The 70,394-nt window shown below is 51.9% G+C and overlaps 1 protein-coding gene across 1 annotated transcript; it reads left to right on the top strand.

The window, feature by feature from the left end:
- Positions 1–20,899: 20,899 nt before the first annotated feature.
- Positions 20,900–29,764, top strand: LOC309603372 (uncharacterized protein; the record flags this gene model as incomplete). Its single annotated transcript, XM_082338236.1, is given in 17 exon segments — positions 20,900–20,932; positions 20,934–21,132; positions 21,923–22,123; positions 23,311–23,421; positions 23,584–23,686; positions 23,854–23,921; positions 24,084–24,154; positions 24,677–24,759; positions 25,161–25,272; positions 25,675–25,815; positions 26,004–26,104; positions 26,566–26,704; positions 26,822–26,850; positions 27,283–27,397; positions 27,786–27,874; positions 28,284–29,724; positions 29,726–29,764. Coding segments are annotated over 17 exon segments (3,075 nt in total), but the record flags the coding sequence as incomplete, so codon positions are not given.
- Positions 29,765–70,394: the final 40,630 nt, after the last annotated feature.

Below are 70,394 nucleotides of genomic sequence, written 5' to 3'. Positions count from 1 at the left end.
GGTGCTAGGGCAGGAGTATGCAGCGGGCTTGTGCAGGTGCTTGTGAGGTCACTGTTGGCTGAGTAGCTCTTAGGGCAGGAGCAGGTGCCAGGCTGGTGCTGGTGCTTGTGTTGTCATAGGTGTATGAATGGGCGATAGCTTAGAAGGAGGCACTTGGCTTCTTCACGTGCGTAGAGGTCACATGTGCCTTTATATGAGATCAGGCTGGAGCAGGCCCGCGGCTTGTGCCGGTGCCTGTGATGTCACTTGTAGCTGAGTAGCTTTTAAGGCAGCAGCTGGCCCCTGGCTTGTGCAGCTGCTTCTGATGTCACTGGTGGCTAAGTAACCGATTGGGTGTGAATGGACACCTGGCTTTTACGGGTGCTTGTGAGGTCACTGTTGGCTGCGTAGCTCTTAGGGCAGGAGCAGGCACCTGGCTTCTGCAGCTTTTGGTGATGTCCTAGGTGGCTGAGTAGGTGATAGGGCAGAAGCAGCCCCCTGGCCTGTGCTGGTGCTTATGATGTCGCTTGTAGCCGAGCAGCTCTTGGCCCCTAGCTTGTGAAGCTGCCTGTGATGACATGTTGCCAAGGAGTTGACAGGGCAGGAGAAAGTGCCTGGTTTGTGCAGCTGCTTCTGGTGTCACTGATGGCTGAGTAGCTGATAGGGCAGGACTATGCGCCTGCTTGTGATGTCACTGGTTGCTGAGTAGCTCTGAGGGCAGGAGTATGCAACTAGATTTTGCAGCTGCTTGTGTGGTCGTAGGAGCCTAAGGAGGTGATAGGGCGGGAGCAGGACCTTGCTGGTACAGCTTCTTGTGATGTCACTGGTGGTTAAGTAGTTGTTTGGGTGTTAATGAACACCTGGCTTTTACAGCTGTTTGTGATGTCAGTGGTGGCTCTGCAGCTAGTAAGGCAGGAGCATGCAGCTGGCTTGTGCAGCTTTTTGTGATGTCATAGGTGACTGAGTAGGTGATAGGGCAGAAGCAGGCCCCCGGCTTGTGCAGCTGCTTGTGATGTCATGTTCCCAAGTAGTTGATCGGGCAGGAGAAATTCGTTGGCTTGTGCAGCTGCTTGTGATGTCACTGATGGCTGAGTAGCTGATAGGCCAGGCCTATGCGCCTGCTTCTGATGTCACTGGCGACTCTGTAGAAGTTCCGGCAGGTGCATGCAGTTGGCTTGTCCGGATGCTTATGATGTCACATATGCCTGATTAGGTGACAGGGAAGGACCAGGCATCCAGCTTCTGCCAGCTGCTTTGGCATAACCGATGGCTTATGTGGGGATAGGACAGAAGAACGCCCCTGAGTTACTCAGGTTCTTGGAAGATGACTGTTGGCTGAGTAGGCAATAGGTGCGGGACAGGACCCTGGGATGTGCAGGTGTTTGTGATGTCACTGGTGTCCAAGTAGTTGTTTGGGTATCAATGAATAGGTGGCTTTTGCGGATGCTTATGATGTCAGCGGTGGTTCTGCAGCTAGGAAGGTAGGAGCATGCAGCTGGCCTGTGCAGCTTCTTGTGATGTGTGGCCGTGTGCTCCCCTCCCCCCCCCCAGCCTTTTCCTCTAACCCTGCTCAGGCCATAATCATGAGTGGGGGTGGAGATGGCTGCACCCAGCTTATGCGGGACTTCGTGGACGGGTGGCTATACAGTAGCCAAGGGCTGTCTGGAGCAGGGACCCAGCCCTCTTGCTGGTATGCAAATATGGCTATGAGTCAATCATCTTACCCCTTAAATTGCGAGCCGCCCAGAAGCCCTTTGAGCTCTCCTGCATGGTAGCAGGCTGCACGCCAGGATCTCCCCTTGAGCAGGGACGCATCTCAAGGTTACTCCTCGAGGCTGCGAGGTTCCTTGCCACAACAGAGCCTTGGTAAGTGACAAATAGCATGCTAAACTTTGAAATCTTAGCTAAGTGATATAAAGGATCGCTTGCGAATATGTAATCCTTGAGACAGAAAGCGTTGACCAAGTCTGGGACTAGAATTGGATCCGGCCACACCTAGACGCCTCTCTGAGAAGGAGTTTAGAAAGCAAGGGGCTCCTCTCTGAACCTCAGCACTCAACGGGAGGGTCGCCCTGACAGTTTTGCCTGGCCCCGTCCTCTACGCAGTAAAGAATCATGTGTACCTTGCTATCAAAACTTGTTAAACCGTTGTCGCATTTACCATGGAACTTTGTTAACTCACTGGTTTATACCAATATTTTTTGCTTCTCTCCTACGAGTGAAGTGCACTCTCGCTCCTTCCGCGACATGATGTCCTAGGTGGCTGAGTAGGTGACAGGGCAGAAGCAGCCCCCTGGCTTGTGCTGGTGCTTACGATGTCGCTTGTAGCCGAGTAGCTTTTGAGGCAGGAGCTGGCCCCTGGCTTGTGCAGCCGCTTGTGATGTCATGTTCCACGTAGGTGAGAGGGCAGGTGAAAGCCTTTGGCTTGTGCACCTGCTTCTGGTGTCACTGATGGCTGAGTAGCGGATAGGCCAGGGGTATGTAGCTGGCATGTGCGGGTGCTTGTGATGTCACGGGTCGCTGAACAGATCTTAGGACGGGAGAATGCAACTGGCTTTTGTAGCTGCTTGGGATGTAAGAGATGGCTGATGAGGTGATAGGAGAGAAGCATGGCCCTGATTTATTCAGGTTCCTGGAAGGCCGCTTTTGGCTGAGTAGGCAATGGGTGCAGGGCAGGACCCTGGGATGTGCAGGTGCTTGTGATGTCACAGGTGGCTGAGTAGGTGCTAGGGCAGGAGTAGGCAGCTGGCTTGTGCAGGTGCTTGTGATGTCACAGGTGGCTGAGTAGGTGCTAGGGCAGGAGTACGCCCCTGTGTTGTGCAGCTGTTGTGTGGCCCTAGGCGCCGGAGTAGGTGCTAGGCTGGGAGCGGGACCTTGCTTGTACAGCTGCTTGTGATGTCACTGGTGGCTAACTCGTTGTTTGGGTATGAATGAGCACCCGGTTTTGCTGGTGCTTGTGATGGCAGGGGTGGCTCTGGAGCTAGTAAGGCAAGAGCATGCAGCCGGCTTGTGCAGCTTCTTGTGGTGTCACCGGTGGCTGAGTAGGTGCTAGGGCAGGAGTATGCAGCGGGCTTGTGCAGGTGCTTGTGAGGTCACTGTTGGCTGAGTAGCTCTTAGGGCAGGAGCAGGTGCCAGGCTGGTGCTGGTGCTTGTGTTGTCATAGGTGTATGAATGGGCGATAGCTTAGAAGGAGGCACTTGGCTTCTTCACGTGCGTAGAGGTCACATGTGCCTTTATATGAGCTCAGGCTGGAGCAGGCCCGCGGCTTCTGCTGGTGCTTACGATGTCGCTTGTAGCTGAGTAGCTTTTAAGGCAGCAGCTGGCCCCTGGCTTGTGCAGCTGCTTGTGATGTCACTGGTGGCTAAGTAACCGATTGGGTATGAATGGACACCTGGCTTTTACGGGTGCTTGTGAGGTCACTGTTGGCTGCGTAGCTCTTAGGGCAGGAGCAGGCACCTGGCTTCTGCAGCTTTTGGTGATGTCCTAGGTGGCTGAGTAGGTGATAGGGCAGAAGCAGCCCCCTGGCCTGTGCTGGTGCTTATGATGTCGCTTGTAGCCGAGCAGCTCTTGGCCCCTAGCTTGTGAAGCTGCCTGTGATGACATGTTGCCAAGGAGTTGACAGGGCAGGAGAAAGTGCCTGGTTTGTGCAGCTGCTTCTGGTGTCACTGATGGCTGAGTAGCTGATAGGGCAGGACTATGCGCCTGCTTGTGATGTCACTGGTTGCTGAGTAGCTCTGAGGGCAGGAGTATGCAACTAGATTTTGCAGCTGCTTGTGTGGTCATAGGAGCCTAAGGAGGTGATAGGGCGGGAGCAGGACCTTGCTGGTACAGCTTCTTGTGATGTCACTGGTGGTTAAGTAGTTGTTTGGGTATTAATGAACACCTAGCTTTTACAGCTGTTTGTGATGTCAGTGGTGGCTCTGCAGCTAGTAAGGCAGGAGCATGCAGCTGGCTTGTGCAGCTTTTTGTGATGTCATAGGTGACTGAGTAGGTGATAGGGCAGAAGCAGGCCCCCGGCTTGTGCAGCTGCTTGTGATGTCATGTTCCCAAGTAGTTGATCGGGCAGGAGAAATTCGTTGGCTTGTGCAGCTGCTTCTGATGTCACTGATGGCTGAGTAGCTGATAGGCCAGGCCTATGCGCCTGCTTCTGATGTCACTGGCGACTCTGTAGAAGTTCCGGCAGGTGCATGCAGTTGGCTTGTCCGGATGCTTATGATGTCACATATGCCTGATTAGGTGACAGGGAAGGACCAGGCATCCAGCTTCTGCCAGCTGCTTTGGCATAACCGATGGCTTATGTGGGGATAGGACAGAAGAACGCCCCTGAGTTACTCAGCTTCTTGGAAGATGACTGTTGGCTGAGTAGGCAATAGGTGCGGGACAGGACCCTGGGATGTGCAGGTGTTTGTGATGTCACTGGTGTCCAAGTAGTTGTTTGGGTATCAATGAATAGGTGGCTTTTGCGGATGCTTATGATGCCAGCGGTGGTTCTGCAGCTAGGAAGGTAGGAGCATGCAGCTGGCCTGTGCAGCTTCTTGTGATGTGTGGCCGTGTGCTCCCCCCCCCCAGCCTTTTCCTCTAACCCTGCTCAGGCCATAATCATGAGTGGGGGTGGAGATGGCTGCACCCAGCTTATGCGGGACTTTGTGGACGGGTGGCTATACAGTAGCCAAGGGCTGTCTGGAGCAGGGACCCAGCCCTCTTGCTGGTATGCAAATATGGCTATGAGTCAATCATCTTACCCCTTAAATTGCGAGCCGCCCAGAAGCCCTTTGAGCTCTCCTGCATGGTAGCAGGCTGCACGCCAGGATCTCCCCTTGAGCAGGGACGCATCTCAAGGTTACTCCTCGAGGCTGCGAGGTTCCTTGCCACAACAGAGCCTTGGTAAGTGACAAATAGCATGCTAAACTTTGAAATCTTAGCTAAGTGATATAAAGGATCGCTTGCGAATATGTAATCCTTGAGACAGAAAGCGTTGACCAAGTCTGGGACTAGAATTGGATCCGGCCACACCTAGACGCCTCTCTGAGAAGGAGTTTAGAAAGCAAGGGGCTCCTCTCTGAACCTCAGCACTCAACGGGAGGGTCGCCCTGACAGTTTTGCCTGGCCCCGTCCTCTACGCAGTAAAGAATCATGTGTACCTTGCTATCAAAACTTGTTAAACCGTTGTCGCATTTACCATGGAACTTTGTTAACTCACTGGTTTATACCAATATTTTTTGCTTCTCTCCTACGAGTGAAGTGCACTCTCGCTCCTTCCGCGACATGATGTCCTAGGTGGCTGAGTAGGTGACAGGGCAGAAGCAGCCCCCTGGCTTCTGCTGGTGCTTACGATGTCGCTTGTAGCCGAGTAGCTTTTAAGGCAGCAGCTGGCCCCTGGCTTGTGCAGCTGCTTGTGATGTCACTGGTGGCTAAGTAACCGATTGGGTATGAATGGACACCTGGCTTTTACGGGTGCTTGTGAGGTCACTGTTGGCTGCGTAGCTCTTAGGGCAGGAGCAGGCACCTGGCTTCTGCAGCTTTTGGTGATGTCCTAGGTGGCTGAGTAGGTGATAGGGCAGAAGCAGCCCCCTGGCCTGTGCTGGTGCTTATGATGTCGCTTGTAGCCGAGCAGCTCTTGGCCCCTAGCTTGTGAAGCTGCCTGTGATGACATGTTGCCAAGGAGTTGACAGGGCAGGAGAAAGTGCCTGGTTTGTGCAGCTGCTTCTGGTGTCACTGATGGCTGAGTAGCTGATAGGGCAGGACTATGCGCCTGCTTGTGATGTCACTGGTTGCTGAGTAGCTCTGAGGGCAGGAGTATGCAACTAGATTTTGCAGCTGCTTGTGTGGTCGTAGGAGCCTAAGGAGGTGATAGGGCGGGAGCAGGACCTTGCTGGTACAGCTTCTTGTGATGTCACTGGTGGTTAAGTAGTTGTTTGGGTGTTAATGAACACCTAGCTTTTACAGCTGTTTGTGATGTCAGTGGTGGCTCTGCAGCTAGTAAGGCAGGAGCATGCAGCTGGCTTGTGCAGCTTTTTGTGATGTCATAGGTGACTGAGTAGGTGATAGGGCAGAAGCAGGCCCCCGGCTTGTACAGCTGCTTGTGATGTCATGTTCCCAAGTAGTTGATCGGGCAGGAGAAATTCGTTGGCTTGTGCAGCTGCTTCTGATGTCACTGATGGCTGAGTAGCTGATAGGCCAGGCCTATGCGCCTGCTTCTGATGTCACTGGCGACTCTGTAGAAGTTCCGGCAGGTGCATGCAGTTGGCTTGTCCGGATGCTTATGATGTCACATATGCCTGATTAGGTGACAGGGAAGGACCAGGCATCCAGCTTCTGCCAGCTGCTTTGGCATAACCGATGGCTTATGTGGGGATAGGACAGAAGAACGCCCCTGAGTTACTCAGGTTCTTGGAAGATGACTGTTGGCTGAGTAGGCAATAGGTGCGGGACAGGACCCTGGGATGTGCAGGTGTTTGTGATGTCACTGGTGTCCAAGTAGTTGTTTGGGTATCAATGAATAGGTGGCTTTTGCGGATGCTTATGATGTCAGCGGTGGTTCTGCAGCTAGGAAGGTAGGAGCATGCAGCTGGCCTGTGCAGCTTCTTGTGATGTGTGGCCGTGTGCTCCCCCCCCCCCCCCCCCCAGCCTTTTCCTCTAACCCTGCTCAGGCCATAATCATGAGTGGGGGTGGAGATGGCTGCACCCAGCTTATGCGGGACTTTGTGGACGGGTGGCTATACAGTAGCCAAGGGCTGTCTGGAGCAGGGACCCAGCCCTCTTGCTGGTATGCAAATATGGCTATGAGTCAATCATCTTACCCCTTAAATTGCGAGCCGCCCAGAAGCCCTTTGAGCTCTCCTGCATGGTAGCAGGCTGCACGCCAGGATCTCCCCTTGAGCAGGGACGCATCTCAAGGTTACTCCTCGAGGCTGCGAGGTTCCTTGCCACAACAGAGCCTTGGTAAGTGACAAATAGCATGCTAAACTTTGAAATCTTAGCTAAGTGATATAAAGGATCGCTTGCGAATATGTAATCCTTGAGACAGAAAGCGTTGACCAAGTCTGGGACTAGAATTGGATCCGGCCACACCTAGACGCCTCTCTGAGAAGGAGTTTAGAAAGCAAGGGGCTCCTCTCTGAACCTCAGCACTCAACGGGAGGGTCGCCCTGACAGTTTTGCCTGGCCCCGTCCTCTACGCAGTAAAGAATCATGTGTACCTTGCTATCAAAACTTGTTAAACCGTTGTCGCATTTACCACGGAACTTTGTTAACTCACTGGTTTATACCAATATTTTTTGCTTCTCTCCTACGAGTGAAGTGCACTCTCGCTCCTTCCGCGACATGATGTCCTAGGTGGCTGAGTAGGTGACAGGGCAGAAGCAGCCCCCTGGCTTGTGCTGGTGCTTACGATGTCGCTTGTAGCCGAGTAGCTTTTGAGGCAGGAGCTGGCCCCTGGCTTGTGCAGCTGCTTGTGATGTCATGTTCCAAGTAGGTGAGAGGGCAGGTGAAAGCCTTTGGCTTGTGCACCTGCTTCTGGTGTCACTGATGGCTGAGTAGCGGATAGGCCAGGGGTATGTAGCTGGCATGTGCGGGTGCTTGTGATGTCACGGGTCACTGAACAGATCTTAGGACGGGAGAATGCAACTGGCTTTTGTAGCTGCTTGGGATGTAAGAGATGGCTGATGAGGTGATAGGAGAGAAGCATGGCCCTGATTTATTCAGGTTCCTGGAAGGCCGCTTTTGGCTGAGTAGGCAATGGGTGCAGGGCAGGACCCTGGGATGTGCAGGTGCTTGTGATGTCACAGGTGGCTGAGTAGGTGCTAGGGCAGGAGTACGCCCCTGTGTTGTGCAGCTGTTGTGTGGCCCTAGGCGCCTGAGTAGGTGCTAGGCTGGGAGCGGGACCTTGCTTGTACAGCTGCTTGTGATGTCACTGGTGGCTAACTCGTTGTTTGGGTATGAATGAGCACCCGGTTTTGCTGGTGCTTGTGATGGCAGGGGTGGCTCTGGAGCTAGTAAGGCAAGAGCATGCAGCCGGCTTGTGCAGCTTCTTGTGGTGTCACCGGTGGCTGAGTAGGTGCTAGGGCAGGAGTATGCAGCGGGCTTGTGCAGGTGCTTGTGAGGTCACTGTTGGCTGAGTAGCTCTTAGGGCAGGAGCAGGTGCCAGGCTGGTGCTGGTGCTTGTGTTGTCATAGGTGTATGAATGGGCGATAGCTTAGAAGGAGGCACTTGGCTTCTTCACGTGCGTAGAGGTCACATGTGCCTTTATATGAGATCAGGCTGGAGCAGGCCCGCGGCTTGTGCCGGTGCCTGTGATGTCACTTGTAGCTGAGTAGCTTTTAAGGCAGCAGCTGGCCCCTGGCTTGTGCAGCTGCTTGTGATGTCACTGGTGGCTAAGTAACCGATTGGGTGTGAATGGACACCTGGCTTTTACGGGTGCTTGTGAGGTCACTGTTGGCTGCGTAGCTCTTAGGGCAGGAGCAGGCACCTGGCTTCTGCAGCTTTTGGTGATGTCCTAGGTGGCTGAGTAGGTGATAGGGCAGAAGCAGCCCCCTGGCCTGTGCTGGTGCTTATGATGTCGCTTGTAGCCGAGCAGCTCTTGGCCCCTAGCTTGTGAAGCTGCCTGTGATGACATGTTGCCAAGGAGTTGACAGGGCAGGAGAAAGTGCCTGGTTTGTGCAGCTGCTTCTGGTGTCACTGATGGCTGAGTAGCTGATAGGGCAGGACTATGCGCCTGCTTGTGATGTCACTCGTGGGTCTGTAGCAGTTACGGCAGGCGCATGCATCTGGCTCGTGCAGGTGCTTTTGATGTCACATCAAAAGGCCCGATTAGGTGATAGGGAAGGAGCAGGCACCTGGCTTCTGCAGCCACTTTTGACATACCTGATGGCTGATGGCTGATAGGACAGAAGAACGCCCCGGACTTACTGAGGATCCTGGAAGGCCAGTGTTGGCTGAGTAGCCCATAGGTGTGCAGCAGGACCCCAGGATGCGCAGGTGCTTGTGATGTCACTGGTTGCTGAGTAGCTCTGAGGGCAGGAGTATGCAACTAGATTTTGCAGCTGCTTGTGTGGTCGTAGGAGCCTAAGGAGGTGATAGGGCGGGAGCAGGACCTTGCTGGTACAGCTTCTTGTGATGTCACTGCTGGTTAAGTAGTTGTTTGGGTATTAATGAACACCTGGCTTTTACAGCTGTTTGTGATGTCAGTGGTGGCTCTGCAGCTAGTAAGGCAGGAGCATGCAGCTGGCTTGTGCAGCTTTTTGTGATGTCATAGGTGACTGAGTAGGTGATAGGGCAGAAGCAGGCCCCCGGCTTGTGCAGCTGCTTGTGATGTCATGTTCCCAAGTAGTTGATCGGGCAGGAGAAATTCGTTGGCTTGTGCAGCTGCTTCTGATGTCACTGATGGCTGAGTAGCTGATAGGCCAGGCCTATGCGCCTGCTTCTGATGTCACTGGCGACTCTGTAGAAGTTCCGGCAGGTGCATGCAGTTGGCTTGTCCGGATGCTTATGATGTCACATATGCCTGATTAGGTGACAGGGAAGGACCAGGCATCCAGCTTCTGCCAGCTGCTTTGGCATAACCGATGGCTTATGTGGGGATAGGACAGAAGAACGCCCCTGAGTTACTCAGCTTCTTGGAAGATGACTGTTGGCTGAGTAGGCAATAGGTGCGGGACAGGACCCTGGGATGTGCAGGTGTTTGTGATGTCACTGGTGTCCAAGTAGTTGTTTGGGTATCAATGAATAGGTGGCTTTTGCGGATGCTTATGATGTCAGCGGTGGTTCTGCAGCTAGGAAGGTAGGAGCATGCAGCTGGCCTGTGCAGCTTCTTGTGATGTGTGGCCGTGTGCTCCCCCCCCCCCCCCCCCCCCCCCAGCCTTTTCCTCTAACCCTGCTCAGGCCATAATCATGAGTGGGGGTGGAGATGGCTGCACCCAGCTTATGCGGGACTTTGTGGACGGGTGGCTATACAGTAGCCAAGGGCTGTCTGGAGCAGGGACCCAGCCCTCTTGCTGGTATGCAAATATGGCTATGAGTCAATCATCTTACCCCTTAAATTGCGAGCCGCCCAGAAGCCCTTTGAGCTCTCCTGCATGGTAGCAGGCTGCACGCCAGGATCTCCCCTTGAGCAGGGACGCATCTCAAGGTTACTCCTCGAGGCTGCGAGGTTCCTTGCCACAACAGAGCCTTGGTAAGTGACAAATAGCATGCTAAACTTTGAAATCTTAGCTAAGTGATATAAAGGATCGCTTGCGAATATGTAATCCTTGAGACAGAAAGCGTTGACCAAGTCTGGGACTAGAATTGGATCCGGCCACACCTAGACGCCTCTCTGAGAAGGAGTTTAGAAAGCAAGGGGCTCCTCTCTGAACCTCAGCACTCAACGGGAGGGTCGCCCTGACAGTTTTGCCTGGCCCCGTCCTCTACGCAGTAAAGAATCATGTGTACCTTGCTATCAAAACTTGTTAAACCGTTGTCGCATTTACCATGGAACTTTGTTAACTCACTGGTTTATACCAATATTTTTTGCTTCTCTCCTACGAGTGAAGTGCACTCTCGCTCCTTCCGCGACATGATGTCCTAGGTGGCTGAGTAGGTGACAGGGCAGAAGCAGCCCCCTGGCTTGTGCTGGTGCTTACGATGTCGCTTGTAGCCGAGTAGCTTTTGAGGCAGGAGCTGGCCCCTGGCTTGTGCAGCCGCTTGTGATGTCATGTTCCAAGTAGGTGAGAGGGCAGGTGAAAGCCTTTGGCTTGTGCACCTGCTTCTGGTGTCACTGAGGGCTGAGTAGCGGATAGGCCAGGGGTATGTAGCTGGCATGTGCGGGTGCTTGTGATGTCACGGGTCACTGAACAGATCTTAGGACGGGAGAATGCAACTGGCTTTTGTAGCTGCTTGGGATGTAAGAGATGGCTGATGAGGTGATAGGAGAGAAGCATGGCCCTGATTTATTCAGGTTCCTGGAAGGCCGCTTTTGGCTGAGTAGGCAATGGGTGCAGGGCAGGACCCTGGGATGTGCAGGTGCTTGTGATGTCACAGGTGGCTGAGTAGGTGCTAGGGCAGGAGTAGGCAGCTGGCTTGTGCAGGTGCTTGTGATGTCACAGGTGGCTGAGTAGGTGCTAGGGCAGGAGTACGCCCCTGTGTTGTGCAGCTGTTGTGTGGCCCTAGGCGCCGGAGTAGGTGCTAGGCTGGGAGCGGGACCTTGCTTGTACAGCTGCTTGTGATGTCACTGGTGGCTAACTCGTTGTTTGGGTATGAATGAACACCCGGTTTTGCTGGTGCTTGTGATGGCAGGGGTGGCTCTGGAGCTAGTAAGGCAAGAGCAGGCAGCCGGCTTGTGCACCTTCTTGTGGTGTCACCGGTGGCTGAGTAGGTGCTAGGGCAGGAGTATGCAGCGGGCTTGTGCAGGTGCTTGTGAGGTCACTGTTGGCTGCGTAGCTCTTAGGGCAGGAGCAGGCACCTGGCTTCTGCAGCTTTTGGTGATGTCCTAGGTGGCTGAGTAGGTGATAGGGCAGAAGCAGCCCCCTGGCCTGTGCTGGTGCTTATGATGTCGCTTGTAGCCGAGCAGCTCTTGGCCCCTAGCTTGTGAAGCTGCCTGTGATGACATGTTGCCAAGGAGTTGACAGGGCAGGAGAAAGTGCCTGGTTTGTGCAGCTGCTTCTGGTGTCACTGATGGCTGAGTAGCTGATAGGGCAGGACTATGCGCCTGCTTGTGATGTCACTGGTTGCTGAGTAGCTCTGAGGGCAGGAGTATGCAACTAGATTTTGCAGCTGCTTGTGTGGTCATAGGAGCCTAAGGAGGTGATAGGGCGGGAGCAGGACCTTGCTGGTACAGCTTCTTGTGATGTCACTGCTGGTTAAGTAGTTGTTTGGGTATTAATGAACACCTGGCTTTTACAGCTGTTTGTGATGTCAGTGGTGGCTCTGCAGCTAGTAAGGCAGGAGCATGCAGCTGGCTTGTGCAGCTTTTTGTGATGTCATAGGTGACTGAGTAGGTGATAGGGCAGAAGCAGGCCCCCGGCTTGTGCAGCTGCTTGTGATGTCATGTTCCCAAGTAGTTGATCGGGCAGGAGAAATTCGTTGGCTTGTGCAGCTGCTTCTGATGTCACTGATGGCTGAGTAGCTGATAGGCCAGGCCTATGCGCCTGCTTCTGATGTCACTGGCGACTCTGTAGAAGTTCCGGCAGGTGCATGCAGTTGGCTTGTCCGGATGCTTATGATGTCACATATGCCTGATTAGGTGACAGGGAAGGACCAGGCATCCAGCTTCTGCCAGCTGCTTTGGCATAACCGATGGCTTATGTGGGGATAGGACAGAAGAACGCCCCTGAGTTACTCAGGTTCTTGGAAGATGACTGTTGGCTGAGTAGGCAATAGGTGCGGGACAGGACCCTGGGATGTGCAGGTGTTTGTGATGTCACTGGTGTCCAAGTAGTTGTTTGGGTATCAATGAATAGGTGGCTTTTGCGGATGCTTATGATGTCAGCGGTGGTTCTGCAGCTAGGAAGGTAGGAGCATGCAGCTGGCCTGTGCAGCTTCTTGTGATGTGTGGCCGTGTGCTCCCCTCCCCCCCCCCAGCCTTTTCCTCTAACCCTGCTCAGGCCATAATCATGAGTGGGGGTGGAGATGGCTGCACCCAGCTTATGCGGGACTTTGTGGACGGGTGGCTATACAGTAGCCAAGGGCTGTCTGGAGCAGGGACCCAGCCCTCTTGCTGGTATGCAAATATGGCTATGAGTCAATCATCTTACCCCTTAAATTGCGAGCCGCCCAGAAGCCCTTTGAGCTCTCCTGCATGGTAGCAGGCTGCACGCCAGGATCTCCCCTTGAGCAGGGACGCATCTCAAGGTTACTCCTCGAGGCTGCGAGGTTCCTTGCCACAACAGAGCCTTGGTAAGTGACAAATAGCATGCTAAACTTTGAAATCTTAGCTAAGTGATATAAAGGATCGCTTGCGAATATGTAATCCTTGAGACAGAAAGCGTTGACCAAGTCTGGGACTAGAATTGGATCCGGCCACACCTAGACGCCTCTCTGAGAAGGAGTTTAGAAAGCAAGGGGCTCCTCTCTGAACCTCAGCACTCAACGGGAGGGTCGCCCTGACAGTTTTGCCTGGCCCCGTCCTCTACGCAGTAAAGAATCATGTGTACCTTGCTATCAAAACTTGTTAAACCGTTGTCGCATTTACCATGGAACTTTGTTAACTCACTGGTTTATACCAATATTTTTTGCTTCTCTCCTACGAGTGAAGTGCACTCTCGCTCCTTCCGCGACATGATGTCCTAGGTGGCTGAGTAGGTGACAGGGCAGAAGCAGCCCCCTGGCTTGTGCTGGTGCTTACGATGTCGCTTGTAGCCAAGTAGCTTTTGAGGCAGGAGCTGGCCCCTGGCTTGTGCAGCTGCTTGTGATGTCATGTTCCAAGTAGGTGAGAGGGCAGGTGAAAGCCTTTGGCTTGTGCACCTGCTTCTGGTGTCACTGATGGCTGAGTAGCGGATAGGCCAGGGGTATGTAGCTGGCATGTGCGGGTGCTTGTGATGTCACGGGTCACTGAACAGATCTTAGGACGGGAGAATGCAACTGGCTTTTGTAGCTGCTTATGATGTAAGAGATGGCTGATGAGGTGATAGGAGAGAAGCATGGCCCTGATTTATTCAGGTTCCTGGAAGGCCGCTTTTGGCTGAGTAGGCAATGGGTGCAGGGCAGGACCCTGGGATGTGCAGGTGCTTGTGATGTCACAGGTGGCTGAGTAGGTGCTAGGGCAGGAGTAGGCAGCTGGCTTGTGCAGGTGCTTGTGATGTCACAGGTGGCTGAGTAGGTGCTAGGGCAGGAGTAGGCAGCTGGCTTGTGCAGGTGCTTGTGATGTCACAGGTGGCTGAGTAGGTGCTAGGGCAGGAGTACGCCCCTGTGTTGTGCAGCTGTTGTGTGGCCCTAGGCGCCTGAGTAGGTGCTAGGCTGGGAGCGGGACCTTGCTTGTACAGCTGCTTGTGATGTCACTGGTGGCTAACTCGTTGTTTGGGTATGAATGAGCACCCGGTTTTGCTGGTGCTTGTGATGGCAGGGGTGGCTCTGGAGCTAGTAAGGCAAGAGCATGCAGCCGGCTTGTGCAGCTTCTTGTGGTGTCACCGGTGGCTGAGTAGGTGCTAGGGCAGGAGTATGCAGCGGGCTTGTGCAGGTGCTTGTGAGGTCACTGTTGGCTGAGTAGCTCTTAGGGCAGGAGCAGGTGCCAGGCTGGTGCTGGTGCTTGTGTTGTCATAGGTGTATGAATGGGCGATAGCTTAGAAGGAGGCACTTGGCTTCTTCACGTGCGTAGAGGTCACATGTGCCTTTATATGAGCTCAGGCTGGAGCAGGCCCGCGGCTTGTGCCGGTGCCTGTGATGTCACTTGTAGCTGAGTAGCTTTTAAGGCAGCAGCTGGCCCCTGGCTTGTGCAGCTGCTTCTGATGTCACTGGTGGCTAAGTAACCGATTGGGTGTGAATGGACACCTGGCTTTTACGGGTGCTTGTGAGGTCACTGTTGGCTGCGTAGCTCTTAGGGCAGGAGCAGGCACCTGGCTTCTGCAGCTTTTGGTGATGTCCTAGGTGGCTGAGTAGGTGATAGGGCAGAAGCAGCCCCCTGGCCTGTGCTGGTGCTTATGATGTCGCTTGTAGCCGAGCAGCTCTTGGCCCCTAGCTTGTGAAGCTGCCTGTGATGACATGTTGCCAAGGAGTTGACAGGGCAGGAGAAAGTGCCTGGTTTGTGCAGATGCTTCTGATGTCACCGATGGCTGAGTAGCTGATAGGGCAGGACTATGCATATGGCTTGTGCGTGTGCTTCTTATGTCACTGGTGCTTCTGTAGCAGTTGTGGCAGGAGCATGCAGGTTGCTGGTGTAGGTTCTCGTGATGTCATAGGTGGCTGAGAAGGTGGCAGGGCAGAAGCAGGCACCTGGCTTGTACAGCTGTTTGTGATGTCACTGGTGTCTAAGGAGTTGTTTGGGTATGAATGAACACCTGGCTTTTGTGGGTGCTTGTGATGTCAATGTTGGCTCTGGAGCTGCCAGGGCAGGAGCATGCAGCTGGCCTGTGCAGGGTCTCGTGATGTCATAGGCAACTGAGTACGTGATAGGGCTGGAGCAGGAACCTTCTGTGTGCAGGTGCACGTGTTGTCACTGATGACTGATTAGGTGGTGGAGCAGAAGCAGGCCTCTGGCTTTCCAGGGTGCTTTTGAGGCAGCTGTTGTCTGAGTATCTGATGGATAATGAAAGGACACTTGGCTTGTGCAGGTGTTTGTGATGTCAATGGTGAGTGTTGCACGAAAGTGCTGCAGGATCCAGCTGAGTTGAGAAATGTGCCACAGGTCAGCAGTGAGGACCCAACTATTGAGTAAGGGCTCTGCTAGCTCCCCCTTTCGTTCTCATGCACAAAGAGTTCAAAGGGCTTGCAGTCATCCGGCAATGGAGCAGAAGCTAAAGCTCCTTTTATAGCTTGGAAAGCCTTTTGTCTCTCTGGACACCACTTCCTCTTGCCTTGGTAGCTTCTGTCAAGGGCTTACTTAACACCCCTAGCAGCATCCTACTGTGCCTAAAAATCCTGTCCGTTGTTTCTTTGTTATTTCTACAATAGCCTGGACCCATTCTGGCTCTACTAATCTTTGCCCTTCTTTTAATATGAATCCCAAATATTTTACTTCCTGCTGACACAGCTGAAGCTTAGAAAGAGAGGCACGGTGACCTTTTTCTGCTAAAGCAGTATGTAGACAAATAGTATCTTTCTAGCAATCTTCGTATGTCTCGCTGGCAAGTAACAAATCATCTGCATAAAGTATGGAACCTCCAGGTAATATAATATCTTTCAAGTCATCTTTAAGGAAAAGGGAGAATATCGTAGGAGACCCAGTGAACCCTTGGGGCAAGCGGGTCCGTGTTAGTTGTTGGCCTTTCCACGTAAATGTGAACAGATGCTGGCTGTCTTCTGCTCTTCTAAAAGATGCTCTACTAAAAACCGCAGCTGTTAAATTGATAACAGTAAAGTATTTTGCCCAAGGTGGAATTTGTAATAGTCTTGTTGATGGGTCCGGAACCACCGGATGAGGTACAATCACGTGTTGATTTATTGCTCTGAGATCCTGTACAAACTGATATTGTGGATCTCCTTCTTTGTCTAACCTATTTTTGCTTACAGGTAAAATAGGGGTATTATACGGGGAATTGCAGGATCGTAAACCCCTTTTTTCAGATCTTGGTCGATTTGTTTCCAAATACATTTTTCTGCTTCCCTGGGAATTTGACACCGCTTGATTGCTACAGGCTTTCCTCTCTTTGTTTTTATGGAGACGGGTTGTGCCGGTTTCAGGAAACTCACATCCATTCCGGAGGAGCTGCACAAATTTGAAGGTACTTTAATAAGTTCAGGTGGAACCCCAGGAATTTTGGGCGAGGTTTCGGCGGTGAGACAGACCCCTGCTACTGTAAGTTCTACCCGTTCTGGGGACAGACAGATCTGGGCATTTAGGGATTGTAATAGGTCTCATCTCAACAAACACATAGGTGATTCTTCTGTGATCAAAATTTTCCCCGCAGCCCCTGGCCACCTATCCGTAGTAACATTGGCTGGCCAAGTGATTGTTCCTTTTTTCCCATGACTCCTTGAACCAATACGCTCTTGGTTGAGAGTTGCCCCTTAGGCTTGAAATTCAAAAGTGACATAGTGGCTCCTGTGTCATCTAGGAATGATATTTTCTTGTCTTCTATTTTTCTCACAATTTGACCCTTACGATTCAGTTTAGTACTCCAACACCCATAGATACCCTGAGATTCATCTGAGTCTCCCTCCTCCTGTCATTGCTGTTTGGCGATATTCATCTGATTCCTCCCAGTTCTGGGTCGCCGGGGCCCTCTTGGCCTCATGGGACATTCCCGTTTCATATGCTCCCATTCCCCACAATAAGCGCAACAACAGTCATTAGCTCCCAGACGAAAATCACGTTCACTTTGATTCCATCCGCCCCCTCTGGCTCTTCCCCAGCCTCTCTCTCTCTCCTTACTCCATACCCTTCCCTCAGCACAGCCCCAAGCACACTTACTTCCTCTTTCCTCTGGTGTCTCCTTTCCTTAACCCTGTCCTCATCTTGACCATTGTATACAAATGTAGCCAAATGCACTACCTCGTCCGTTGTCTTCCCCGGCCAGTCGGGGACATGTTTAGAAAAATACTTTCTAATATCCGGAGCTGTTTGGTCCACAAAAGCAGAGACCGCTACAGGTCGATTAGCTTCTGACACTCCCTTATTTTAGACCAGTTTGCAGTTTTCTGTCCTGCCAAAGGTATAGCCTCTTCTAAGCCTTGTCTAGGTAATTGTAATTGACTATAGTCTGCATCTACATTATGATTCCAGCTGGGATCCACAGTCGGCCAGGCTGTCTGGGCAGCTGCATCTCACCCTTGTTCTGCCCAGCGACGGTTCACATCAAGAATTGCGTGCTTTTTGTCTGGGGTGAACAAGGCTTCAAGAAGCATCTGCGCATCTCCCCAGGTAGGGTCATACGACCGTAGTATTCCCTTCATGATGTGTAACGCTTTCTCTGGGTCCTCTCTAAGTCTGGGAGTCTGTTGGCTCCAAGCAATCAAATCCTGGAGACCCCAGGGTTGGTAGGCCCTTGTACTGGCTACCTGGGGCACCCCACCTGGACCAGGCGCAGCTGTTCCCGGTACTGGCACCACCTGTAAGGGGCCTGGAAAATAGGAGTAGATGAGAGTCGGGGGGATAGAGAAGCCAAAGCAGAGAGCAGAGCATAGGGTAGAGCAGATTCCACAAGCGTTCTGGCTGGTGATATACTCACAGTATTTCAAAAGGAACTTTTTCCACTTTTTCTAGGCTTTTCTTTTCACCTAGCAAATGCCTGATTATCCCGTACGTACCAATAGTCCATTTGTGCAGGGAACCTGTCCTCCAAATGTTGACGCAGGAGGGTTAATTCCTGTTGGTCAAGGGTTCCCTGCGGTGGCCACCCTTCTGCCGGATTGCCCTCTTGTGTAAGGAGTGGCCAGTCCTCTTGGCATAATGTTACTAATCTCTTTTTCCCTATTCCTTTGGTACCATAGTTTTTATGCCAGTTTTCCAATACTTTGGCTAAGGGCGTCCCCTTTTCTATGCCAAAAGTATTGCCCATTCTAAAATTCTGCCTCTTATGCTGATCAGGCAGTGCAATTCTCCTTTAGTGCACTGTTTTACCAGACTCTAGAATTTTGAAGCAGGAATTTAAGATTCACTAGGTTTGGTGCCTCCCGTCGCCAAAGATCCCAGCTGAACTCACCTGTTGGTGCCGGTTGGACATTTGGAGACGAGAGGTTCTGACAGTGGTCGCCTAGGTCCCACCTGGGGTGCCAAGCTGCTACGGATTTACACACGCCAGCCACTGCAACAGGGTCCGACCCTAGGAACCCACTGAGAATGCAAAGTCCGAGTGAAGGCTTCTAATTACTCTTTTATTAGTTCTTAGGTTACAGCTCGAGCTGGGTGCCTCCAGAGAGGGACCCCTACCCCAGTTCACGCCTCCCAATTATACCTGTACCACTCATCACCCCAAGTCCAACCCCAAGTCCATTCGCTTACTTCCAGGCGGTGGTCTCTTGATTTCTTACTGGTTTTCACTGTCGCTGGGCTGGCCTTCTTCTGAAGTTACTTAATTCTCTTGGAATTGTCTCCTTGGTCCTTATCTTCTTCACTCCGCTCGTATCTGCCGGATTCAGCTAGTTCTTTGTTAGCAGCATTAGCTTTATCAAAAAGTTTACTCTCGGTCAGCCCTTGTGGCCTAAGGCTTCAACTACTTCAGCTGCTAATGCTAAGCCACTAATGCTAAACGAGAGTATTCAGAGAGAAGAATGCAGTTGATCAAATTTCTTCTGTAACAATATGGCAGGCACGGGAACCTGGCTTGTGCAGGTGTTTATGTAACCTGTGATTTATTGTATGCGAAGTGGAGACCAAATCTAAATATTTCAATCCAACTCATAACTGATGTGTTTTGTAATGAGACTGCTGAAAAAACCTAAACAACGCTGATGCAAAATTCCAAATGGTAGGAAAAGATCTCTTTTATCTGTTTTACTTTTCAGTATCATACTGGGAAAAGTCTGTTACAACATTTGCACAGGGAAATAACACTCAATACACATGACAATGTAAATTTATGTTCAGCAGTGGTATAGGAACAGAATCTGTATGTATGTTGGAACAGTGGGTGAGGAAAAAATATCAGCGTTCATAGTTTTTGTACTTCTTTGTCAGAGAGAGATGCCCAAATGGAGAATTATATTGACATATTTTGAAAGAGTGGTGGATCTGATTTTTTCTTACTAGCGTTGATATTTGCTGTTGTATAGTGCCTGATATCTGGTAATGTATCACTCAAGTGTCAAAAATAAATTAAAAAATACACAAGGCTTACCTCGTTGGTCAATACCATGCTCAAGCTTTCTTGTGATAATATTCTTCTGCTTGCCTTTCACTGCAGTCTTGATTCTGTTTTTGTCCCGCAAATATGTTTTAAATACGTTGTTGAAACACTTTCCCTCTCAGTCGGAAAAGGAAAAATTTCCTTTCAGTCGGAAATGCCAGTGGTATCTGCAATTTGAAGACTGGATCTTACCTGAAAATCACTGAGCCCAAGAACTGTCATCTTAGTCTTCCAAATGGACAAGGATGTCTTCATTTCTCAGTAAAATGAGAGGGGAATTTTCCCGTTTTGTGTCCTGTCTTCTCAGAAATGGAAAATGTGTATAGAGTGGACTTTAAATTGAAAATTGAAAGGGAAGAAGATCTAATTAAAGGCTTTGCACACAATTTGTCTTTCGTGGGACTAGACGTTCTCTAATTTACTGTGCTTTGTTTAATCTACCTTAAGTTTTATCAATAGCAATGAAGTTGTGCCATCAATCTGAAACTGCTTTATGCGTTGTTCTCTCGGTTATTTCTGTATAACAAAGCACCTTATGCTTTAAACCCTCTGTTAAGTTTATCGTTTCCCTAAACTTAAAAAGGCCCTACGTGCTGTAGTAAGATCGTAGCAAAAGTTTACACATAGAAATTGATACTTGATCATGTCATTATTCAGCAGCTTACTACGCACACACAATTACACACATTTAAAGAGGTATCATCTTGAAACCTAATCAGCATTTTAAAAAGGACTTCATATCAGTTATTGCCTTTTGTCCTTGAGGGATGAGGGTTTGTTTTGCTTTCTTTTTCACTCAGCATTTCCATTTTACGGTTTACATTCCTCTGTTGTTTTGCCAGGGAAAAACGTACAGCTTTACATAAGCAGGACTGAAAAAAATGCTTTTTGGTTCAACTTTTCAGTCAACAGTAAGAGTTGTAAATGTGATAAGTGCAAAATACCACAAGTGCTGCTGCCAAAATTGTACCCAAACAAATATTTCTTGGAGGGGCAGAAGAAACACAGGTGGAAATAAATTTACAAGTGTTTTCTTGCTCTCCTTTCCCAAGATTTCTCAGAGCTATATCCCATCCTCTGTGTCTCAGAGGTGTGTGGTTCCCAGGGGTGAAAGGATGGGCCAAACGGCTCCTCTTGGATCTCAACAGGCCAGCACTTGAATGTGCCACTGCTCACAGCTCCTTTTAAAAAGAAGGTCTTCATAACTGTAATGGATTAAAAACCCATGAAAGTGTAAGAAATGTCATCAGTCACCGGCTCTGCAGAAGTCAAAAGTAATATCGATACAGTTTTGATGGGAAACAAAACACACACTGCTTTGTGTGTTTGCTTTTGGCTTGGTTTGGGGTTTCGTTTTGGTTTTTTTTTAAATCATTCTTATCAGCTATTTAGTTCTTCAAGTTATTTCTTTGAGACTAAGTGACAGGTTTTCTCCTATTCTTTTCTTTCTGGAATGCTTCTTCACGTTCTTATGTCAACCAGAACTTTTGCCTCTGTTACAGATGTGAACAACGACCATAGTTAACAAGTCAAAATCTTCAAAAATCTAAAAAATCATCATCAAGGCAGTCCGACAAACCTAAGAAACACCGTACTACAAAAATGACGTCACGCACCGCAAATTTGGGCCAGGTACCACCTGCAGAAGATCCAAACAAAGTCTCTGTGGAAAAAGGACCTGGAGGTGCTATTTATTGTACATCGTCTCAAAAACCTAGGCCTTTCACCCAAAGAGATCTAGGTAAGTGTGTCTTTTGCCCTCCCTCCTTTTTCTTAAAAACAAAAGAAAAGTAGAAAACGCAGTTCTTATTTGTTGCACTGCTATAAAATGGGACTATGACGAATAAAGACTTCAACGGTAGACTTCAGTTGTGTGAATTCCCTAAGGCAACTGAAGTGACTGGTGTTGCAGAAGTTAGTTTTATCTATTTACAATCTATTTGTAACTTAGTTTTGATCTATTTAGGGTCAATTATGGGGAGCTGTTTAGAAAACACAGACTTATCCAGGTCTTTTCCGTTACGCAGAGAAAAGCACGTTTTACCATTGCTATTCATGGCTTCCATTATTCACAAGTCTTTGAATGATAACGCTGCTCAGGAAGAGATCTGGTATCTGTAGGGTTACCTTCTGTGCTAGTTACTTGCTTATTTTTCTGTCTTAGTTCTTATATTTATTACCATATAATTACAAGTATAAGCTTGTGGTTTAAGTTGCAGTAAGGAAAAAACCAATAATTGACCTAATAATCAGATTAAAGGCTATAGATGGAAAGAAACCTGGCAGAAGTTACTAAAATCAGAGTGGTAGTTTGTCTTGCATTAGAAGAATTAAAACAGATGAATAAACTATTGTCCAAAACACTGTGTTGACCAGCAAATTGGAGTGGCAGCGTCAAAGCTGTGCGTCACCTGTTCTTGTGTTTTGGAGTATAGCTGGTTCTTCTGGGTGCTCCTGCAGAATGCTACTTTTTAAATATCCTTTTTAAAATGAAACCAGTGCATCTCTTTTCAAATACAATTTTCTTGCAGTTGTTAATGACGGAATTGCCCCGCCACAAAGGATTCTTTTTCCCCCTGAGAAAATTTGTATGGATTGGCAACAAACACAAAGCGTTGGGGTTGGACTGCAGAATCTTGGCAATACATGTTTCCTTAATTCCATTCTACAATGTTTGACCTACACGCCTCCTCTTGCCAATTACATGCTTTCTCGTGAGCACACCCAGTCATGTGAGTACTTTCTAACATTATTACATATCTGTTGGACAGCTCTGAAGGTGAAAGAACAACAGCGATTCTGTGAAGAAAACTCTTAGTTGTCCTATTTTGTCTGTAGAAGCTGCCTTTGAACATTATATTATCAGGAGGCTCGGGATAGCATACGAAGTGCATTTGTTCATTTAACGCACCATGGTAAAGCTTCAAAAAAGAGATCATTTCTTGCTTCATGTGAATAATGAAGTGCACTGTAAAGTAAGGCACTTGAGGAACATTTGGCCTTTGGGTTTCCTGCTGGTAGAAAGGTGATAAAAATTAAGATGATGGCATCATAGATTCTTAGGCTTCGCAGCCTAGATACTGTAATGCACTAATGTTGTGATAAATGATATGTTCACTGTTGACCCATTAAAAAAAACAACAACTAGAAAGCACTACGAACTAATCTCTTACGAACTCAAATAGGCATTTGTGTGGGACTGTATTAAAATTTGGACTGATTTTATTCTAAATAAATTTTTGTATTTTTTAAACCCTTGAATTTGTGTTCTTTGAATTTTGTTTTTATCCTTGAATTTATCTAGGACTAGAAGCCTCTTTTCATGTCCATATATGTGTATTTTTACAGAGGCGCCTGTATGCTTTCTAGTCTGGTATCTTAGTATTTATTCCTAGAAAGTTAACTGTGTTTCTCACCGTATCTAAAAATTATTTCAGTTAAGAATCCTGTTGAAAAAAGGAGGGCAGAAATACTAATACATACATTACCTGAATCTTTCCTTTCTCCCAGAGGATTCTTAGCTCTGTGTCATGTAGCTCACCTAACAGCAGTGTGCTGAAAAGAACGCACATTCTCTCTTAGTGCTGTGTCATCAATGTCATCAATTGCTTCCTCATATGTTCTGTGGTCTGTGGAGTTCACATTCCTGTCAGCCTGCAAAACAATGACATTGCAATAGTTACTTAGATTTCTCATCGGAAAATGCACTTTAATACAGACTTAATAGACATTTTTATTCTATGCAGTTCTGTGTAATAAAATGTCACAAAACTGTTGGGATATTGACACCTTAGGAGAAGAGAATGTAGCATGGAGAGTGGACATTGTACCTATAAGTTAAAGATTATTATTTTTTTAGGTTTTTTTGTAGCAATGTCGGTATGACTAGACTGGGATGCTTTCTTCTTTCACTCTTCAGGTCTTGAAGAAGGCTTCTGTATGATGTGCACGATGGAAACGCACATTAACCAGGTCCTGTGTTGCTCTAAAAATGCCATCAAACCTACATCTGTTATCAATGGCCTTAAACGTAAGTCCTTTCAGATGGTTTTATTTTTTATATTTTTTAATTTTTCAAGGAATTATTTGATGCATAGAAATGATTTTGATCCTTTAAAGAAGAGAGATTTTAGAAATAGGAGTTTTCTTTCATTTTTTTTGAGATACATATAATAACCTTCTTATTTATTAGGAATAGGAAAACATTTCAATTTTGGCAGTCAGGAGGATGCACATGAATTCTTACGCTTCACTGTTGAGGCTTTGCAGAAAGCTTGCTTGAAGGGAAGCACCAAGTAAGGATAAACAAATTAACTTTTAAATGTTCTCTAGCCCCTCTTACTCCTTTATTTACTATCATAAATTAAAAACTATGTCCTTGGTTTTCATAAAAAGAAAGACTCGTTGAAGAGTTAACCCTGTGCCTTAAATCTTCTGAGGTCTGATGATAATTTCTTTCCAGATTAGACAGATCTTCTCAAGCCACCACGCTTATTTATCAAATATTTGGAGGATATCTAAGATCCCGAGGTACTTTTTCAAACTCTTACTGTCCTTCAAACTGGCCTGTGTCTTTTTGTCTGTCTGTAGTAAAGGAGTTTGTAGTCTGACTAAAGTAATATGTATTAATAATTTAAATTGGCACAGTTAGTCTCCTTCACATATTGTTAAGCGTTCGTATTTTGATTCCAGTAAAGTGCTTGAACTGCCAAGCAGTTTCGGATACGTACGAGCCATTCCTCGATATTACTTTGGATATAAAGGTAAGACGTTTTGTGAATATGGGTCGCGATGTGCAAAGGCTTGTAGAGCTTTCTCAAATAAACTCGTTTCACTTAAAAAGATATACTGTTAAAAGAAAAGAACTTGGTGGTGGATGGGAGTCGATTGGACTTTGTTCTTCGGTGGAAGCCATGAAAAGGGTCTCCATGTTTGCACTGGATTTAAGCTGGAAAAATAATAACTATAGCTACACAAACAGTGATACTATCGTACTTCTCGGTTATTCTACTTCAATATACATCTATTGTCAGACTGATGGGTTTGATTGTTCTCATTGATGCCAAAGCATACCACAGATGATGCTGTCTGTGGTATTGCAAAATTTATTCAGTTCAAAGTAGCATCGTTTTCAAATGAGGTAAATGAGTGTTTGCTGGTTCACAGCAGCTGAAGTTCATACACTTAAGTATGAACTAGCAAGGTTCTCTCATGAACTACTTCTAGTACGTGTTTGAAGTTGTGCATTTCCAGTGACTTAGTGCTCTACTTTCTTACTCATCCAGGCAGTTACATCTGTCACCGGAGCTCTAGAACGATTTGTGAAACCGGAACAACTAGACAGTGAAAATAGCTATAAGTGTAGCAAGTAAGATCATTACTAAGTGCATCTTAATCCAGGATACGTGTTTAATGTATTGCATGACTTAGAGCATAAGTTATCTTTTGACTTTGTTTGGAAATAAGATAATGAGACAGCTCTCTGTTGCTCTTTCATTTCATTTTCTTTGTACAACCGCTACGCTGAAAGAATTCAAAGCTTGGAAAAGAACACATGTGTTTCTAAGAGAGTAATCTTGGTGTTTCTGTTTGAGTATTTGGAAATATATTAGAAGAAGTGTGGCCGTTAGCTCACAGTAGACTTTTATTCCTAGTATTGTCTACACTGGGGCTCGTCAGCCTTTGTAAGTGTGAAATTGCACACGGAAATATTCATATGGCCAGAAGATAAAAGGCATGTCCGCGCACTTGTCTGTGCTTGTTTTTAAGGTGTAAAGAGATGGTTCCTGCATCAAAGAGGTATACGATCCATCGTTCTCCCAACGTTCTCACAATATCACTGAAAAGATTTGCAAATCCTAGAGGTGGAAAGATCAACAAGGTATATTTACAGCTGTAACGCAACTTTATCTTCTCGGAATGGGAGATTTCCCAAAGATGAATACTCATTTAAAAGTTGTTAACGTTGGCAGGCAATAACTGTAGACTAACTTCTATAGTCCAAGAAAAGTCAATATAACAGCTATGGCTTCTTGTTTCCTTTTTAATAACGATAAAGTTCCTGTGTGACCATAAGAATATACCTTACTCTTAAAGAGCTAATTCTGCAGAAAACAGTTCTCTGCAACTTAAACCCTTAAATGTTGTTTATGAGAATAGGTATTTTTCAATGAATCAAAAAATATATTCGTATAATCCTAGTCTGTGTTTTTAGAAGTGTTTTTCTCAGGCTATCCCTGAAGTATTTCCGGATAATTTTTGAATCTTCTTGGTCTTTCTTTAGAATGTAAAATATCCTGAATATTTGGATCTTCGAGCATCTATGTCCCAGTCAGTTGGAGAACCACTCATCTATGCTTTATATGCAGTTCTTGTCCATAGGGGCTTGAGGTGCAAGGCAGGACACTATCTCTGCTTCATAAAGGTAGATATCAGCTTGACTTCTAATAGGGTAAAATCGGTCCTGACAAACTAAAATGTTTTTAGGGGAAAAGGTTGCCTTGTATGTTTTGTTTGATTTGTTTTGGTATGTTTTGTTCTGTAGTGTTCCATCTGTGATGTCATTTGGAAAACATGCAATTCCACTAAAGATATCATTGTCTTTACTTGCAGGCCGGTAATGGACTTTGGTATCGCATGAATGATGCCTCAGTAGACCTTTCTGATGTCCAAACAGTTCTCAAACAGCAGGCTTATGTACTTTTTTATGTCAGGTAATAACAAATACTAAATGTGTTCAGAATAGATTTACTTTCCCGTTATTGAGATTTTTCTTCTTTTCAAGTGTTTTTCTTTCTGTCCTCAGACACGATTACTATTTGTATGATTCAGTTCTGTCTAACCAGAAATTCCCCCTGTCATTTACGATCTTTCACTGCTTGGCCTTAAACTGCTGCACTTGTGTACGTTGCTATATATCTGCTTTCTGTAGCAGGCTAATTTAAAAGAAGGAGAAATTAAGGCCATAGATGGTGTAAGGATGAGTTATTGCTCCGAAAAGGATAGTCATTGTAGGAAGACCATTATCTAATTTTCAGTTTGTAGTCTTGGTTAAGTCTTCCGTGTATGTCTTCTGTGTCATATGAACTGTTTCTATAAAATTATAGGAGAGGGTTGAATGCAAGAACAGGCTGAAAGAAAAGCTCTAAACTAAGATCACTGCTCTTTTCCCAAGGCGCTATGATTTGACACTCGGAGACCGTGCTTTTTACTTACCAGCGCCATCCTATCCCCATTCATTCCTTGGTCAGTGGGGGGCTAATAGTAAGCAGGCTGGATTTCTGGGACCACGCCTTCCTCCTCATCTGAATAAGGTAATTTGAGGGGGACAGAGAATTGCACCAAATTGAGAGTGGGTTTTGGGTTTGGTGTGGGGTTTTGTTGTTGTTGCTTTTTAGCATCTGAGTTTTATTTTCCCTCCCACACTGCAGCTTTCTTCACAGCCCTCATGCTGCAGCCAGTATTATTGAAACCTGAAAGGAGGTTGTAGCAAGGTGGGGGTCAGTCTCTTCTCCCAAGTAACAAGCGATAGGACGAGAGGAAATGGCCTCAAGTTGCGCCAGGGCAGGCTTAGGTTGGATATTAGGAAAAACTTCTTCCCTGAAAGGGTAGTCAGGCAGTGGAACAGGCTGCCCAGGGAAGTAGTTGAGTCTCCATCCCTGGAGGTATTTAAAAGACGTGTAAATGTAGTGCTTGGGGACATGGTTTAGTGGGGGACTTGGCATTGCTAGGTTAACGGTTGGACTTGATGATCTTGAAGGTCTTTTCCAACCTAAACGATTCTGTGATTCTAATCCTAAATTGTGCAGCCATGCTACTTCATTACTTTATACTTCCAAGTCAGCTTTCCAAAGCACTGAGAACTACGCTCTTGAGACCACTTAAGTATTAGTTTAGATAATGAATCTCAAGAAAATGGAGTGAAACTTGTTGATTCCGCTTGCCAAGTCCAACCTGTTAAACCCTCTGAGATTTCCTTTTCTAAAACAAATGGATTGCTTGAAACAGTGAGTTATGTTTGTTCCATCTAGAACTTCTCACCTGTGATGTATGCGGTATTCAGGAGCATTATAACGTTCCTAATTCATGCGAAATACCGAGAAAACAGGCAGCAGAGATGTCGTCGTAACACTTTGTGCTATTATCCCACTAGAATTTGCAGAGCTGAGCTGACATATGAGAACATGTGAGCTTAAGAGAAATTCAGCTGAGCTCATACTTCATAAGTTTCATAAAGTATATTGGGGGGGGGAGGGGGGTGATGTGTAAAATGGGGATAGCGCCTATAACTCAAAGTGAGCTTGTTTAACTTCTAATGCAGAAATTTTGCAAACAGTAGTTTTCTACTAAAGACAGCATTTTTTCTGTCTGTTAACTTCTACATTTTAATCGTAGGTGCCTATAGCTTTGTCGCTGGTTCCTCAAGAAATAATCATAGAATCTGTCGCATACAGCCAGTTGAACAGCTTATCAGAGGAAATAAGGTAAAATGAGTACACTCTGATTAAAACAAGGTTTCATACAAGTTTTCCACTGTTTTACCTGTCTACTAATACTATTTAATAGAAAGATTTCAGTACAGAGAATTCCACACTGTACATCTAGTGCTGCAAACATCAGCACTGAGCATATATTATTCTGATATTAAATACAGGCGGATGCCTCCTGGAAAAGTTTTGTTTCTTCATAGAATGGTTTTCCATTTTTTTGCATTGTCTGGAATACTTTTTCTATTCCTCTTTCTGAGGAAGGTGTAAGAATAGGTTTCTAAAGGCAATGTTTTTCAGAGTTTTCCAGTAGGCACCAATGTTTTTACTTAAGGGGTTTTCACTCCTAACATTTGTCTTTTAGATGGACTTTTGCAAATGAAAAACGTGTTCTTATTTTGTGCAGTGCCCCTGGACCTCAGAAGTCTTCTGAGAATGATGCTCTTACAGAAACTATAGTGATGGAAGCCTGTAAAGAATCCAGGAAGGTTCCTTCCAACTTCCGCTGTGAGGTTGAGAATCTTTTTACTCAGTCACATTCTGAAACAATTTCTACCAAAGAAGTTTTTGGAAGTACTATAACAAAAGCTCATAATGCACATCCCAATATCAGTGGTCAGTACAAGGCCAGGAAAAAATCCTTGGACACGGAAGGTGAATTCCTTGGGCAGTGCGAGTCTGAAGACAGCAGAGACAAAGATAAACCAAGAAGATCAAAAGAACCCAAGCGAGTTGCAAAAGGAAAAGCTTTGTACATCAAAGGGTCTCCTGAGAGCACAGAGAAATTAGGGCAAACTTCCTCGATAAAGTCTGACATTAAATGGATTTCTAAAAAACTTGCGTCTCTAGATATTACAGATAAATGCCAAGATACAAAGGACATCTCTAAGAACTATGTAGAGGTACCACCTGTTAATGACTCTTCTATTACAAAGCTGGATAAAGCTTTGGAGAGTCAATTTTCTAGAGGAAATGAGGGACTGAGTAATAAAACATGTGAAGACGATAAACACGGGAAAAAGGATCAGAAAAAAATATACAACTCTCAAAAAACTGACAAAGAGCACTACCGAAAGAAGAGAGAAAACTCGGACACTGAAGAGAGGGAGAAGGAGAAGCAAACCAGAAGCAAAGCAGATGATCATTCCCAGAAGAGGGGGTGCTCTTGCAGTGTGGAAAGAAAGAAGCAAAATCGTCATAAGCGGGAGTATTGCAATGAAAGCGGGTGTAGATCTTCTCATAATGAAAGAAACAGTCCAACTAATGTCAGAAGCTTAGGAAAATGTTCTCATTCTAGCTCCCAAAGCAGAGAAAGAACAGAACAAGACAGGCATAGGTATTATCATTCCAAAGGAGACAGAACGTGCAGCAGAGAAAGAGACTGTCAAGATGAACCACGGAGATGGGAAAAATGCAGACACTGCAACAATGATTATTATTCCTCTCATGGAACAAGGGATGGCAGAGAGAGAAAGTCTTCTCATTGTGACAGAGATTTTGACAAATTGAGTCAAGCTTGCAACAACAGGTCACATAAGGATTATCCTTGCAAAAGCAGATGGCCTCACAGTGCACTCTCTAGAGAGGAAGACATACATCACTTTAGCAGCCACAGAGCAAACTTCCATCATTGCTCAATACCTCAGCAGCAATCAGAAAAATACTCCCGTGAAAGGCACGGACTTCCAACTGTGTCAGCTCTTTCAAATTTCTGGGACACTTCCTGGGAAAATGAAAAAGGAAAACTAAGAAGTGGCAAAAGAAGACATACCCACATAGATGGAAGCAGAAGTGAAATAGAAAAGAAATGCCGAAAGATAGGTGACCAAAGAATGAACAAATATATAGAAAGTCAAGAAGAAAAAGAAGTTCCCAGATAAACATTGAGAGAAAGCTTAAAAGTAAGCCAGGATTCCAGCATAATCAGCAATTCTTTCCTAATTCTTTTCTGGGTGTTTCTCATGTCTGCCTGTTCTCCATTGTTTCTAAGTTGTTTATATAGCATAATCTGGCTGGGATGTGTTCGCCCCCCAATAAATGTTGTTAAACGATTGCGGCTCTGCTCCAGTCACGCTGTCCCCACCGCTGCTTTACATCCCTCTGCCGGAGGCCACGCCCCTTTTCACCCCCTTATCACTCACACCCTCCTGCTCTGCACCCTTTATTTGTATGGGGGGGGGGGAAGACAGAACAATTTGAGGGGAGGCACCAGGGAGGTCTCAGGGAGAGACCGTGTCCCAGACCCATCGGGGCACTCCGAATGTGCCTTTACACAGGGTTCTTAAAGCCTTCAGTTGTCCAGGTACAAGGCGACTTGCCTACTCACTATCACCCACGCTAACGATTACTAATCAGAGTCAAACTTTGCAAAGCAACTCTAGTTTTGCAGCGTTCTTGCTGCTTGCCTATTGATCCAGATGTCCCTGGAGTCAGTCTTGCTGGCGTTACTGATCTATGACACCAGACGATGCTGGGAGGGTTTCAGCAGCCCTGTGCCCCAGAAGTACAGCTCCTGGCATGCCTTGGGAACCAGTCTGGCCACCGGGCAGCCCCATACAAGCAAGGTGGCTTCTCATACCTGGCAGACCCCCAGCCTGGAGCTTGAGCCTTGTGACGTGGGAGATGTGGAAGGGACAGGTCTCCTCTGACCCTGCGGAGGTGTGGAGGGAGAAGGAGAAAACATCAGGGCGTCAAGGACGAGCGCACATCTCCCCTGCCACGGGCCCCCCGGCCGGCCCGTGCCCACCACTGGCATGATCTTATTGTGGATGGGGCAGAAGTGCTTGGTGAGCCTGACAGTGAAGACGATGTCGGGGATGGGGAAGAAGGAGCAGCGTCCCAGACCGAAGCAGGCGGCGTTCTGCAAGGAGAGAGCACGCACGTCCCTGCTGGGCTGTCAGGGAGGGGCAGCCCCCAGGGTCTGGAGGGGCCTGGGGAGCCTTGCAGTGGCCATTCCCAGTGGTGTGGGGCAGTCAGGGCTGCCGTCCCCCCCGGCTGCCCCCAATTTATGCTGGTGTGCCCAAGCCAGTGCAGGTCCTGCGCAAAGCCCTGCAGCTTCTTCCTTGTGAAGCAGCCGATCTCCTGGTCAGAGGGAAGGCAGCATGGAGGGCAGGCGCTGCACTTCCCAGCCTGGCTCCAGCCTGGCTCCAGCTGGCTCTGGGCTAACATTGGCCTTGGAAACGAGGGCTGGAGGCTTCAGGTGCCCCTTCTCCTCTTTCAGCGGCCGTGTCCCACTCTTTCTTTCTGGCTGTGGGGAATATATCCGAGGAGGATAATATCAGGCTTGCCCATGACAAGCTGTGGGATGACACACCAAGGTTAGAGGGATGGGTTGCTAGCAAGGGCCCTCAGCCTGTTGCTCCGAGACGTGCTGGCTGCACTGCAGCGCAGTTGAAGTCTTACGCAGATGAGCCAGGGGCTCCTGAGGTAATAGGAGCCACAAAGCAATTAAGGGGTGTTCCTCTAAGAAGGTGACAGAGCCTAGCTGAAGTGCCTCTACACCAATGCACACAGCAAGGGCAACAGACAGGAGGAGTTGGAAGCCACCCTGCTGCTAGAAAGCTGCGACCTAGTTGCCATTACTGAAACTTGGTGGGACACGTCCCATGACTGGGGAGCGGCTATCAATGGCTACAGGCTGTTCAGAAGGGACAGGTGAAGAAGGAGGGGCGGAGGGGTTGCCCTCTACATCTAGAAATGGATAGAGTGTGAAGAGCTGTCTCTGAAGAATAACCATGAGCAGGTTGAAAGCTTGTAGGTAAGAATCGGAGACCGAGGCAACAAAGGGAACCTTGTGGTTGGTGTCTACTACAGGCTGCCCGATCAAGGGGAGCCTATTGACAAAGCCTCCTTACTCCAGCTATAGGGAGCATTGTGGTCGCAGACTCTCGTCCTGCTGGGGGACTTCAACCGCCCCGACATCTGCTGGAAAAGTGGTACGGTGAGCAGCTACAGGCAATCCAGGAGACTCCTGGAATGCATTGGGGATAACTTCTTAAGCCAAGTAACAGACAGCCCTACCAGAGGGGATGTGATACTGGACCTGTTGGTCACCAACGCAAATGAGCTCATCAGTGACGTCAAGATTGGAGGCAGCCTGGGTTGCAATGATCATGCACTGGTGGAGTTTGCAGTCCTGAGGCATATGGGTCAGGTGAAGAGTAAAGCCACGACCCTGAGTTTTAGGAAAGCAAAATTCCAGCTCTTCAAGGAGTTAGTCAATAGGAAGCCCTGGGAAACTGCCGTCAAGGACAAGGAAGCAGAACAGAGCTGGCAGATCTTTAAGGACACTTTCCATAGAGCGCAAGAGCTCTCGATACCCAGGTATCGAAAAGAAAGAAAGCAGGAAAGGAAGGCAAGAGACTGGCATGGCTGAGTCGAGACCTGCTGGTCAAACTAAAGGGCAAGAAGGAAAGGCACAGGCAGTGGCAGCAGGGACAGGTATCCTGGGAAGAGTATAGGGACGCTACCCAGTTGTGTGGGCATGGGGTCAAGAGCCAAGGCTGGAGCTGGAGCTGAACGTGGCAAGGGATGCAAAGAATAATAAGAAGGGCTTCTACAGGTATGTCAGCCAGAAAAGGAAGGTCAAAGAAAGCGTACCCCCACCAATAAACAAGACTGACAAACTGCTAAAAACAGACAAGGAGAAGGTCCATCTCAAGTGGATGGACTGCAAGACGGGGACTGGGGGAGCAAAGTCCCTCCCACTGTAAGAGAAGCTCAGGTTCGTGAGCACCTGAAGAATCTGACCATACATAAGGCTATGGGTCCTGACGAGATGCATCCCATAGTCCTGAGGGGACTGGCTGATGTAGTTGCCAAGCCACTCTCCAAGATATGTGAAAAGTCGTGGCAGTCAGGTGAAGTCCCTGGTGACTGGAAAAGGGAAGCATTGCACCCATTTTTAAAAAGGGTAGAAAGGAGGACCCTGGGAACTGCTGACCTATCAGGCTCACCTCTGTGCCTGGGAAGATCATGGAGCAGTTCCTCCTCGAAGCTATGCTAAGGCACATGGAGGACGGGGAGGTGATTCGAGACAGCCAGCATGGCTTCACCAAGGGCACGTCCTGCCTGACTAACCTAGTGGCCTTCTATGATGGAGTGACTACATCAGTGGACAAGGGATGAGCTACAGATGTCCTCTGTCTGGACTTCTGTAAGGCCTTTGACGCGGTCCCCCATAACATCCTTCTCTTTAAATTGGAGAGAGGTGGATTTGATGGGTGGACTGTTTGGTGGATGAGGAACTGGTTGGATGGTTGCATCCAGAGGGTGGTGGTCAACAGTTCAATGTCCAGATGGAGATCGGTGACAAGTGGTGTCCCTCAGGGGTCCGTATTGGGACCAGTACTGTTTAATATCTTCATCAGTGACATAGACAGGGGGATCAAGCACACCCTCAGCAAGTTTGCAGATGACACCAAGCTGAGTGGTGCGGTTGACGCACCTGAGGGACAGGATGCCATCCAGAGGGGCCTTGGACAAGCTGGAGAAGTGGGCCCATGTGAACCTCATGAGGTTCAACAAGGCCAAGTGTGCAGGGTCGTGCACCTGGGTCGGGGCAACCCCTGGTATCAATACAGGCTGGGGGATGAAGGGATTGAGAGCAGCCCTGCAGAGAAGGACTTAGGGGTACTGGTGGGTGAAAAGCTGGACATGAGCCGACAATGTGCGCTCGCAGCCCAGGAGGCCAACCATATCCTGGGCTGCATCCAAAGAAGCATGGCCAGCAGGTCGAAGGAGGTGATTCTGCCCCTCTGCTCCGCTCTGGTGAGGCCCCACCTGGAGTACTGCATCCAGCTCTGGCACCCTTAGCCCAGGAAAGACGTGGACCTGTTGGAGCGGGTCCAGATGAGGGCCACAAAAATGATCAGAGGGATGGAACAACTCTCCTACGAAGAAAGGCTGAGAGAGTTGGGGTTATTCAGCCTGGAGAAGCAAAGGCTCTGGCGAGACCTTCTTGCAGCCTTCCAGTACTTGGAGGGGGCTTATAAGAAAAATGGGGACAAACTTTTTAGCAGGGCCTGTTCCGATAGGACAAGGGGTAATGGTTTTAAACTAAATGAGGGTAGATTTAGACTAGATATAAGGAAGACATTTTTTACGATTAGGGTGGTGAAGCACTGGAACAGGTTGCCCAGAGAGGTAGTAGATGCCCCACCCCTGGGAACATTCAAGGTCAGGTTGGACGGGGCTCTGAGCAACCTGATTTAGTTGAAGATGGCCCTGCTCATTGCAGGGGGCTTGGACTAGACCTTTAAAGGTCCCTTCCAACCCAAACTATGCTATGATTCTATGATTCTGTCTTCACCACCAGGCTCACTAAGCACATCCACCCCATCCACAACAGGATCATGTCAGCAGTGGGTACGGGCTGACTGGGCTGCTCAGGGCAAGGGAGATGTGGGCTCCTCCTCGACCCCCCAATGTTTTCTACTTCTCCCTCCACAGCTCTGCGAGGTCAGAGGAGAACTGTCCCGTCTACGTCTCCCATGTCATGGCACTCAGGCTCCAGGCCGGAGGTCTGCTGGGTGCAGCAGCATGCCCTGCACCCCAGGAGCTCCTGTCAAGCTCGTGCCCACACCTTGCCAGGCTCTGGGTCCCTCTAACGTCTCTTCCTCACTTCCTTCAGAGTCTGAGCATCCGTTGGGGGTGCTCCCAGAGCCTGGCTGAGCCAGGGCACAGGGGAAGGCTCCCGGCAGCTCTCGCTAACCGCTGGCGTACCCCTTGCACTGGCAGACCCTGCAGGGAAGGACGCCTGCCCACTGCCCTGTGATGCTTCCCTGCACTGGGGACGGACCCCTGGCATGGCCCCACCAGCGCTCCCCAGGAAGGGGCACATGAATGTCACAGAGTTTTGCTTCCCCAACAGCAAGACCAAGACTGACCTCTGGCCCATACTAGTGAGTTCTGGATGTCAGGTCCACCATCAGGCCCAGTTCTTCCTTCTGCTCTTGCATTTTCTTCATGAGGTCATGAGGCGAAGAGCTCTCCTCCGGATGAAGGTTCTGATCGCAGCTCTGAAAGAATGTTGAACAGCAGGCATTAAATGCAGGCGCACTGTGGTGGGTCAATGGAGGGAGGAGGTCCATGCTGCAGACCCTCCCAAAAATCATCCCTTCAAAAAGACAGACGCAGGCAATGAGCAACAAGCATTGCACCTGAATGCTTGAAAGGTGTAAGAACCATCTGTAGACTGCACTCAGGGTGCCCCAGTTTGAATGGGACAGCTCACGCGCACAAATGCAAGAATTCCTCTTGTAACGCTATACTTTGTATCCCAGCCTCTCTCCTCGGTCGGCATAGGCCAGTTGCCAAATTCTCCTGACAGCTCCCCATCATGGCTGCATGGTCCTGATACGGGCACTGGTTCCACTACAGTTAGGAGCAGCAGTTGCCCCGCCCCGGGCAGAGAAGGGGGGGACAAAAACAACCCAAAAGCACCCCATCCCCACCACCAGGGCAGGATGGGGCAGCACACACATGTTGGCATTGCAGGGCCACTGGTGCCAGCCCCATCCCTTCCCCTTGGACAGGAAATTCACCTCCCGCCAAAAATCATGCTTGGGATGGGAAATCGTGGGGATGGGAGACTATCGGGATAGGAAACCATCACAGGGCTGAGAAATCATCATTGGCATGGGAAACCATCATCGGGAGGGGAAACCATTGTGGGGATGGGAAACCACAGTGGAGATGGGAAATCAGCATTGAGGACAGGAAATCATCAGCAGGATGGGAAATAATTGAAATGGGAAGTTGTTGTGGTATGAAAAATCAAACCATGGGGATGGACACACACACACCCCCCCCCCAGAACGCTGTTTGCCCCAAACAAACGCTACACTGACCAAGCACCGTGGCAGGCACAGCAGCAGGCTCCTGCTCCTCATGGTGCTCCTGCCCTCCAAGTAACCCCCCTGCTGGCTCTGCCCACCAAATCTCACCCCATTGCTCTTGCTTCCCCCAACAGACAGGTTCCCTCTCTGCCTGCCGATGGCGTCAGAGGTGCCCAGCGTGAGCTTCACCACCCCGGCCATGCCACCGCCAGTCACCGCCCTCTGTCCTGGGGCTGCCGGTGTCCTGTAAGCCTGCCCAGCTCCCCACCATCACCTACCAGCTGGCCCGGGTCACCATCTTGCAGGGGGTGCCAAGGTCCCTGGGAGCCCCGGGCCAGGTGGTGCAACTCCCCTGCAGGGTGCCGCTTCCCCCTGGGGTGCAGCTTTCCTGCAGGGTGCTGCTCCCCCAGATGGTGCGGCTCCCCCCTGTCGTGCAGCTCCCCTGTGGGGTGCAGCTCTGTCCCACGGTGCAGGTCTCCCGAGGGGTACAGCTCCCCACTGTGGCCACTCCCTGTCCCCCTGCCTATGGCTGGGGAGAGCAGGTGGTGACGGGGACACTGGTACCCCACCAGCCGATAGGCCTGGGGCTGTGGTCCAGGGGAAGCCCCTGTACCCCACGGGCTCCTGCCTGCTGCATGTCCCTACCCGCCCTGGTGCCCCGCCACCCCACCGCCTTGGGGTTGGGTTGGCTTTGTTTGCCTTTTCAGCAGCAGTGACCACCCCAGCAGCCCCAGGGAAGCCTGCAGACCTTCCCGAGTAGGGGCCAGACGCCTTCGCCGAGGCCTTTCCTCTGCAGGCAGGTGACACCAACATCAACGATATGCTCACCTGGCTCAAAACCACCACCATCCCTGACATCCCTGACAGCCCCAGCTTGACTGCCTTCCTCTGTGAGCTCCCCGACCCCTCTGAGTACGTGGCGAAGGGCGGCTGCCCCAGGGAGCGAGCAGTGGCGGCCGGCCTGAGAGACAGTGAGGACACCGTCCCCCATGTCCCCGACACCCCCAACAGCACCACCTTCCTCAACCAGCTCCCCAGCTTCCTGGAATACAGGGAGGAGGGCAACTGCGCCGAGGACTGAGTGGTGGCAGCGAGGCTGGGGGATGCCACCCCCTCTCGGGGGGGTGGCGACATCCCCCTTATTGGACCCCAAGAGGAAGTAGGGTGGGGTGGGTCCTCCCCACTTGGCTGCCAGAGAGTCCCAGAGACCCTTCTCAGGAGAGACCTATGGAGACTTCAAAGGAGAGTCCTACAGAGAGTCCCCTGAAGGGTTGCCCATGGAATGAAACAGTGAAATGAAAGGATGAAATGAAATGAAATGAAATTAAAGGAGATGATGAAATTCAATGAGATAATGAAAACAAATGAAATGAAATGCAATGAATGAAATGAAATTAATAAAATGAAATGAATGAAATAATAAAATGAAATGAAAGAATGAAATGAAAGAATGACATGAAATGAAAGAATGAAATCCAATAATAAAATGAAATTATGAAAGTAAATGAAAGAATGAAATGAAATTAAATGAAAAAATGAAATGAAATGAAATGAAATGAAATTAAATGAAATTAAATTAAACTAAATTAAATTAAAGAAATGAAATCATGAAATGAAATGGAATCATAAAATGAAATTAAATTAAATGGAAGAATGACATGAAATGGAATGATGAAATGAAAGTATGAAATGAAAAAAATGAAATGAAAGAATGAAATGAAAGAATGAATGAATCAAAAGAATGGAATGGAATGGAATGGAATGGAATGGAATGGAATGGAAGAATGAAATAAAAGCATGAAATGAAACTTTCCTTACAGGCAGCTCATTTTCTGTGTTCGTAAACTGTAGTAAAAACCTGTTCTAGCACAAAGGCTCAAACCCTGCCTACGGTGAAGAAGCCTTTTTTTCTTTCCTCACAGCCGCCTTGCTTCCCAGAAATCAATCAATATCAAAAGCTCCGTATGAGGACTGCATAAAAATGCCAGTTGCAACTGCCTTTACTTGTTACTATTTTTGTCTGGCATCATTCTAGGAAGAAACCATCTTTACCTGCTTGCTTTGCTACAGCTTCATTACCTTTAGAGATGACACTGCTTACCTCTGCTACTCCAATACAGCCTCACAGCCCAGCAAAATCTACTGCAGGTAGGAAACCCTCACCATACAAAGACGGGCATGCTACAGGAATGTGTTACTCTCCAAGAACAGGCTCTTTCAACCACTCTTCCTCTTGCTTACCAAAGTTCAGAGAGTGTTAGAAAACAACAGCAAAAAGCAGGGTTCTCTCTCACATTTGACAGAGCCCATTATATCAGCCATTCAACATTAAGTAGCTCCAATCTGAACCCCAGAAGAAATGCGGTCTTAAAAATCTCCAGAAAAAAGAAGGGCTTTGAAGTGGCAAGACCGGAGAACGTTCATGAAAGCCCATCATGCAAGTACGCATCCCTGATCACAGACCAGCCGCACCATTACCTGAGTAAGCAATGTTCTCTGCTAACTGGCAGCCACTGACATCTGGAGAATAGCTCAGGGCCTCTTGTTTATTAGCACAAAGCACATAGATTGGAATTGGAGCTGGGGAAGAAAAACATACGCAGGCAGTCTGGTTTCGTTCAAGACCATATGGAGAAGTCCAGTCCACGTTTACGAGGAATGACAGCAGGTCCCACCCATCTCTGCAGACCCCAACACCGCTCCTGTGCAGCCTCCCTAGGAGCAATAAGTGCAGAACAAGAAACCTTCCTTCAAAATAAGGCCCACAGCCTGCTCTTTCAACAAGATGCACAGAGCACCAGCTGAGAACCTCTGCTTTAACTACACCTAGCTCTGCTGTCTACATAAGGAGATGAGCTCCTAAATGATCCTTAGCCCTAAAGACACAGATCTTCCCTAGGGCAATGATAGGCTGTCCTGGTTTCAGCCGGGATAGAGTTAATTTTCTTCCTAGTAGCTGGTATAGCGCTGTGTTTTGGATTTAGGATGAGAATAATGTTGATCACACACTGAGCTTTTAGTTGTTGCTAGATAGTGTTTATACTAGTCAAGGACTTTTCAGCTTCCCATGCTCTGCCAGGTGCACCAGAAGCTGGGAAGGAGCATAGCCAGGACAGCTGACCTAAACTGGCCAAAGGGCTATTCCATACCATATGACGTCATGCTGAACAAAAAACTAGGGAGGCTGGCTGGAGGGGTGAGGCGGCTGCTCAGGGATGGGCTGGGCATCGATCAGCGGGTGGTGAGCACTTGCATTGTGCATCGCTTCTTTTGTATATTCTTGTATCATGATTATTATTTTCCCTGCCCTTTCTGGCCTATTAAATTGTCTTTATCTCAACCGATGAGTTTTACCTTTTTTTCTGATTCTCTCCCCCATCCCACTGGGGCGTAGTGAGCGAACGGCTGTGTGGTGTTTAACTGCCCGCCAGGTTAAACCATGACACAGGTAAATACCAGAGCACAGGGATACCTGGTCATTCAGGTTAAGCTGACGGGGAGAAGGACTAGAAAGAGAATAATAAGATGAGGGAAAAGACAGAGGAGCTGAGAGAGAAAGAAAGGTGCAGGGAAAAGTCCAGAAAGATGGAAAAACAGGGATAAGGAGTCTTACAGAGAGATAGAGGATGAAGAAGTAGGGTTGGGGAGAAGAACGGAGGGATAGAGAAGCAGGGGAAAGGAGAGGAAGAAGGAAGGGGGGATAGAGAAAGATGGGGACAGGGAAGGGGACATACAGACAGAGAGAGAAAAAGGACAGTGAACAGGACAGAGAGGTCTAAGAAATAAAGAGAGGGTCGGATCTGGACAAAGAGACCAAGAGGAGAAATAACAGCAGTGGGCTGGAGGACAGAGATGGAGGAAGAGGAAAGAAAGGCCAAGAAGCAGGACAGAGAAAAAGAGAATGGGAAAAGGGAGAGCCAGCTAGACAGGCAGGTATAGCAAGAAACGATGGGGCAGGCAGTGGGACAGAGAAATAAAGACAGAAAAGATGGGAGAGGAAGCAGGACAGAGGGACAGTGAGAGGAAAAAAGGGTCAGGGAGCAGGAGAGAGGTGGAGAAAGAAGCAGCAGGGAGAGAGGGATAGAGAGAGGAAAAAGACAGGCAGGAAGAAGGATGGGGACAAAGAGGGAAGACAAGGGCAGGGGCAGGACACGGATAGTCAGACAAAGGCAGGGGCAGGGAGCAGGGCAGGGTGATACAGAAAGAGATAAAAAGGGACGGGGAGCAGAACGAAGTGACAGAGAGGCAAAAATAAGAGACAGGGAGCAGAACAGAGATGGAGGGGGAAAAAGGCTGGGTTGGGCAGCAGGACAAGAGAGGTGGAGAAGGAAAAGACAGCGCTGGGCTGCAGGACAGAAAAGGTGGGGAGAAGAAAAAGGAGAGGGGGATAGCAAGAGGAAAGAAAAAGGGACAGGGATCTGGACAGAGATGGAGAAAGAAGCACCAGGGACAGAGGAAGAGAGGCGGAAAGAGGGAGCAGGACAGAGAAAGAAAAATAAGGACAGGGAGCAGGAGGGAGATGGAGAAATTATCGCGGGGGGGGGGGCAGGGAGCAGGACAGAGAGGGAGTGAAAAAGGAATAGGGTCAGGGAGCAGGACAGCGGCATAGAGCGAGAAATGGTGGGACAGGGAGCAGGACGGAGCAACACACAAGAATGACAACAGAGAGAGAAAGACAGGGATGTTGAGCCTCGCAGAGGGATGGAGAAAGAAAGAGAGGGATCAGGAGCCCTGTGGAGAGATGGAGGACGACAAAAACAAGAAAGGGGATCAGGGAGCGGCAGAGAGGGACAGCGAGAGTAAGAGATGGCCAGGAAGAAGGAGAGGGACAGTGGGATACAGAATGAAGAAAAACCCAGAGACGGTGAGCAGGACAGAGGGGGGGAGAGAGACAGAGAAGGAAGGAGAGAGAGAAAGGAGAGGATGGGGGCAGGGTGTGGGGCATACAGGCAGAGAGCGAAAAAGCAGGACAGGGAAGAAGCCAGGGAGTGTGAAAAACAGGGAGGGATGCAGATTGGAACAAAGAGGCAGAGAATGAGAAAACAGCGATGGGCTGCAGGACAGAGAGAGGGGAAGAAGAAAAGAGGGGCGAGGAGCAGGACAGACGTAGAGCAAGAAAAACCAAAGGGGCAGGTAGAATGGCAGAGAAAGAGAGGGGCTTTGAAACTAGAGAGGGAGGAACAGCGAGCAGGATACAAGAACAGACAGAAGAGAGGTACAGGGAAGCAAAAAAGCGGCACCAGTGAGGGAAAGGGGTGGGGGGCAGAGGCACAGGGAGGGGCCTGGACGCAGAAGAGGGGCAACATGGCCCCAGGGGCCCAGGACTCACCACAGTTCCCACTCTCAGTGCTGCGGGGAGAATATTACAGTTCAGACACTTCCGTCTCTGCCTCTCTCAGCTCTTACAATATGAGGCTTCCTGGATAGACAGCCTTACACGCGTACACACAGACGCTACATGGCTGTACCGTACTCTTGGTTACACACACAGACCCTGTGGTGCACGTTGGTGACCTGGTCCGCTGGGGAACACTCAGGAGGACCCTTCCTCACGTGGAGAGGCCATCTGCCTCTTGTCTGCAGCTGGGGGCTGCTTCCAACCAGATCCCCTGTGTGTCCTTTTCCAGCCGCTTCACCTTTTTCCAATCTCTGCAACTTCAGCCTGAGCCAGATGTAGCCAACGACATCCCCAGGGGAGGACCAGACAACCGAGCCCTCAGCACAGCCTCTGGGAGAGGGAAAGAACCGTAATTACTGCAGCCGGCCCCAGGCTGGAGCCCCTCCTGCTGCAGGAGCTCCTGCAGGCACTGCTCCTTCCCTGCGCTGGCGCTGACGGCACCCGTGTTCACGGAGGATCGAGTGCGCCCGAGGCCCAGCTTGCTGCTGCCAAGACAGGCTGTGGGGGGCCTGGGGCTGCGGGACAGGCCTCAGGGGAGGTGCTGGGGCCAGGGCAGCTGCAGGGGCTGAGCGGGGCCAGGGCAACTCAGGGGGGCTCTGGGAGTCAGGGTGCCCGGTGCCTGTGCCCGGGGCTTCTGTCTCCTCCTTCCCCTCCCCAGCTCTTGGGTCACTCCTGGGGCTGCCCTGGCCGGGCATAGCTCCAGCTGACCTGAACCCCATTGCACCGGGCGGTTTGGAGCTCCCCCCCATTGCCCCTGAGCAGCTCCAGCCCTCACTTCAGCCAGGCCGCAGCTGGAGCAGAGACTGCGCCTCCCAAGACCAACATGGCTGCCAGGAAGCTGTGTTGGGAAATGACAGCTCCTGGCATTCCCCAGGAACCAACATGGCCGCCTGGCAGCCCCATGCCCCAGGGCTACAGCTCCCGGCGTGCCACGGGGCGCTCCTGCCCTGCTGTCTGACCCTGCGGGGACACCGTCCCCTGCCCCGGCTGGGCCCTGCCCTCGCAGCCTCTGTGGCCACCTCCCCGGGGCTGCCCAGGTCGCAGAGCCCCCGTGGAGCAGGGAGGAGGAGGAGGAGAGAGGGACAGAGCGGCAGAGAGGGGTGGGACAGGGCGGTGGGGTGGTAGGAGAGGGACAGGAGCAGGACAGAAGGATGGGAGATGGACAGAGGGATGAGGAGAATGGGGAGGAGCTGGGCAGGAAGCGGAGAAAGGAAAAATACTGGTGAGGAGCAGTCACAGGGATAGGGCGGGAAAGAGATGGAGGGGAAGGGGACAGTGGGGTGCAGGAAGAAAAATAGTGCTAAGCAGCAGGACAGAGGGACAGAGAGAAGAAGAAGGGCAGGAAGGCGGACAGAGGGGTAGACGGACATAGGCAGGGTGAGGGAACGCGAGAGGGGGGCAGAGAGACAGAAAAGGCAGCAGGAGAGCAGAGTGACAGAGAAATGGGACAGGGAGCAGGACAGAGGGACAGAGGGGAAAGGGTGAGAGGGAAAAGGAAGGGTAGAGAGAAAGGGAGAGGCAGGGACGGAGAGCGGGACGCAGAGCAAGGGAAGGATGGGAAACAACCCAGAGAGACGAGAAACAGAGGGACGCGGATCAGGACAAGGAGGCGGAGAAGGACAGAACAGCGATGGCCTCCAGGGTGTAGATGGAGGAAGAGCAAAGGGGATGGGGAGCAGGATGGAGGCCCAGCGAGGAGCACAGCCAGCTGAGCAGGGGATACAGGCAGGAAAGAGGGGACAGGCTGCAGGCCAGAGAGGAAAAATAAGGCCAGGAAGCAGGACACAGCAGTAGGAAAAAAGAGAAGGACAGGGAGCGGGAGGGAGAGATGTAGAGAAAGGAAAAAATAGCAACAGGCTATAGGACAGAGAGGGAGGAATTAGAAAAGACAGAGAGGGAGTAAGACAGAGAAAGGAAGAGAAAGGAGAAAAAAAAGAGATGGGCTAAAGACAGAGAGGAAGGAATTAAAAAATGGGGGCAGGGAGCCGGACAGAGAGTGATGGGGAGAGACCAACAACAGCAGTTATGGGCAACTGCTGCATCTCTTGCACACTCCCCAGGAACTGCATTACCGTGAGCCTTGAGAAACGTGCTGCCTGCAACAGCCCTGCCCTGGGCCCAGTGCTGCACCCTAATATTGGTGATGAAGGTCACCTTGCAGGGTGTCCAGGACTGGGGAAAAAAAGCCCAGCTGGGAGGAAAACAATCACCCAGCTGTTTTTTCATTTGTTTGCTTGATGGTTTTGCTTTCAAAAGAACTCTATTTAAGCTCTAAATACAAACAGCAAGGAAAAAGGAACCAGGCGTACCAGGATGGACACATTTAAAGACCAAACCCATTCAACAGCCACACAAACCATCGCTCGCTCCCGCTGCACACATTCCACTGCCTGCCTGCAGCTACAGGCAGCCGCCCTGTTTCTTGAGTGCTCCCCAGGAGCGGCACCGCCAGGCAGCTCAAGAAAACATACTGCCTGCAAGACTTTGAGCACAGCTTAATTCTGGACAATTTTTCCTCTTTTTAGGCCTGCTGGTTAAAGACTCATCTGTCGAGAGATGGCTCAGGACCACGCCAGGGCCAGCGGCGCTGCTTTCTGGATCCCGTGGTGGCGATGGGCTAAAGGAAGGGCTGTCGGATCCTGGGGTCAGGTATGTGTGTGGGGTGTCAGGGTCACCCCTGCCTGGTTTTTCCCAGCGAAGCCCCAGACGGTGCCAGCCCCATGCTGCAGCCCCGGGGCCAAGGCTCAAGGAGCCAGGCATTTCTGCGGGCGCTGCACCCTGCTGGGCCCCATCGCCAACTGCCAGCTGCCCTGTGCTTCCCCCCGTTGTCTCCAGCTCTGCTTCTTGCCAGTGCTGGGGGCACCGCAGAATGTCTTGCCCATTCCCCACGGCCATCCTGACCCACATCTACAGCTCATACATGGTGTCCACACTGCTTATTTAGCAGTGGCAGGTCTCTGTTGCGGCACCCTGGGAACAGGGGCAAAGCAAACCCAATCCTTCCCTTTGAATCTTTGTCCCCAGGAAGACCCAGTGCAGACGTACCATGCACTGGAGAGTGTCCTGCAGGGAAGTGACAGCCGATTGCAGAGTGGCGCTGAGACCCGCCTGACCGCAAAGGCGCCTGGTGGCTGCAGAGCAGCCCTGGTGAGCTGGTTCTCTTGGAGGCCACCATAGCAGCCTTCCTCTGCCCCTGGTTTTGGTGAGATATGGAGCAGCGCAGAGATGTTTCTCAGGCATCCAGGCCTGAGGAGGGTTTCCTAGTATGCCCATGAGAGATCCGGCTCCCAGGAAGCGCCTCCCCACAGAGGAAAGGCCGTATCCAGCCGCTCAGCTCTGGGTACAGCTGCCCCGAGGGGTCTTGCAGGGAGGACGGGGTCGTCTTCCTGGTGGCTCTGACACAGAAATGACGAGCTGAATCCCTGTGGCCATGGCTGGCCAGTTCAAAGTCTCCGAGTACCTCAGCCTTTCTCCCCAGGAGTGTTTAACCTGGGCACTTTTTCAGGGCGTGAGGGATGATGTGAAGATGGATGCTGATGATGTCCTGGTGGCTCTGTCCCACTCCCACTTCCAAGTTGTGATGTCCGAGATCCGGGGCAACCTGGTTTGTGTGTGAGGTGTCTTCTTGTTGTTTTTTTCCTCTTCTGGTGATTTGTGTTGCATTTTCTGTCTTGTAACCATCATTTCTGGTCAAATATGCCTGTTTGGGTTGGCCAGTGTCACTTCTGCTGCAGTCCAACTCATTTCCAGTGAATGTCAGACAATTTTAGAGAGGTGTGGATTATTTGTAGTCTATGGAGAATGACTGCCAAATGACTAACGGGCAATTCTGGGCTGTGGGAGGACTTCTGGCCCATAGGTAATGACTGTCGGAGGACTGAGTCTGGTTCTCAATTTGTGTAGACTTCCAAATTCATGGTCATTTCTCCTGCCTTGAGGAAGCACCACGGGAAGGCACCAGCCACACAGAAAGACAAGCGTTTCCCCAAGGGTACGTGGCTTTTTAGTTTTTGCCTTTGAGTAAGAAACCTGCAAAGAGGCTGCTGTTATTAAGTTGAGTGGCATTTTGTGAAGTCCTGGGTTGAGTATTGTGTCACTTCAAAGATCACTGAAAAAATGGTAGAGGTTTGTCTGTGTGTTCTGGATGCTTTGGCTTTGAATGTCTTCTCATGGTGGTGACTTCATACTGTCCTTAGCTCCTGTCTCAAGGCACAACATGTGCTCAGGGTGAGGTTCATCATGCACGACAGTGGATGTGAATCCGTATTTCAAATAGACTTCTTGATCATTTTGAATTTTGGGGGGCCAACTTCTTCTCAGATGTCTTCAGTCATCCTTGGTTTTGCCTCTTCACGTAACTGGTGATGAGCTCGTAGGAGGGGCAGGAGAAGGGTCAGCACTGTCGTTTCCACATTGGTCAGTTGTGCTGGGCTTATCAGGGTTATCTACCATCTGCGGTTTCTTTGCAGGAATCTCTTTAAGACACTCGTCTGTTTTGTGAAGGGCAGTGGACTTAGCGGGAGACCTCTTGTTCCTCAGTAGTGCCCCAGAAGTTTACCTGTTGTTTTTTGTTTACTTGCTTTTTATTTGCTGTGCTTAATTTAAAAATCTTGTAGCTCTTTGGATTTCTGTCCTTAAAGGAAGCCTCTAGGATTTCTACCCAGGTGTGTCCGGAAGGGACTGTGCTTGTACACGGCTGTCAGCCTTCAGTCTAGAGAAATGTCTGGTAGTGGTGAATGTTTAACAGTAACGTAACTCAAATACATCTTAAATATACAAGCTTTGCCCTTGTTCCTGATATGCCTGGGGGATGATTCTCAGCAGGTCATAAGGAGTATGTTCTGCTGTGCTTTACCCATTTAAAATAGTGTATCACCAGAAATGTATTCCTTAGTGCCTACACAGAGCAAGAACCTTCAGCAGTAAGAGCACGCTGACCCTCGGGCAGCTTCAAAGCGACGGATAAATGTAAACAGGTTAAAACACCAGTCCTGTGGTAGCAGTGTGCGTGTCAAAGTCCACCTGACCCTCCACACTTGCTCAGCATGTCACAACATTTTGTGGGTAAGGCTGGATGGAGTCAGTATAAGCAGGTGTTGTAACGGGCCAAGCAGTTGACCTAAAGAAATGAAAAATTACCTTTGAATGCAGTGGCATGCCTTTACATGTTGGGGTGTATTGCCTTTTCCTTCCTTGGTCTGAGCACAGAGTACTGAGAGGTGCTTCCATCTGGGGGAGGTAAACTCATCCAACAGTCATCATCGGCCTCAGGACTTGTAATCCTTGATGGAGGCCTAAGTGCGTGGGACAGTTTTACTTGTGTGGTGATTCTCTTTCTGCTCCCAGGTTTTCCCATTAATGCTTGCTCTTTGCTTTATTTGCCTTTGCAGTGTTTTGTAAATGTTCTCCATCCATAGCTCTGAGCACTGAACTACGTGTTCCTTTCTCTGAAAACGCATCAATAGCTTTGGGGGTTTCCTTGGGAGTGGAGAAAATGGGGACCCTTTAGAGTTGAGGAGAAAATTTAATATAAGAAACCGTTCAATGATATGCCTCTAGTGAGGATGAAAGTACTTGCTTTAAATTTTTTTGGTTCTTTTTGCAATCTTTAGCAATATCTACTTAGAAGTCTACTTCAGCAAAAGAAGAAGAAATCACTTCCCATTTTGGTGTCTGACTAAAGAACTAACCTGAACAGACAGCAAACTGATGGGAAGAGCTTTTTTTTGTCGTTATTGGGTACCACATCTGACTTGTTGTGCTTTCCCTGTGCATAGGGTCGTGGTTTGTACATGGCGTTGTCCAATCTTCTTTCTGAACTGAACAAGTTACTCTTTCACAACTTATTTTAGTCATGTTTTGCTTGTCATGGAACTTCTTGCTCTCCACAGGTCAGCTAACGGCTTCCAAAAAGACAGGAGGTGACTCGGCAAGGAGGTGGGATGTTCCTGCATTCATTTCTGGCATCTGGTCTGTGCTGCTGGGTCCACCTCCCTGTCAATTGCCAGATGCAAGGCAAAGGGCTTCTCCTCACTCGAAATTACTTGTCGAATTTCAGAAACCGTCTACATACGCTTGAAAAATGAAACTCTTCCTAATCTCTTTGTGCACTAGTAGAGAAGCAGCATGGGGTTTTTTTCAGGGCTGTGCCTGGGAAAGAGCCTTTAGGAGATCCTGTCCCTTGACTCTCAGATGGGGCAATGAAGATTTGGAGAAAGTCATGGATGTTTCTGGTGTTCACCAAAGCAGTTTGGTCTTATGTAGCTTCTAGCCAGAAGGTGAATATTTGCTAAAAGGAGTCTTTGCTGAGAGTCATAAGCTGTGTACTGCTGGAAAAGAGGCTGGTTGTGTCTCACCGGTGCCCTGGGGTTGTGTCCCAGGCTTGGCTTACCTGCTGCTTAGCACCAACGTAGTTTTGGACAGCATGTGAATTCTTGGGGGAGGACGAGTATTTATGTCGTCCTGTGTGTTTTAGAGAGACTGGGTAATGTCTGGGGTGGGAATGTAGAAAGACTTGTAGGAAGATGTAGATGTCAGCTTTAATGTATTTTGTTCACTTAGGCCAGGGTTTAAAAGCCTTTTTGACTACAGGAAATTATCCAAGATAAATATGAGGACTTAACTTTGACAGAAATGTGTTTCATTTGAACAAGAACATTTCTGACCAATTTGGCTGCTGGTTTTCCTGCATCTCAAGGTAGATCCCTTTGCTCGTACTTCTCCAGGAGCAGCTGACTCTGGTTTCATGAAGGCCTTTCCCTGGCTGCTGTTCAGTGAATGCTGCTGCTTCACAGAGCTTCTCTGCGTGCCGTTGGCTTGCTCCAGCGCGTGCTGCACTGCTGGATGGGCCTGGGGAGCTGGAACTTTTAACTGGGCTTAAAACTCACCTGGCCCAAGCAGCGGTGTAGTTTTGGTAGCTGGCTAGCGTTACCCCTAACCTGTGTGTCACCTCTTGCAGCTCACAGCACCACTGCAGAAACGTGTGCAGCAGCAGGCTGGGAGGAGAGGCAGGAGCAGGCAGACAGGCTTGTCTCTTCCATTGAAATGGTCATCTCTCTAGGTAGATGCTGCACGTGTCTGTACAGATGCTGGAGAGACTAGCAGCTGTAATGCCAATGTAGAAGGGCAGCTTGGCACTAGGATCATGCTGTAGCTCTCACAACCAAGGAGATTTGTGCTTGTTTGTTATTGTCGTGCTAGAGGAATTTCCCAAGTTTGGTGTCTTGTCTGAAACTACAGGGACCCTCCAGCTTTTCAGGTGAAATGATTGTACGTATCCACGTGGCTGCCTGAGTCTGGGAGTTTCAGTCTGCACTCACTAAATTGCTTGCAGGCAATTAGCACCCTGGGGGGGAAATGATGCAGTTCAGGCTGTGTTGGATCTGTGCAAGGGTGTACAGCTGCTGCAGAACCTGGATGTTCAAGCTTTGGGTGTAAACCCTGAGTAAGAACAGTGGAGGGCAAAAAGGGTCTTCAGAGGCTGTAGTCACAAGCAGTTTTCTTCCCAGGGGCTCAAGTGCTTTGCGGGTGCAAAACTGTCCCTGGAATTCTTCCTCCTGAAAGGTCTCTTATGCACTGTCCCTCCTGCTTCATTTTGGATCTTTCTTACCAAAACAATTGATTTTGGTTTTGGGTGTTTTTTTTCTCTTCTCTGGGATGTGATATGCCTCTGTTTTGGAGAAAAGTAGGCAGTTCCCTCTGGATGGCATCCCTTCCCTCAAGGATGTCGACTGTACCACTCAGCTTGGTGTCACCTGCAACCTGGCTGAGGGTGCACTCGATCCCACTATCCATGCCATCGATGAAGATACTAAACCGTATCGGTCCCAGCGGAGACCCTTGAGAGGAACCCATCCTTGCTGGCTTCCAGTTGGGCATTGGGCCACCGACTGTTCCTCTTTTGTTAACCCTTTCCCTCCCCATGAGGAGCTGGGGAGGCTCTTGGGGGTGGGGCAGAACACAGGGAGCCCCCACATTCCCTCCTGGGAGACCCCCAAACAGAAGGCCAGAGCCAGCAACCCCAGAGAGTCCTTAGCATCCAACGGACAGAATGGACTATGCAGCTGCCAGCCCTGTGGCTCCCACCATGCCTCCCCAGCACCCCGGCTGCTTCAGCCTTTCGCCCTGCCCAAAACCTTCTACCCCAGAGGCAGGGACTGACACCAACCCCTGCAGCACAGGGATGCTCTTTGGGGAAGGAGCAGAGGTTACGACTGGTGATCGCTCCTGGCTCTCTTTCAGGCTCAGCCAAGGTGTGCCAGCTGCCTGGGCAGGAGCAGCCCTGCCCCACAGCCTGGACACCTGCGGTGGCAGTGGCACCACTGGCACCCCGGGCACCTCCAGCAGGTATGGCACCCCTGACCGACCTGGTAAGCCATCACCCCTGTTCCCCCAGCACCCTCTGCTCTCCCGGTGCACCCAGTACCCAGGCACCTTCAGCACCCAGGCACCTTCAGCACCCTCAGTACCCCCAAGCCCCCTGGTACCCCAGTCCTCCCATCAGTTTTTGCTGACGCGGAAGTCACGGACACAGCACACGATCAATATGATCAAGCAAAATGTCGGTTTATTACATACACAGCTTAGTTAATATAGTTTCTTGCCTTCCTAATCATGCATAAACTTATCGCTAATCGGTTAACTATGGTTGGCAATATGCTGTTCATGCGCTACTAGCAATATTCTGATTCGTTCATAACAATAGTTCACACGCACCGCCCGCTTCTCCCATATCTTGTTTTCAACATTGCAAGCCAATAGTTTCTTCCTCTTAATCTGCTTGTTTCATGTCTTCCAAACCGCAGTCGACCTTCGCAGCATCCTTGAATTCCTCTTGTGTTAAATGCAGATTAAGTCCACCTAGTCTGAGTCTGGGTTGCTCACTACATGTCCATGGCTTTTCAGATATCCCACAGCGCCTCTACTTTTGCCCTGCCCCGGTGCCTCCGCTTGCCTCCCTTGCCTCCTCTTGCCTCCTCCTCCCTTGCCTCTTGCCTCCCTTTGCCTCCTGCTACCTCTGCCTCCTAACACCCCTCTGCCTTTCTCTTCCCTCCTCTTGACACGCTCTTCTTCTCCACCTCACATGCCTCCTCTCCTCAACTCTTGACACCTCTTGCCTCATCTTGCCCCCACTTCCTCAGCCTCCTCTTCTTTCCTCTGCCTTCCTCTTTCTCCTCCTGCTCCTCCTTTGCCTGCTTTCTCCTCACTCTTCTTCTCCTCACCCTCCCCCTCTTCCTCTTGCCTCCTCTTCCTCCCTCTTTTAGACTCTTGCCTCCTTCTCCTCCTCTTCCCTTCTCCTCCAGGACGAAAGCAGAGGGAAGAGGAGAAGGAGGCAAGAGCAGGCAAGGAAAAGCAAACGAAGGCAAGAGGAGGAGGAAAGAGAAGGCAAGAGAAGGAGGAGGCAAGATGAGGCAAGAGGAGTGAGAGGCACGAGGAGTGAGAAGGAAGAAGAGGCAAGAGGCAAGAGAAGCAAGAGGCAGGAGGAGGAGGAGGAGGAGCAGGAGGCAAGAGGAGGAGGAGGAGGAGGCAAGTGGTGGGAAGAGGAGGAGGAGAAGGAGGCCAAAAGGAGGCACATGGAGGAGGAGAGCAAAGGAGGCAAGGGAAAGCAAGAGGAGGAGGCAGAGGAGAAGGAGAAGGCAAGAGGAGGCAGCAGGAGGCAAGAGCAGAAGAGGGGAGCAGGAGGCAATCAAAGGGAAGAGGAGGCGCGAGGAGGAAGACGCCATTGCCTTTGGCCTCCTGTTTCCTGCTGCTGCCTGCACTTGCCTCCTCCCTCCTCAGGTTCTTTCTTGTTGCTCCCGTTGACTCCGCCGCCTCCTCCCTCCTTCTCCTACCACTTCTCTTCCTCTGACATCTTCTTGCCTCCTCTTGCGCCTTACGGCGTCCTGTAGCCTCCTTCTCTTCTTCTGCCTTTTGAAGGTGTCAGAGCTGAGAAAGCCCCTGGGAGAGGCGGGGGAGAAGCTCTTCTCCCGAGATTTGCCAGCGACTCTCCAGAGCATCCCTGTTCCAGCCCAGGAGATGCTCTGTGTGACAAGGGAAGGTGCCCGTTGGCCCCATGTATTAGGCCCTGTAGGGCTCCCACCAGGGTCCATCCCATGCCTCCTCCTCCTCCTGCCCGCAGGTGGGCCGCAGGCAGCCACAGGCAGCGCCTCAGGGCAGCCAGAGCCAGAGCCAGAGCCAGGCCTCGTCCCTCCGTGGGGACAGGCTGCCACAGCTCCCCTGCCCAGGGAGCTCGCAGGCCGCTGGGAGCCTCCACGCACAGGTAGGGAGCCCCAGGGAGACGGGGCCGAAGGTCTTCCCGCTGCCCTGGGGGCTGGCAGGGGAGCCCGGCCGCAGGAGCTCTTCCAGCAGGGGCGTGGGGGCAAGGGTCACGCTGACGCGGCCTCTCTTCTCGCCTTCTCTTGCAGATGGACAGCCTGGCACGCAGGGTGGCGCTGCCCTGCAACAGGGAGATGCAGGAGGAGACAGGCCGTCTGCCAGCCTTGCCTCCCCAGGCAGGCATCGGCACCAGGGCACACACCCGCAGCTTGGCCACCAGCAGCTGCCAGCACCCGCCACAAGCTGCCTCCTCTGCCAGCAGCACCCTCTGCATCTTCTGCCATGGGCAGGGAAACGGCCATCAGCACCGCAGCCAGTGCCCACAGACAGCTTGTCCCATCTGCTTCGGGCATCTGCAGTGACTGGGACAGAGCTGTGGGGCTGGCAAGGCGGGACCGGGCACAGAGCATGGCTGTGGCCAGGACAGCAAGAAGAGACGAGAGCTGGGTGGCTGATGGTGGCAAGGCCCCCCCAGCTCAGCCCGTGCCTCGTCCCCATGCATTTGGGGCCATCGGTGCTGCTGGCAGGGCCCCTGCGCCAGCTTCCCCGCGCTGGGACGCGGGGCCAAGGCACTGGGGACGAGCAGCAGAGTACGACCCAGCAATGGCGGCAGCACACAGCCAGCACTGCCTCCATGGCAGGTGCTTGCGGGTGCACCAGGAGGCTGTTGCGGAGCATCTGGCCGCCCTGTCCATCCAGATGGAGCTCCAGGAGCTGGAGAGGAGCTTCCTGGCCCACACCGGGCACAACCTGGCCCAGCTGAGGAAAGCCGGTCCTGCAGCAGCAGCAGGGCGGCCTGGAGGAGAGCGAGCTCCAGCAGCAGGAGGACAAGGAGCAGCCTTTCTCCCTGATGTGATTGGGGCAGCTCAATGTCAGACCCAGGCAGGTGAGCACCAAGGACGGCATGGGACAGGGTAGGGGGATGAGTCTCCCTCTGCCTGGGGCCAGACGCTGCGCCGCACGGACGCAGCCCCATCTCCCACATCCCCATCCCAGCAGCCACTGCTGGCAGGTCCCCAGCAGGCATTTGCTGGTGGAAGCCAGGCTACCTTTACAAATCCCCCTCTCTCCTTTCTCATCTGCAAGGTGAACTCATTTTACAACCTGTGGCAGCCAGAGCTGACATGCACGCAGCTCCCAAAGGACGCCACAAGCAAGCAGGACGTGCTGCAGTGGCTGGAAGCCCCTGCCCCCAGCACGCAGTGGGTGGGGGCAGCACGGGGGGCAGTGCTGCAAGGGCCAGAGGACAAGGCAGGGGCCTTGGCTGAGGAGGACGAGTGGGAAGACGACACCGACATAGAGCTGTCCCAAGGGGAAGACATCACCACCTACAACCCCTGGGCCAACCTCTTGCTCCCAGAGCTCTTCCAGGAACGAAGACAAGACACCATCACCCACAACATCTGAGTCAACCCCTTGGTCCCGGAGCTGTTCCAGGACCCCCACGCTGGTCCCCAGGAGAGGCCTGGCTGGCGCAGCAGCATGGGCACAGAGGCGGCAGGAGAGGCAGCCGGCGACTGGCAGAGCATGTCTCCTGCCCCAGCGGCTGCCACGGACGCCGAGCCAGCAGCTTCTGCCCTGGCCGGAGCTCCTGAGGAAGAGGGGCACCGCGCACCTCTCCCTCCCGTGGCACAAGAGGAGGCAAAGGCACCAAGCTCCTCCTGTCTTCGGCGAGCAAGCCACTGCAGCACAGGCAGAGCACCAGGCCCCTGCCCCGCGCGCAGCCCCACGGCCTACGTCACCACACTGCAGGACACAGCCCAATGCATCGGGAGCCATGTCCCAGGCGAGGTTGCGGCTGCGATCCAGGGACCCAGCCAGCAGCCAGCAGAACAGCGGGACCTGGCACAAAGCATGCATGCGGCGACGGCAGCAACAACACCCACCGCATTTCAGGACACCAAGTCTGCCTCGGCTGGAGAGCCTCAGAGAGAGGCCAGCACAGCCCCTCTCATGCCAGCGGCACATGAGGATGGAGAAAAGATGGCATCTCCCATGTCTGGAGACCATCAAGGAGAGGCCAGCACAGCCATCATCTCCCCGGCAGCGCACGAGGCTGAAGTGGCGTCTTCACTGCCTCAAAACCTTCCGGCCGACGCTGGCACACCCCACCTTGCCCCAGCAGCAGACAACAAAGGAGAAGCAGCGGCTTTTCCCTTGGCCTGGGACCCTTGGCACCAGGTGAGCCAGGACTGCCGATAAAGGCTTGAAAGTGGCTTGCTGAGCACTTCTGCCAGCTCCCTCAGTGCCCTTGGGCGGCTCCCATCTGGCCCCATAGACTTGTGGGTGTGTAAGCAGTGTAGCAGGTTGCTGACCATTTCCCCTTGGATTATGGGGGCTTCATTCTGCTCCCCGTCCCTGTCTTGCAGCTCAGGGCACTGGGTACCCCGAGAACAACTGCTCTGATGATTAAAGACTGAGGCAAAGAAGGCAGGGAGTACCTCAGCCTTCTCCTCATCCTTTGTCACTATGTTTCCCCTGCGTCCAATAAAGGATGGAGCCTCTCCTTTGGTTGTTAATGTATTTCTAGGAGGAGCCAGGAGCCTTGGCCGAGGAGGAGGAGTGGGAAGACGATAGCGACGCAGAGCTGTCGCAAGTGGAAGACATCACCACCCACAACATCTGGACCAACCTCTTGCTCCCAGAGCACTTCCAGGACCCCCACGCTGGTCCCCAGGAGGGGCCCGGCTGGCGCAGCAGCATGGGCACAGAGGCGGCAGGAGAGGCAGCCAGTGACCAGCAGAGCACGTCTCCTGCCCCAGCGGGTGCCACGGACACCCAGCCAGCAGCTTCTGCCCTGGCCAGAGCTCCTGAGGAAGAGGAGCACCGTGCACCTCTCGCTCCCGTGGCACAAGGAGAGGCAAAGGCACCACCAGCTTCTCCTGTCTTCAGCAAGCAGGTCTGCGCTCCTGCTCTCCCCGTGCAGATGGCCTCGGAGCACAGAGGCGACGCACAGCCCTCCTCCGGCTGCAGGGATGTGCCCGAGGATGACCCAGGTATGTTCCCAAGCCGATCGCCGCCACGGCGAGGGCAGGCCTGGCCCGGCCATCCCAGCGAGCGGCACCCAGGCCAGGCTGGCAGCACTGTGCGCATGGGGGCTGGCCGTGCCCCAGCCACCCCTCCCTGAGGAGAGCCCTTGGTGGCGGGGGGCAGGCAGCAGCCCACCCAGCCCCTCGCCTACAGCTCTCCTTCTCTCACAGGCATCACCGCCCTCCCGCACAGCCCGGCTCAACGGCAACGGCCCTCCCTCTTCAGGAGGGCCCTCAGGGCTCTGCGCAGGGCTTTCCGTTGTCCCTGCCTCACAGGACAGCAAGAGCAGGAGAACCCCGCTGCCAGCGCCAGGCGGGTCCCCAGAGATGGCGGCTGGCCCTGAGCCTGCACAGCACCCAGAGGGAGTGGCACAGGGAGGCACGCAAGGGATGGGTGCATGGATGGCGCCCCAGGCATTCAGCTGCCCTGAGGCCATCGTGCTGCCAGCCTCCACTCGGCCATGGACGCTGCCTGAGACCAATAAATGACAACAATTTTCCCCCAGTGCTCGTCTGTGCCTGGTCCATCTCAAGAGAAAGATGGGTGCAGGCAAGGCCCATGCCAGCAGGCAGAGCTGGAGAGCCCCAGTGCTCGCCTTCTCCAGGCTGAGGAGAGCCTGCGCCCTCGGCCTCTGCCTGTGCCTGCAGCGCTCCAGCTCCCAACCAGCTGGGGCCTCCGCCGGCCTCACTCCATGGTGCCCGTATCTGCCTGGACCAGGGCAGCCCCAGCCCGCACCCGATGCCCAGGCGCGGCCTCCCCTGGGCCCAGCGGCACAGAGGAACCCCTTCCCCATGGTGCTGCCCGCACCCTTTCTAGCACAGCCCGGGCTGCGAGACTGCCCTTGCTGCCTGGGCACGCTGCCCACCCCTGCCCACCTTGGCCTCCAGGGCATTTCCCGCAGCCACTGCTGCTCTCCAGCCACCCGGCCCGGGTCCCATCTCCTGCAGGGCCTCAGCCCATCCCTGGGCCGGTGCTTGGCTTTTGCTAGACTTCTGGGGTCCCTGGCCCCCCGTTCCTCTGCCCCAGCTAAGTCCCTCCCAAGAGCTGCCCAGCCTCCAGCACCGCCACTGCCACCCCCAGTGTGGGGCCCTCCTTGTCCTGGCTGTCAGCATGATCCTCGCACGCTCCACCTCCAGAGGAAAGGCACTGAAGAAGAGCACCCCGTGAGGGCCCTCCCCAGTAAGCAGCCACCAGCCACACTCGGGACACCGAGCGCCACCACCCCCGAGCGCCACCAGCCCCGGAGCCCAACCAACCGGGCAATGCACCACCCACCCCTGCCGCTGGTCACAGAGCCTCCCCTCTCTGATTGGTCCCACGGCCGGGGGCAATCCCAGAGGGCCTCAAGCCTGTCTGGCACCATTGGTCTGGGGAGAGCCCAGCTGGCTCTTCCCCGTCCCCTGCTCCTTCAGCGGGTCCCAGGCAACGACGTCCAGGAGCGCTTGTGCCAACACCTTCCCGGGGATGGAGCAGCCTGGAGGTTCTCCCACCGCTCCTCCGTGCCTTTCTGCAAGATGGCTCTGGCAGTTGCTCAGGTTGCCAGGAGTCTCCCCAGATCAGCAGGCCCTTCAGGAGAGGAGCAGAGCGTGGCTTGGCGCTGGCATGGCACAGCTCCCCCCAGCCCTGGGATGCTCCCTAGCCAGTCACACAGACATTTGGGAAATGGTTTAATTAATATACTGAAAGGATCGCTGCCGGCCCGAGCTGGGGTTCACCCGCTGCTCTGCTTGGCCGCCAGCCTCTTGTCTCTCTCTTCAGCAATGGTCAGGCAGATGCCCTTTCCATGGGGCAGGGAGATCCACGGCTTGTTGCCCTGCACGAAAGGAGAAGCAGTCACCTCACATCATGAAACCCAGACAGGGGCAGAGCTCTCCCTCTCAGGGGGAAAAAGCAGCGGAAGTCAGCCCCTGCCCATGCTGGGCCACGTACACATGGCCATGGCAGAGATCTAAAAGTAACCGATTGAACAAAGAAGTCCTTAATTTTTTCATTCTTTTTCTCCCTTCCTTTCTGTCTTTCCTGTGTGCCACTGAACTATTTTCTCCTCTGTTCATTTCAAACCTCAGTCTCATCAAATACTTCCCAGCCGTCAAGTCCTGAGCCAGTAAAGCCCTGTGGGAAGTCGGCACTCTTCCAGTTGGCAGAGGTAAAGTTAGACCCATTAGCGTCACGATGGGAAGATGTGTGTATCTTTTCCCCTGTAACTCTATAAACTATGAGTCTATAAACTGTCACTGAACCAGTGCCTGAACCTGATGTGGCAGGTGTGCTGTGAGGTCGCCACTTTCCATCTGGCTGTGCAGCTGAGGGAAGGAGTGAAAAGCCAGGTCCCTGGCTCACATTTACTCCGGGATGCTTCATTGCACAGGACTGTCCAACCTTGGGCTGCTGCAGGCACAGCTATGGTTTAGGCGCCTTTGCAACTAGGTATCCTGGTGCTTCCAAAGCCTATGGAGCAGAGAATGTCCATTTTATTTCTAGGTAATAGCTCACTGAGGTGCCAACATACCTACCTGCCTCATCTCTTGAACGACAGTCAGTGTTCCAGGTTCTTCAGCATCTTCACCTGCAGTGTCAAATGCTGGCTCTGCCGAATTGCAAAATTCCCTTGGTTTTAACTGGGCTGAGAATTACCTGCGAAGCAGAAAGAATGAGGAATAATGAGTGAGAAAGAATGACCATCAATCTGAGGAACAAGAAGAAGAGCAGCAGTGAAGACAGACTGGGCCATTCCTTTTCTTCTTTCAGATCAGCTAAATGATGAAGTTGATCTCTCTAAGTTGGCTCTACGTAGAGCTCCATGGGCTTCATCGTTTCTGCTTAAGCCATGCCAAGTATTCTGCCGACTTCTAGTCCCGTTGTCAAAATCCAAACAAGAAGAGCAAATCAAATAGTCAAATTAAAACAATCTTGAGAAATGCAGCAAACTTGGTCAAGACACTTAATGACTGAAGGAGTAGAATGAGAGGGAGAGAAGCAGTAGGTCAGGATGCTTCACACCATACAGCAAACGTCAGAAGAAAGGATGAACAAAGGCCTACTGTATCAGAAAGGACGGCATACAGGATATGGAAAGGATACAGATATTTCCCCTCCCCTAAAATAAAACATGATGGTTTAAAACTGGCAAGCCAAATACACGCACAGACACACGCACACGCACACACAGAGTTGTTCTGTGGAACTCTTTGCCAAATGCTCGGGCACTTACACAACTGATTTAAAAACCAGAGAAGAAAACAAAACATTTCTGTGATAAGAACAACGAAGAGATGCACAAGTTGCATTAAAGGAGATCAAAGGAACAAGCAAACCACCAGCTCCTTTGCATGGGGGTCGTACAGTCACGCACAAAGAGTCACGCATGCCCACAGAGTCACTGCCTGCCTGAAGGCCCCCGCTGGGGAGGTTACCGATCCCTGTGCGCTACAGAGACTCCTTGGAGGCCTCTGGTGCCAGGCAGTGCCAGGGACAGGCTGTTGGACCAGACGGACCCCGTGTTTGATGTGTTCTGGCAGCTCCTGCATACTTGGAGCTAAGCACTGACACGGATATGAAAGGCCCATGGGGACTGTAGGTGGCTGTTTTGACAACGGTACCAGCTTTTCCACATGTCAGAGTGGGCACCTGAGACCTGGACAAACAACGGTTGACCTCCTTGAGGGCTCAGTCAAAGGGCTCCGTACTTTTTGCGTTAAGCTGGTTCTGTTTTCCACGGACAATGCAGCTTCAAATGCTCAACTGAGAAATATCAATCCAAGCAGAGCAAATATGTGCTCTCTCATTGCTTGGCAGCGATTTGGGGATCCAGGCCAATCATTACCAGTCCGAACAAAACAGTTTAACATCTCTAGTGCTGCTTTTCTTCCAGTGCACAGGCAAACTTCTTAAAGATCGTGTTCCAGATTTGCTTGGGTATAGGATACTAGAAAAAAAACAATCAATTACCACAAGGTGACTGAACCCCTAGGTGAATAAGGTCGATGTAAAGGATGTAAAATGTCCAATAATGATTGCCAGAGTGAAATTTCTGGGTCAGCGTCTACAAAATTAATTACGAGCAATGTTCATGTTCCTACATTGTTTTTTTTCAATGGGCAGGGCACTTCTCACTGATGGAGGCTTTCTTTAAGGAACATTTTAATTTTTCTTCCATTTTTAAATACTATGACTCCAAGCACTCCAACTGTGACGTGCCCAAGAGGAGAAACTGTCCGACCAAGATGGAATGAAACATTTCAACATTTTAAAATTGTTTCCTCAGAAATTTTCATTTCAGGAAAACAGAAGGCTGTTTTGACTCCTCACGCTGATTTGGGATGAAAAGAAGATTTTAAGTGGAATTTTCCTGGTGATGTAAATTGGAAGTTTGGATAGCTCCCTGCAACATTAACATAGGGATCAGATGGGATATTAAACTTCTTGCTGCCCTCCTGCGGATGAAATGAATCATTACTTCAGTAACAACGGGGGGAAAAAAAACAAAGCAGGGAAATAACTGCCTTAGTAGAAGGCAAATTCCAGAGAAATTCATAAGATCGAGTGTCTTGGCACATGAATGCTGATACTGCTCCTCAAGAAAACTGTTGAAACCAGGCAAATCAGATGGAATCTCTGTCACACTTGTCTGTATAATGTAGACAACAGTTTAGCAACTGAAAGGGTGGCTGTGAAGCTAAGGGTAATAAAGTCTATTAAAATCCTTAGAAGAAAGCCAGGCAAAAGTGCAAAACATTTTTATGGAGCACACTGATGCTAGACCAAGCTTGTGATCAACCAACAAGTGCCAGGGTGACAGGAACCATGGGACTTGATCTAAACAGCCCCTACAGCTGCTCCCATACAGAGCTGGGCTACCATAGAGGATGTGGAATAATTTTCAGTTCTCCTTTTCGGTCACCATAGCAGAGGATGGACGGGTTGATTAGAAAGCCATCTTGAACCTTAGATCCAGAGGATTCCTGCATTTAGAGCTCCTGTCAAATTGCTTTGTCACAAGAAGATGAAGAGAAATGACACAAGACGTTACACCGGACATTAACAACAGGGGAAAAAAAGAGAGAAGGAAAAACAAACCAGAAGGTCTTTACCACAGGCAACTAACCTGTCTGCGAAAAATAGCACCTGCTTTCTCTTTGTAGCTGTTAGCCACTTAAGCCCCCTTTTCTAAGACAACCTCCCTTCTACATTTGTTCTTTCCAGTCCAAAACATCTTGAGAGGCAGCCTCACCTGTAACACACTTGGTATTATGCAAAAAGACAGGACGGTCCAAAATTGTCCAAATTTTTGTCCAAAATTGTATAATATTTTTTTAAAGCAGATGGTGGCATTTAGACCGCAAATCCTGAGTGCAAGCCTGCAGGTCTTGTGTTCCCAGTCTCTTTGACACTGCTCAGAGTCTCATGCAGACCTGTCACCATGTGGTTGGGGTGTGCTAAAACACAAATGGAACTCCATCAGTTTTCTGGGGCTGAAGACCATAGAATCATCGAATCATCGAATCATTTAGGTTGGAAAAGACCTTGAAGATCATCGAGTCCAACCGTTAACCCAGCACTGCCAAGTCCACCACTAAACCATGTCCCTAAGCACCACATCTACACGTCTTTGAAATACCTCCAGGGATGGGGACTCAACCACTGCCCTGGGCAGCCTGGTCCAATGCTTGACAACCCTTTCAGTGAAGACATTTTTCCTAAGATCCAATCTAAACCTCCCCTGGTGCGACTTGAGGCCATTTCGTCTTGTCCTATCACTTGTTACTTGGCAGAACAGACCGACCCCCACCTGGCTACAGCCTCCTTTCAGGTAGCTGTGGAGAGGGAGAAGGTCTCCCCCCAGCCTCCTTTTCTCCAGGCTAAGCCACCCCAGTTCCCTCAGCTGTTCCTCAGAAGACCCTTCTTTGGACACCCTCCAGCACCTCAATATCTTTCTTGCAGTCCAAGGCAACTAGTTAAAATCAACTTCTCTTAGTCCTGAAAGAGCATTCAACAGTGGAAAGCTGTTTGCATTCCTGTAATGGGTTTTACATTTTTGTCCTAATGATCCTTACACACTTGCAGCTAACCCTTTAGGTCATGACAGCATCACGGAGCAGGGCTGCACCCAAGGGGTGCACACACGGGGCAGAGAGTGAGAAGACGCAGCCAGATGGTTAAGGAAAGGTTTCATCAGAAGATGGGAGCAGAGAGGACAGGCTGCGGTGATCCAGTGCAGGGCTCAGCCAGACAAGCGCGGGGCCCGGCCCCACTGGACTCGCCACCAGCCCCTTCGCTACGCTTTTCTGCCCACCCCTCTCCGCTCCCCTTGCCGCACAGAGCTCGGACCATTCCCGCACCCACCCAGCCCTGGGCTCTGCCCCCCACCCTCACCCCTGCTTCCCAACCCTTGCTTTGCCAGGCCTGCCTCTGGGTTTCTCCTTTTTTACATTCCAGAACGGACTTTCCTCCTGGAAACACAGGGCTATCTCCGTTATCAGCTCAGGATCTCTTTCAGCTCTCCCCTGACCAAGCAAGGCACTATGCTGCATTTCCAGAGCTGCCAGAACTACTCATAAAGCCCAGAGGCAGAAGCTCAAAGGTGCAACCATTTACTAGCTGCTCCTCAAAACACTCTCAACAGAGAGAAGACTTCTCAGCAATGACCATGTCGGATCCAAGCAGGCAACTCACTCAAATTCACTCCGGCTGACTCTAGCAGCGGGAGTAAAACTCGCCGTCATGTAGAACAGATTAATTGCATTGAAATGACAGAGGGCAGCGTCATTAAGTTAATTTGGCATGTAAGCTCTTTGGCAGCCCTCTTTTTTTTTAATTATTCTTTTGGACTATGCTGTCCTCTTGCTACACAAGTGGATGAACGCACTGTACTGTCTGCATACCGGTTAGCTCCCATACTTACCAGTTACTTCCATGCATCTCCCCACAGTTTTCTCAGATCTGCTGCTGCAGTCAAGTCACCCCTTCTAATGTTGGTTTCGGTTCCAGGCTGTAGCACAGTGAGCGCCTGTGATGGATCCCTCTCCTTCTGAGCCCGCTTCCTCAAGGTTATTCCCACCTTGAAAACAACAACAGAGAGAAGTTCACTCTGTGTTGTGCTGGTAAAATTACGAACATTTCCGATTGGAGAGCTCTGGCTAAGAAGTTCACCCTAACTACAAGAACATTCCTTTCGCCTAAAAGCTAGCAGTCTGGCATGGTTTCCAGCTGCCCACCTCTGAGCTAAGGTAACACCGCCTGTGCCGGTGTTAAGATTCCTTCTTAGAGTTGTGGCAGGTAGCAAGCTGCTTCAGGAGTCCATCCCTCCCAGGGGTGGATACCTGCCTTTGTTAACACTGAAGCCATGGCTTTTCCTCACCTCGTTCCTGTTTGCTGAACTGGTACGTAGGTCTGGTCATTTGGGAAACCAAGCTGCAGCTGGATGGCCATTCACAGACAGGCTCCAATCCAGAGGGTGAAGGATCTGAATGTCCGGATGCCACAAACCCGTCTCCAGAGAGCTCCTTAAAACAAAAGAGGGAAAAAGCCCCACCATGGTGGGGAATGTCAGAAGAAGTCAAGTTGTATGTTACATTTTAGTACTCAACCATCTTAAAATCTCACGTGTCACCTCTCCTTAGGCATAAACGGCTTCCTGAGCAGAATGGGACCTTGTTTTCCTGCTCACGTCTTTGCCCTTAAGAAAATGGCTTAGTGTTTTAAGACCACATGTTTGACTGTCACCAGCCATGATTTCTAAACAAGCAGAGGGATAACTTAGAGGCTATTAACATTATCAATTAGCTGAGGCATTACTTAGTAAAACACACTTTTCCTGGACAGGTACAAATACTTACAGCCATTTGCAGTCCTCAGAGCATCTAACCTCGCAGAAAGTCTTGTCTCTCATGTTAGCTCAGGTATGTTTTCAATCCGTTCAGGTTTTTGCCAGGGAGGTGGGGGGGACGGGTTATAAACCCCCCCAAATACCTTAAAAGCACTAAACTTTTCCTCATTTCCAAATGGGGGAGGGGACAGGCGGTGGAAGGGGGGGGGAAGGGAGCAACCAACTTGCAGTCTTAGTTTGTGAAATTCACACCATTTAAATCATAGAATCATAGAATGTCCTGAGTTGGAAGGGACCCACAAGGATCATCGAGTCCAGCTGGTGCCCCTGCACAGGACAACCCCCAAATTCACACCATATATCTGAGGGCATTGTCCAAATGCTTCTTGAATATTGTCAGGCAGAAAGAAGACTTAGCAGAAGAGACATGAGGAATCTGTGAAGGTATACTGTTTGAATACAGCCTACTGTCAAAGGTGCGGCACCATCCACTTTTCACAGGTCAGTGGAGGCTTCTCCCTCAGTAGCATACGGATGTCATGGCCGATGGAAACGGAAAACTTCATCTCCTCCTCTAGATACAGCCAAGAAAGACAGAAGCAGCATCTACCAGCCACCAGCGGCTTCTAAAACAGTACTTAACACAAAGACAAACTCAATATATTCTCAGCCTAGCAGAGGTGCAAGTTAGATAGCATTTTTTTCTTTTTTAACACTTTTGTGGACATCCATTCTTCTAATACGAAGACCATGTTTCACCACATAGCTCACTTGGAAAGAGCTGTTCATGCCAAATCAAATAGCTTAAAAAGAGTGGGAGCAGAACGTCTATGACATTTCACTTTTACACCCACAAAATTAGCCAAGAGACAAGGAAAAATTAAAACCCTGCAGCTGCGAGTACGGTTTTAGGCAGGGTCTCTGTGACAATTACGCCTTTACGCCAGGCAAAGAGTGCGCTGGGACTTGTAAGCTACATCAGTCGCACATTGCAGCAAGCAACTCTCCGGTTAATCACATGCTGAATTCAACAAAAAAAATCAGGGGAAACCCCACCAAACCCACAGAAACCAAACACAGTTGGTTCTCTCCTCTGGTGGGAGCCAACACAAGTCTGTCACCACAGCCCTGGCCGAGAGACCGTCCATAACAGAGCTTGGTTCTGCCCAAGGCATTTTCAACGCTCTCTACCCTCACCAGAAGAACCAGAAGCAGTTCCCCAACCACCACAATGTCTCCAAAATGAAAACCGTCGGGGGAACGTACCATCGGGCAATGCCTGCAGCTCACAGGCTTCATCCTTCTGCTGCAAGAGCTGAGGACAGCCTGGGGAAAACGCTGGTGTCGGAGGGTGCAGCCTGCAGCCCTCCAGCTACCCCCATCCCCACAGCCCAGGCCGCGCTGCTCCAGAGAGCGCAGGCTCAGAAACCTCCTCCAGGGCTGGAGGCAGCGGCCACGTTCCTGAGCCCAAGGCCCAGGGGCTACCACCAGATCAAATCTATCACTGTCTCGAACCCCTCAGGCCTCACGTTGGGTCCCACGTTGGTCCGGGGCTGATGCAGGCTGTTGGCGCCTGGTGACCGAGGCCGGGAGACAACCGTCCTGCCAAGCCTCTTCCAGGCCCAGACCCCCCAGCACTGGCCCCGTACTGGCCCAGTCAGGCACTGCCCCAGTGGCAAGACACCCCCCACATGGGCAAATCATGCCCCGGGGCAGATACCCTGGCCATGGGCAAATCTTCCCCCGAGGGCAAATGCCCCCACCCCAGGTGCAGCTCCCCCACCCAGGCACAGATACTCCCCAGGGACAGATACCCCTGGGGGCAGAGATCCCCACCCCATGTCTAGCACCTATTTACCTGTTTACCGCCTTTCTCTCAAACCACGAGTTTTCTCACTTTAACCTGTATCTTTAACCTGTATCCCAGGGCGCTGGGTGTGGAGCAGGGCTCTGCTGCCTGCAGCCGAGAGCCCCGCTTAGGGCAGAGCCCCGCACCAGGCAGGCTGGCAGCAGGGAGGGGACCCCCAGCCCAGCCCCGGAGAGCGGAGAGGTTCCCAGGGGTGCACGGGGACGGCCTGGGCTTGGCCCCAGAGAGGGGAGCTGCTGGCCAGGGGTGGTGAGGAGCTCTCTCCTGCTGGGCATTTGATGTCCTCCCTCCTCCCAGCCCTTGGGGAGGTGGCTGTGGGGAGCCTGGCTGATGGCACCGGGCACGGCCTGGCCCTGTCCTGTGGACGCCATGCTCTGCTCAGCCCTGGCAGCTGCTGGGATAACGGCGGGATTTGGGGTCTGGCCAATGCTGTCGCACTGGCGAGAGGGACGTGTCAGGGGCAGAGGCCAAAGGGCTGGGAGCCCGGTCTCAGCAGCCCAGAGGAGGTGGTGCAGGGTGCCCCTGGGGGCACAGCTCTTCCCTCTCCACATGGAAACTTCTCCCCCGGCTCCCGGACAAGGATGTGCAAGCCCAGGGCATGCCAGAGGTGGCCGCGTCTGAACACCACGATGAAACCTCCAGGTTTTGCAGTCCAGCAGGGCAGCTGGGGCTTTGTGGCAAGGACGCCCTGGCACAGTGTGTGCTGTGCTGCCGCGGGCTGCTGAAAAGCCTGGGCGTCAGGCAGCTCTCAGGGCAATCCTGGGTCCTTTGAGCTCTGCCTTTTCCCTTTTGCCTGCTGAGGGCAAGCGACTTCCACAGGAGGTGAACAAACGTGAGTTCTTTTGGAGGAAAGCCCAAGAGAGGGGTGAAATTCTAAAACCATGATGGGGCCAGGGTGTGCTGAGGGGTGAGCTGTCCTGCACACAGTGGCAGAGCCCCGGAACAACGCTGTTTGCTCAGCACGCTCAGGGTGCTTCCCGTGTGAAGGACACCATGGCCTTGGGCTTGTGCTTCCAGCTTTAATCCAACAGAGCCATTTTCTTGGAGAGCGCTTCACTTCTGCCCGGCTTTGCAGGGCCAGCAGCAGAGCGCCCACAGGGCCCATCCCCGTTTTGGCTGCTTCCTGGGCGTTCTCAGGATCAGCACGGTCTGAATTGCCAGGGACGAGACCGAGAGGTCGTCATCTTTCTCCAAAAGCTGGAGGGCTGCAAGAGGAGGAAAGAGAACAGAGCTGAAACCCACCGATCTGCAGAGACCCCCACGCATCCCCTCCGGACCATGCCAGCCCCACCCATCCCTTTCCCTGGCCAGGAGGAGCAGGTGGGACAAAGGCATCAGCTGGAAGCTGCTGCTCAGGAGCGCCCCAAATGCCCCTGAGATGTTCCTCTGCCCTTGAAGCATTTCCCTGCAGCAGGGCAAAGCATGGCAGCACCCTGCCCAGGCTGGGGCCCCTGTCCCACCAGCCCCGCCACACACAGCACTGCCCCTGCTCACTGTTGCAGATCTCAGCCAGCTTCTCCTCGCTTTGGTCCCTCCGGTGCCGCGCGGCGAGCCCTAGGCACAGAGCTGCGTCAGACCTCCTGTTCCCCAGCGTGCTCCCAGCAGCACAGCTCCCGGTTCTGCCGGTTTGGCTGCACACCCTCCTCCCCCTCAGCAGGGTGACCCCAGGAAGGACAGTACCCGAGGCGGGGTGGGACTGAGCAAGGAGGCCACCGAGCCCACCTGCGTGGGCAGGGCTGGGAGAGGGAGGCCCAGAGCCCCTGGATGCCCAGGCCCTGCACGGGGCAGCCAGGGCTCTGGCAGCCACAGGGCTGCCCCTTGCCGCCAGTGCAGCGGCTGGGACTGGGGCCAGGCTGCCAAAAGAGGGACCCCAGGGGCTGTGGCTCACCAATGAACCTCACGGCCGCCTCTCGCAAGGGGACCTGAGCATCCTTCAAGTATGGCAGGCTCTGACTCAGATTGTCTTCAACTCTGCTCCCGTCCTGCACCAGCTGGAGAGAGCACAAGGGCATGGGGCTGGCACAGGCCCTCCCCAGTTACCCGGACCAGTCCCTCCTCCCAGCACCCCTGGTCCCCCTCCCACCTCAGGCCATTCCCATGTCCCAGCCAGGAGCCCTGTGCGGCTGAGGTTCAGAGAGAGCCGCAGGCAGAGGCAGGTCTGGAGGTCCTGAGACCCCTCTGTCCCACTGCCAGGGCCCAGGTGCGCTAGGGTCTCGTTCGACATCTTGAGGGTGCCCTCCCCACCCTGGGGGGCCTGGAGAAGAGCCCTTGGGGGGCTCTGTGCCTGGGGGCAGGGAAGGAGGATGCAGCTCCAGGCTGCGGGCTCTGGGCTGGAGCAGGGCAGGCCAGGCACAGCTGCACAGGGGCACCCCTTGTCCAGCCCGGGCCCTGGGCCTGGGGGTTGTCCTCACCAAGCACTCCCCAATTCTCCAGGTCTGCTCTGTCTGCGTCAGGTGCTTGAGCTGCCTCCACTTCAGCAGCTTTGCAGCGACAAGGAGGGCTTCCTGAGAGGCCTGCAGAGGGGGACAGGGATTGGGGGGATTGTGGACAGGGACTGGGGCTCAAAGCCCTGGCCTCCAACACCTGCAGGGACAGGACTGCGAGGAGCAGGGATGGGAGGGGACCCCACATCTCCATCCTCTGCAGCAGTGCTGGGACCAGGGCAGGGATGGAGGGCAGCTCTGCCCTGTCCTCTGACTCGGGCAGTTGGAGCCTGGGGTGCGACAGATGCCAAGAGGCCAACTGCTAGCAGCCCTTGCCCTCCCTGATGTCCAGCCCACCCCTGGGCTGGCAGCACGCCCTTCTCCGCATCACTGGTCACGTTTGGAATCTGTACCTTGGCCACGCTCTCGCTCTCGTCACTCATGCGGAAGAAGAGTGGGAGCAGGCTTCTGCGCACATTTTCCTTCACCTGCCGCTTGTGGCTCCCCACCACCATCTGCAGCACCTCTTTGAAGAGGCAGATGGAGAGCTCTCGCAGCTGGCTGGACTCCTGGGAGGGAGGAGGACAGGAGGACTTCAGCAACAGCCGCTCCCTGAGCAAGGGCGTCAGCGTGGCTGATGTGAGGGGAGATGCTTTGCAGTCAGGTTCTGCACACAGGAGCCGTGGGCCAGATCTGCAGCCGTGGCTGAATGGGCCCAGGCCCACAAAAGGCCACGCATGAGGTTTCCATCAGGCGGTGCCTGTGCCAGCCCCCAGCATTCACCACCAGCCACACCAGCCGCACCAGCGCAGAGCTCCCCAGGGACCGGGCTGGCCCTCGGCAATGCCTCTGCGGCACATATCACCACCTCAGCCTTAGCCCCTTGCCGTGGCGCCTGGGGAGAACGTCTGGTCCTGCCTGGCAGCGCAGCTGGGGGAGGCCTCGCGGAGCTGAGAGCAGCTCTTGGCCTGCAGGTGCTTTGCCCAGGGGCTGGGCTGGGCACCAGCACAGGGGGCTCAGGTCGCCCGGAGGCATCAGCCTGTCAGGGAGAAGCCGTGCTGGGCTGCAGAGCCCAGAAGCCATCCCCACGAGAGCCCAGGGGCGTGAGGAGGGGAACAGCCCTGCCCAAGTGCTGCCACAGGGCTGGGCTGATGGGCAGTTGCCCTTGCAGAGGGCCCAGCAGTGGGGCTCAGGCTCCCACAGCAGCCTTACATCATCAAAGAGCGGCAGGAGCTTCTCCACCAGCTGCAGAGCGGTCAGGCTGGCCTCCCCCCTCGTCATATGACCCAGCACATTTCTGAAGACCAGCAGGGCCTTCATCTTGTTGTCCGTGTTGGCATTCTCCTGGGTCTCCATGATGTCCGGCAGCAGGACCAGCATTTTTCTTGCCTGTAGGAAGCACAGAATTTCCTTCTTGTGAAGCGGCAAAAGATCACCCTGGCAAAAATGCTCCGGCCACTAAGCACCAGCCTCCTGTCCGCCTTCCTGGCAGGTGGCACAGGACTCCCAAACCAAAGGGGCGGAAGGCTTGGTAACCCTCCGGGCCTGGAAAGCTCCCCAGGCGGCCACCAGCAGGCCCCTCCATGGCAGCGCTCTGCGGACCCCCACGGCTCGTGCACCGCAGGGTGCGGGCAAGGGCAGCCATCTCCAAGCTGGCAATGAGCAGGCTGTGACCCCTTCATGACAGAGGCCCACTGCCCCAGCCCCAGAGTCAGCCCCTAGCATCAGCTGTACCCTGGGCTCCGGCTCATCCCCTCTCTCAGCAGAACGCTTCTCCTGGGGACAGCGCTCCCTCGACTGAGGCAGCTTGGTGCTGGCTGCCTCGGTGTGGAGCAGAAATTCCTGCCTGGCACCACAGGGATGTGCCAGGAGCGAGAGCTCCTGCAGGTGGGTGAGGGAGCCTTTCTCCTTGCGCTGCAGCGGCAAGCTCCGAGCCTGAAGGAGCCTGGGGCCCGTGAAGGGGACAGCGAGGGCATTTGGAGCCGTCACCCCACCTCCTGACTCCCAGCCCAGGCCAAGCCACCGCGTTACCCACTGCCCCAGCCCCAGGCTGCCAACATGGCTTCACTTGACCAGGCCCCGCTCACCGTCTCAGGTCTCTGCGACAGCGTGATGAGGCCTCTGAGCACCAGCGAGAGCAGCACCTGGCTTGGCCGCCTCAGGTACCTCTGGACTTTGTAGAGGCCAGCAAACTCCTCTGATTCAATGTCGCTGGAGGCCAGCAGCTGAAACAAAGGCGGCAGTGAGAGACTGGCAGAGCCCACAGGGCTCCCTGCTCCGTGTGGCTCCTGCTTCCCACTGGCAGCGCAGGGCAAGGGCACCGGGGCCAGACAGCCCGTCCCGGGGGCAGCTCTGCCCGTGGAGGGCCGCTTGGTGCCCCCGTGCCCTGCGCCTCGCCGCACAGCACATGGTCCTCTGTGCCGGCTCCTCCTGTCCTCCGAGCATGGGCAGCCTCTTGCTCTCACGCCTCTGAGGAGCGATCCAACAGCAAGAGCGGGCACAAGGGAGGCACGACAGGCGAGTGGTGGCGAGTGTCTCCTGCCCCCAACCTTGCAGCCCGCTCAGCCTGTGCAGAGGCCACGTCTCTGCCCCTGACCCAGCCCTTGCCCTGCCCCAGGCTTCCAGTCTGCAGGGCAGGGCAGGGGGGTGCAGGCAGGGGGGAAGCAGAGCACTGTCTGGGCAGGCAGGGGCTGCTTGGGCTGCGTGTTTGTGCACCAGGGCCCAAGCCGCGTGCGGTGGCCCTGCATGGCTGGCATTGGGGCACCTGGTGCTGGGCAGGTCGCTGCTGGCCCTAAGGGGCTGTGTCCCTATGTCCTGGAGAAGGCGACTGTTTGGGGCAGATGGGAGGGGACAGAGCCATGCCTGTTTTCCTGGAGAGGCAGGCACAGCCCCGAGGGTGAGCAAGGACTGCTCTGGTCACTCACAGCCAAGTGATGGATGCAGGCGTCCTCTGTGCTGGAGCTGAACACCCTGTGCAGCCGCTGGTCCTGGAGCTGGCTGAGCAGCTCCCTCAAGACCTTCTTCAGGGTGTGGGGCTGGGAAAGCATCACGTCCCACATGGCCAGAGCAGCACTGCAGGCCCAGAGCGCTCTGTCAGCAGGGCTGCCTCGGCCACCACACTGTGCCCAGGCCAGCCCCGCAGGACCCAGGCTGTCCTGCAGCCCTGGCCCTTCCCGAGCCCTCGCCTGGAGTGCCCGGGTCCCTGCCTGGGCAAGGAGGAGGGGGCTGAGGCAGTGTTCCCCATGGGGCAGGGAGGAACCTTGTGGTGGGGTTCTGGGCTGGCTTGGCCGGCTTTGGCTACTGTGCGCCTGGCCGATCCACCAGCGCTAGAAAGCGTAGTGGGGTGGAGGGCCCTGCTCCTCGGGGGTGTCCCGCAGTTGCCCATGGGTCTGGCAGCCAGAAAGTCTCCAGGCCCTCTCCCCACATGGCACAAGCCCCCGGGGGCTGCTGGGCTCAGTACCTGTCACATGACGGAGAGAGCTTCAAGAGGCTCGTGACCACTTCCCCGGGGCACTGCTCCGTCATCAGGACAAGCAGCAAGTGCAGGCTCTGCCGGGCGGACGCCGTGCTGATGCACGCCATGTTTTCATAGATGCACCTCATGATTCTTGGCACCTGGAAGGCACACAGGTGAGGATGGTGCTGCCACTGGAATGCAGCCATTTCCTCAGCTGCCTCTCAACCTGCTGCCCTTCCCATCCTGCTCTGCTGGCTTCAAATGGCTTCAAGGTGCCTGAGGCACCTGGGTTAGGGAGGGATGGAAGGGGGGTGGAAGGGAGGGAGGAAGGAAGAACACCTGAAAGGGCTGAAGGGCAGGGCAGC

Source organism: Platalea leucorodia, assembly GCF_965183815.1.
Source record: "Platalea leucorodia genome assembly, contig: HAP1_HAP1_SCAFFOLD_61, whole genome shotgun sequence".
Taxonomy (NCBI): domain Eukaryota; kingdom Metazoa; phylum Chordata; class Aves; order Pelecaniformes; family Threskiornithidae; genus Platalea; species Platalea leucorodia.
Note: the sequence above shows the minus strand (reverse complement) of the source record. Positions and strands in the feature narration are given on the sequence as shown.